This window comes from Cetorhinus maximus, chromosome 29 (assembly GCF_964194155.1).
Source record: "Cetorhinus maximus chromosome 29, sCetMax3.hap1.1, whole genome shotgun sequence".
NCBI lineage: Eukaryota > Metazoa > Chordata > Chondrichthyes > Lamniformes > Cetorhinidae > Cetorhinus > Cetorhinus maximus.
In genome coordinates this window covers 6,976,865-7,048,170 of record NC_135907.1, presented here as the reverse complement: position 1 = coordinate 7,048,170, position 71,306 = coordinate 6,976,865, and the positions used below count along the sequence as shown (strand labels likewise).

Genomic DNA, 71,306 nt, shown 5'->3' with positions numbered 1-71,306 from the left:
AGCTATAAACTTGTACAAAGGGCTCAGCTGTAAATTTGCAGTTAGGAAATGGGAGACACACGGGCGGGGACACGGGATAACTCAATCAAGAGATGGGGAAGCCCATTTCGCACCGTCTGATAGCAATCTTCAAAAGGACAATGCCCAGTCCCTGCACTGCAATTACTGTACAAGAACACAATTATCAGCCCACCGGGGGGGTCATTGTGCTGTGGCCTTTGTCTAACGAATACCATTAAGTTGTAACTGATAGTAAAAGATATATAAACTGTGCTCATTTCAACCTCGGTGGAGAAGCGCCCGAATTTCCCAGCATTTTCTCCCTGCATGTGTAATAAAGGAACCACTTGAATATTGCATCTGGACTCCGAGTGTTGAAATTTTGTCCCAGAGTATTCCTCGGACCTTTCAATTGGTGCTGCGAGCAGGGCCCGAAGGATGCAGGACACCGACGGGGAAATGGGATGAGTCAGTGTGAATTCATTTTTATTCATACTAAATCCGACTCCGTCCCAATCCAGGAACCGTCAGGCGCCCCACGTATCAGAAACCTGGGCTCCAGGCAATAGTTCAAGGGGTGGTAAGGGTGGGGTAGTTCGCTTGTCTTATAGATTGTTATAATTACATCCGGTATTAGCCGCAAGTAACGAGTTCGGTCAGAAAGGACCCAGGGTAAGAACCATACCGCTGACAACAACTATACCCCGACCGTCTTACCCAGAGATGGCCAGTGGTGACAAACTCGAGTGGGGACCAGAGGGATCCTTGACACAGCATTGAGCTGACAAAAATAAGAAATCGATAGGCAAAATGAGAAAGAACAATTGGAACCCATTTGACTCACCCGCTGATCAGAGAAAATGGTGGGATAATCAGAAAAAAGACAAAGATGATGAAGCCTGGATCCTAATGTTAAGACAACACGTAGTGTTAAGTAAGAAAGTAAATCGAATGTTGGCCAACAAATCCCAAAATGAAGAGCTGGTCCAGGCAAAAAATCTCATGTCAGTTTCGGCAGCTTTACCACAGCCACCAGTAGCTGCACAATACGCAGATAATGTAGATTGGAACGGGCTGGTGGAACAAGCAGCAGGATATGAGGAACAACGGGAAGCGGGTTGGGAATCACCACCCCCGTAACCCGTGGCCCCAATTAAGATAGAGCATGTGCCCCTGGTGCCCGGACAACCAGGCAGACCAGGCACAGCAGCAAGCTGATTTCCGAGCCTTTAGAGCAGAAATGGCACAAGACTTAGGGCAAGCCCCAGTTAATTGGAATACAGTGACTGGAGTAAAACAAGAAAAGGGCGAGAGTGCCCATGAATATGGCAATCGGAGGTTTGAGGCATATTGTAACTACAGGGTTGTAGGTGCTGCGCTGAACCGAGACGATGTACAGATTATGCAATTAGGCAATCCTAAACACCAGGCCTGGGCCCACCAGGCGATCCTAAACACCGGGCCCACCAGGCGATCCTAGACACCGGGCCCACCAGGCGATCCTAGACACCGGGCCCGGGCTAGTAGACAAGAACACATATGATCGAGGAAGATGGGCCACCGGGGTAGATAACCACATAGGGAAAACTAAGATAAAGGTGTCGGCAGTGAGGTTACAGACCCCACTGAAATGGTGGCCACTGCAGCAGCCGTTCCTAAACCCGAGGTGTGCTTTAATTGTAAAAACCCGAACATAAAATATTTACAGTGTTAGATGTAGCCAATGGATTTTGGTCGATACCACTGGACCAGGAATCCCAAGATAAATTCGCTTTCACAGTGGGAGGGAGACGGTGAACATGGGCGAGGCTCCCACAGGGATTCCACAACAGCCCCAACATCTTCCATCGGGTCACGAGTGAGAAGCTGAGTCCGTGCGACGTAGAGTCTAACAACAGTACAATCTTATAATATGCAGATGATATCCTAATAGCGTCAGAATCGGAAAGGGGCCACATCGGAGCTCTCCTCTGATAGTCATAAGGACACTGAAAAATGCTGGATTTAAGATAAACCCCTTTATGAGTTGCTGACCGGGAGGGCGATGCGCTTGCCAGAGGGCAGAGCCACCGGAAGTGAGGATATGGGACCCATCAGAGATAAAATTAAAAACGATATTAAGCAATTGGATGGACAGCTAAAGGAATTACAACAGGAAGTGAAGGACCAACAGGCTATCAGGGATTTAGAAGAGAGGACAAAAGGGGGACCCCCGTCACCACCGGCTGAGGTCGGAGACATGGTGTTTGTTCAAATCACCCCTAGCCAACCAGGTTTTGCCCCAAAATGGACTGGACCGTACGGAATTATTCACGTGCCTGCGCCGATATGAAGGGAAAAGCTAGGTGGAAACACTGGTCGCAACTGAAAAGGTATGATGTAAGTAAGAAAGACTAAATTACCAGGCAGCGGGGGGAAAACGGGCAACGAGCAGTCCGTACTGTGTAGGCCAAGTGGTTTAGGATTCATTCCCGATCTGGAGGACCGGCCATCTGAAAGACAAAAGGGGGAATCCTCAACTACGGGGAGGGTCACCGTGGGCTGTGCACAAGGAGGGACGTAAAGGAGAAAGCTACAGTGTGTGAGAGATTTTTCGCAATTTACCTTCACACCCCAGGAGAACAACAACTGGGGTCACTGTCCCGGGGAGGAAGACTTGGGAATGACAGATACCTGGCATTGGATCTTGAGGGCCAAACACGGAGAGTTGACTGCAACGGCGGACCCCCGGACCGACACCACCCTGCTATCACAGGACACGACGACACCACAGAGACTATCTTGCCCAGACATGACCCCTGGGCCACAGAATGGACTGGTACTGTATACGGACGGTGAACTCTTGTATGATAATGTTAAACATGAAATTGTACAGGTAATTGTGAACCTGGCAGGTATGCGACTGCCAGAGTATTGCAGAAACCAAGCGCCCCTACGAAAACTGTACAAATTACTGAGTAAGGCTGTGATTAATCAGCCGGCCGACGCCACGGGAGCCACTAGATTCAGGGCACCACCAGAAGAGAGAGTTAGTTAACAATGTACTGACAAGGGTGAACACAGGGACTTCCCTGGTAAACTCTCTCGACATTCAAGGAATCAACTCCGAGGTCACGAATCTTAAAGGGATCATGAGGCAGCTTGCTCATAAGAGTAGCGAGGGGTGGTGAAACGGCAGCGGCCCTAGGGGGCAAGAGTGTGGCATCTGTATTGGAAAGCGTACACGTTATAGAGACCCATGCTAAAGCCACCAGCCAATTAATAGAAAGGGAGGAACGACAAGAGGGCAGCACCTAAAAAAGCCAGCTTACGGCCAGTGGCTGATCGGGCAATTAAGACAAAATCTGGGCCAGATCCAAAGTGGGGAGGTACCGGGCTGGATCAACAGTGCCCGGTTGTGGGGGATGGACAAGAACCCAGGCGTCATCGACGCATGTACATTGAAAGGAGTGACCAGGGTGTATGCGGTGATTCAGAAGTGCACCTCAAACCAAATGAACGTGATAGGTATGGGCAATCCCCTCAGTCACAGCAGACACGGGCCCACACCCTCAGTACCAAGTGGAGAACATTGGGTTAATCTGAGACAATGACTCCCTCCGGTACTACCCCATAGATATGCATGCCATATGCAAGAATGAGGGCATACACAGGGAATCACTGAGCGGGTGCAGGAGGAAAGGTAGCCTCACAATTAGCTCCCATCCAGTTGGAATGAGGGGGGGTGCTGGACAAATGCGGGTACAACCGAACGGAGGGCTGTATATTAGAAATTACCCACAGAGAAAACCATCACACCCGCTCAGGATACAAGGGAACCCCGGCTCCCAGTTACTATCAGACACGCGTGAATGATGTACGTCCAACAAAGGGGTCAGGTCTCAGTCAACCCCTCCGACACACTCCACCATGCCCTGGAACACTATGACGAACCTAAGCAGGCCCCAATTCCCAACCTTCCCGAAAGTCTGACAAAGTTGAAAGGTGTCTTACGAAAGGTGAGGAATCAGCATTATGTGTTACAGGCGGTGTGTAAAAGGCTAATCAATGATATGGAAGAGCACTTGAGAGATCCGACATGGTGGGAGCAAGTGTGGGAATGGGGGCTGAATGCGGACATACACCCCTGGATAAGAATAAGCTCTCATATACTCGTCGCAGTGCAGCTAGTGTTAGCATTGTTTAACTCTAATTCTTTCAATGTCTTCTCCAGACAATCCAAAAAGTACCAGGAGACCATGAGTGGCGTACTGAGAGGCTGCGAGGAGACATTTGCGTTACATTATGGGACCAGCAACACTCACACACACACAGATTACACAATCCACACTGACATCACTAAAAATCACAGACGGAATCTCAGTAACAATCCACATGCTTTGCACAGTCTTGTGTTGGGGGTTTAGTGTTTGATATTTCGAACTGCAGTGACATTCCCGACAAGATGAGTTAAAGTTTTAACCTTAACCAGAAAATGGCTGAAACATTGTTTTCCTGGGATGAACACGTCAAAGGACAGGAAGAATCAGAAAGTTGTCCTGCCCTGGGATTAACATATCAATGGACAGGCCTCCTGGGGAGCAGATTGAGAGACATCCCAACATGCCAGGGGTGGAGTCTGCAAACTGCTCATTCAGGATATACCTGGCTAGGAACCCAATCCGAAAACCGCCTCCAGAGTGCGGAGCTAGTCCCCACTCTGGTTTAATGTGCGTGTGTGTTCCCTCTGTCTCAATCTGCTTTATAACTCTTTGACTTGTTTGTATTTGGATGTTGCTGAGTTGTAACTGAGAGTGAATCATTGGCTCTTGCGTTATTTTGTTTGAAAATGTTCTTTGCTCTCTGTTTTAATGGAATTAATTTTCTCCCCCACCCCTCAAAGAATTTTTATTTTGAAACCTGCAATCTGAAGATCCAGACTGGGACAAGGACTCTTCTTCTTCAGGAGTTTCCTGAGACCTTCTCCAAGGCCGTGCCCCATGGGCCCACGTGAGTTTGTGTCCGTTTCTTACCCCGAGATTTCAATTCCTCTCCGGGACCCTGGTTTTCGGTGGCTCCGGTTAACCAGTTCCTGTTGGACTGTGGGCCTGGAGTTTCAAAAAGAAAATCTTGGGGTTAAAGTAGCCCAGCCTTGCAATCTAAAACTTACATGTTAGCCTCCAGTGTGTGAGGAACAGGAGCCCCACAAGAGGAAATGAAAAGTCCTAAAGTGAAGCTGCCTAAAATCTTGTTATAATTCAGGGATAATGCGTGTAATTTGGGCTGCGCGATCATTCTGACGGTTAAACGGGATTCCCGGTGGTCATTTTACTGAGGGTTTAGGTTTCTATCTGCCTTTCTCCAGTTTTCTTTCTGTTTATTTCTTCGCTTTGCGCTATTTAAGCCTTCAAGGAATAATCACAGGTGAATTGATGGACCCACAGCAGGGGAAGTGAGCTGCAGAAGGGGCAGGGAAAGACTTTACACATGGGGAGAGGAGGCAGGAGTTTCAGAAGGTAGGAGTCACACAGGGGGCTGATTAAGGGGGAGATTATACAGAGGAGGTGGGAGGCTGCTGTTCGTTTCGGAGGGGGGTAATTTGAATGAACATGGGGACAGGGTGCTTGTTCATGTTTGAAATAGTGAGGGGTCGCTGCTACATGTTTAAAATGGTGAATGCATATGAGTTAATAGCTGACTGATATGAGTTTGTATTTATACAGACGTCCAGAGAGATAGGGGGTGGGGCGGTGCTGGGAGTGTGGGGACTGTTGTGATGGTGGGTTGGGTGTTAGATGGGGGTTGTTTGAGAGAGATTTTTGAGTGGGCAAACGCGGGGTTAAAAATGGCGCGAGTAATTTGGCGGCCACAAAACAAACGGTCTGGCGAAAATGATGCAGAGATGGAATAATTGCCGGCTGATAATGACAGGGAGGAAAAGAATGGGGGTTGGATAATATTTGCGAGGAGGAAAGAAAAAACTAAATAACCAGTCCAGTATAGATTTTGAAGAGCACACATTGGGGGTTATATATTTCTTTTTTCAGAAAAGGTTGCTGACAGGAAATAGAAGAGAAAATGAAAGATATGATGAAATCTATTTTTTGAATTGTGAATCAGGGGAGAGCGCGAACGCAGTCCCCCACTACCACAAATTTTGCAGTCGAGTATCCCGCATTTGGGGACATCGCAGGCGTTAGCACACCCGAAGTGCAATGGGCTAGCCTCGTCCTGGGAGAACCTTTTTTTTCTTTTTTTTGCAAAAATATACTTTATTCATAAAATATCATCAATCACATTCCAAACCATTTCAATAACAACATTACAAGGGTACAATCCAGGTTAAACTTTTACAAAATGTATCACCAGGTGCATCAGTACAAACAATATTACAATCATTTACAGCCTTTCATTTTGAGCTGTACAGCCCGAGGGGATTGAAACAGTTCCCAGTCCCTCGGTGCGCTGTGGTAGAAAGGTCTTAGACAGCGACCCTTCCCCATTGCGCCTTTGCGGCAGCTGCTCCAAGATTTAGTGCATCCCACAACACGTAGTCCTGGACTTTGGATTGTGCCAGTCCGCAACAATCGGTTGGGGACAACTCTTTGTGCTGGAAGACCAACAAGTTTCGGGCAGACCAAAGCGCCTCTTTCACCGAGTTGATGATCCTCCAGCTGCAGTTGATGTTTGTCTCGGTGTGTGTCCCTGGGAACAGCCCGTAGAGCACAGAGTCCCGTGTCACAGAACTGCTCGGGATGAACCTCAACAGCAACCACTGCATCTCTCTCCAGACTTTCTTTGCAAAGGCACAATCCACAAGGAGGTGAACAACGGTCTCTTCCCCACCACAGCCACCTCGAGGGCAACGTGCAGAGAGGGTGAGACTCCTGACGTGTAGGAAGGATCTGACGGGGAGGGCCTTTCTCACCACCAGCCAAGCTACGTCTTGGTGCTTGTTGGAAAGTTCTGGCGATGAGGCATTCTGCCAAATGACTTTGACAGTCTGCTCGGGGAACCATCCCACAGGGTCCACCCTCTCCTTTTCCCTCAGGGCCTCTAGGACGTTACGTGCTGACCACTGCCTGATGGACTTGTGGTCAAAGGTGTTTTTCTGCATAAATTTTTCCACGAGGGACAGGTGGTAGGGCACGGTCCAACTACTTGGAGCGTTCAGCGGCAGCGTGGCCAGACCCATCCTTCGCAACACCGGGGACAGGTAGAACCTCAGCACGTAGTGACACTTGGTGTTTGCGTACTGAGAGTCTATGCACCGCTTGACGCAGCCACACACAAAGGTGGCCATCAGTATGAGGGCGATGTTGGGCACGGTTTTTCCCCCTTTATCTAGAGGCTTGTACATCGCGTCTCTGCGGACACGATCCATTTTTGACCTCCAGATAAAGCGGAAGATGGCTCGTGTGATCACCACCACGCAGGAGTGTGGAATGGGCCAGACCTGCGCCACGTACAGCAACAGCGAGAGTGCCTCACACCTGATGACCAGGTTCTTACCCGCAATGGAGAGGGAGCGTCGCTCCCACATGCCCAGTTTCCTTTTCACCATAGACACTCGCTCCTTCCAGTTTCTAACGCATGCCCCGGTCCCTCCGAACCATATCCCCAGCACCTTCAGGCCGTCAGCCCTGACAGTGAAGGGGACAAAGGATCGGTCAGCCCACTTCCCAAAGAACATGGCCTCGCTCTTCCCACGATTTACCTTGGCTCCCGAGGCCAGTTCGAACTGGTCGCAGACGTGCATCAGTCTGCGCACCGACAGCGGATCCGAGCAGAAGACGGCGACGTCGTCCATGTACAGGGAGGCTTTTACCTGAGTGCCTCCACTGCCTGGGATCGTCACTCCTCCTATGCCCGGATCCTTCCTGATGGACTCGGCAAAGGGTTCTATGCAGCACACGAAAAGGACAGGCGAGAGAGGACAGCCCTGCCTGACTCCAGATTTGATCGGAAAGCTATCTGTTTCCCACCCATTGATTGAGACTGCGCTACTGATGTTAGTGTAGAGCAGTTGGATCCAATTTCGAATTCCCTCCCCAAAGCCCATTTTGGAGAGCACATCCCCCATGTAAGTGTGCGATATTCTGTCAAAGGCCTTCTCCTGATCCAAGCTGATGAGGCAGGTATCCACGCCCCTGTCCTGTACATAGGCAATCGTATCCCTGAGCAGCGCCAGGCTGTCAGAGATCTTCCTGCCTGGCACAGAGCAGGTCTGGTCAGGGTGAATCACCAATTCCAGAGCGGATTTGACCCGGTTGGCGATGACCTTGGACAGAATCTTATAGTCCACATTCAACAGTGAAATGGGTCGCCAATTTCTAATTTCCTCCCTTTCCCCCTTGTGCTTGTAGATGAGGGTGATGATGCCTTTCCTCATGGATTCTGACATGCTGCCGGCCAGGAGCATACTCTCGTACACTTCTAGCAGGTCTGGGCCGATCAAGTCCCACAGAGCCGAATACAACTCCGCCGGCAGGCCGTCGCTTCCGGGGGTTTTACTCTTCTCGAAGGACTCGAGGGCCTTAGTCAGTTCGTCAGGAGTTAGCGGTTTGTCTAGGCTCTCCCGCGTACTGTGGTCTAAGACCTCCGTGATAGAGGACAGGAAGGACTGGGAGGCCGTGTTGTCCGTGGGCTTCACGTCATACAGACCGGCATAAAAGGATTTGCTGATCCTCAGAATGTCGGACCGTGATGACTTTACTGAGCCGTCTTCTTCCTTCAGGCTGCTGATCACAGAGCGCTCTCTGTGTACCTTTTGGAAGAAGAAACGTGAGCACGTCTCATCCTGCTCCACGGAGCGGACTCTGGAACGGAAGATGTTCTTGGAGGCAAAGGGCTAGGCTTGCTGGCTCTTCACCTCTTGGAGTTCTTCCTTGACATCGACCCCCACCGACTGCAGCCGGAGCAGATTCTGCATGTTTTTCTGGAGTCGGGACATTTCCCTCTCTTCCTTTCTAGCTTTCTGGATGCTTTTGAGGATGAAAAGCCTCTTGGTGTTTCCCTTGATCGCTTCCCACCAGTGTGTCAGGGACTCAAAAAGGGGTTTCATGGTTCTCCAACCTTCATAGGCCCTCTTGAGCTCCTCAATGTTCTCTGGGGTCAGCAGTTGCACGAATAGCTTCCATGCCCCCCTGCCCACCCTCAGGTCCTTCTCCAAGTGGCAGTCCGCCAGTAGGAGGCAGTGGTCAGAGAAGAACACCGGCTTGACCTCAGTGGATCTGACTGTGAATGCACGGGACACAAACAGGAAGTCTATCCTGGAACGAATGGACCCGTCTGGCCGCGACCAGGTGTATCTACGCTGCGCTCCGTCTGCAGGGTTGCTGAAGACGTCGTGCAGCTTGGCATCCTTAACTGTTTCCATCAGGGATCTGGACGTAGCGTCCAATCTGCTTCCGGCCCTGCCGGATCGTCCAGCCGCATCGATGATGCAGTTGAAGTCACCGCCCAGAATGACCGGCCTGGAGGTCGCCAGCAGCAGTGGGAGCTGCTGAAAAACCTCCAGCCGCTCAGCTCCTTGTGACGGGCCATACACGTTAATTAACCGGAGTGGAGCGTTCTTGTACATTACGTCTGCTACGAGGAGTCGCCCGCCCACCACCTCCTTAACCTCGGAGACGGTGAAGTTGCCTCCCCGCAGCAGAATACCCAGGCCGGAGGAACGAGAGTCATTTCCGCCCGACCAGATCGATGGCCCGTGGGACCACCATCGTGACCATTGCCTGTAGGAGCTGAACTGGATAACCTCACTTATCCACGTTAAACTCCATCTGCCAAATTTTGGCCCATTCACCTAACCTGTCCATATCCATTTGTAAATTTCTCATTTCTTCACTGCAACTTACTTTCCCACCTATTTTGGTGTCATCTGCAAATTTAGCTATGGTACCTTCTACTCCTGAATCCAAGTAAATAGTTGGGGCCCAAGGACCGAACCCTGTGGCACCCCACTAGTTACAGCTTGCCATCCACAAAAGACCCATTTATCCTGACTCTCTGCTTTCTGTTGGTTAGCCAAAGCTCTATCCAAGCAAATATATTACCCTTAGCTGCGTGTGATCTTATCTTGTGTATTAATCTTTTGTGCGGCACCTTATCAAATGCCTTCTGGAAGTCCAGACATACTACATCTACAGGATCGCCATTATCCACTTTGCTTGTCACATCTTCAAAGAACTCTAGCAATTTAGTCAAACACGATTTAGTCTTCATAAAGCCATGCTGACTCTGATGGATTGCATTTTGACTTGCATTTTAGGAGGGTAGTGAAGGCATTGGAGAGAGTGCAGAAGAGGTTTACGAGTTTGGTTCCAGGGGCGAGGAAGTTGAGTTATGAAGTAAGATTGGAGAAGTTGGGACTGTATTCCTTGGGGAAAAGAAGTCTGAGAGGAGACTTGATAGAGGTATTGAAAATCATGAGGTATCTGGAGAGAGTAGATAGGGAGAAACTGCTTGCACCGATGAAAGGATCGAGAAGGAGCGGGCACAGGTTTAAAGTAACTAGCAGAAGAAGCAAAAGTGATAGGAGCAGCGAGTGGTCAGGGTCTGGAATGCACCGCCTGATAGCGTGGCGGAGGCAGGTTCAATTGAAGAGGGAATGAGATGATTATTTGAAAAGAAAGCATGTGCTGGGTTACGTGGAGAAGGCAGGAGAATGGCACGAAGTGAAATGTTCATTGGGAGAGCTGGTGCAGTCACGACGGGCGGAATGGGCTCCTTGTGCAGTGTAAGGATTGTGTGAACGTGGATGTAGACGTTTCCGAGTAGCTGTGTAAAGTGTGTGAGCTTTGAGGTGTGAGTTTTGACTGTTGCTGTATCAGCAGCAGCAGCAGCAGCGGGCGGGAGCGGCAGCAGAGAGCTGGTTGAAAATGTTGTGAGGCGAAAGGTGCAGCTGAGAGAGTGTTTGAGAGGTGTATTTGCAAGTGAAAGATGTTTTTGTATGAGTGAGGTAGAGTGTTTGTGAGATGAGAGTGGTGTCTGTGAGCGTTGGGTGAGCGTGCGTGTTTTTTGTGTGTAGATGGTGCGGGTGAGTGAGAAAGAAAGAAAGTTGTGTTTTGAAACATGTGCATGTTGAAAAGTAAAGAAAGCAGATGTTTGTAAGAAAACTATTTTTAGCATTGAAAATCCCCTGGAAAGGGGTGGTGCACCATTCCCAGAGATACTGCAATACCGGGTCGATGCGTGGAGTGGACGGAGCAAGCCCCTATTCCATCTCCCTGTTCCAAAAATCAATTTAATATATGGTCCCCAGATAAGGGACGTATCAGATATTAAACTGATAAGAACAGATTTTTTTTTTTTTTTTGTAAAAATATACTTTATTCATAAAATATCTTCAATCACATTCAAAACCATTTCAAAAACAACATTACAAGGGTACAATCCAGGTTAAACTTTTACAAAATGTATCACCAGGTGCATCAGTACAAACAATATTACAATCATTTACAGCCTTTCATTTTGAGCTGTACAGCCCGAGGGGCTCTAAACAGTTCCCAGTCTCTCGGTGCGCTGTGGTAGAAAGGTCTTAGACAGCGACCCTTCCCCATTGCGCCTTTGCGGCAGCTGCCCCAAGCTTTAGTGCGTCCCTCAGCACGTAGTCCTGGACTTTGGATTGTGCCAGTCCGCAACAATCGGTCGGGGACAACTCTTTGTGCTGGAAGACCAACAAGTTTCGGGCAGACCAAAGCGCCTCTTTCACCGAGTTGATGATCCTCCAGCTGCAGTCGATGTTTGTCTCGGTGTGTGTCCCTGGGAACAGCCCGTAGAGCACAGAGTCCTGTGTCACAGAACTGCTCGGGATGAACCTCGACAGCAACCACTGCATCTCTCTCCAGACTTTCTTTGCAAAGGCACAATCCACAAGGAGGTGAACAACGGTCTCTTCCCCACCACAGCCACCTCGAGGGCAACGTGCAGAGGGGGTGAGCCTCCTGGCGTGTAGGAAGGATCTGACGGGGAGGGCCTTTCTCCCCACCAGCCAAGCTACGTCTTGGTGCTTGTTGGAAAGTTCTGGCGATGAGGCATTCTGCCAAATGACTTTGACAGTCTGCTCGGGGAACCATCCCACAGGGTCCACCCTCTCCTTTTCCCTCAGGGCCTCTAGGACGTTACGTGCTGACCACTGCCTGATGGACTTGTGGTCAAAGGTGTTTTTCTGCATAAATTTTTCCACCAGGGACAGGTGTTGCTGTACGTGGCGCAGGTCTGGCCCATTCCTCACTCCTGCGCTGTGGCGATCACGCCAGCCATCTTCCGCTTTATCTGGAGGTCAAAAGTTGATCCTGTTTGCAGGGACATGATGTAAAAAAACTCTGGATGAAGGGGGAAAAAACATGCCCAACATCACCCTCATCCTGATGGCCACCTTTGTGTATGGCAGTATCAAGCTGTGTGTAGACCCAAACACCAAGCGTCACTACGTGCTGAGGTTCTACCTGTCCCTGGTGTTGCGAAGGATGGGTCTGGCCACCCTGCCGCGGAACGCTCCAAGTGCCGTATCACCTGCCCCGTGTGGAAAAACTTATGCAGAGAAACACCTTTGTCCGCAAGTCCATCAGGCAGTGGTTAGCACGTATCACCCTAGAGGCCCTGCGGGAAAAGGAGATGGTGGATTCCGGCGGACGGTTCGCCGAACAGACCGTCAGGGTCATTTGGCAGAATGCCTCATCACCAGAACTCTGAAGAGAGTGGCCGTGGTTCTTGTCGAGGTGCATCCCGAGCAGTTCCGTGACACAGGTATGGACTCTGTGCTCCAGGGGCTGTTCCCAGGGACACACGCCGAGACAAACATCAACTACCGCCGGAGGATCCACTCGGTGAAAGACACTCTTTGGCTGTCCGAAACTTGTTGGTCTTCCATTGCAAAGAGTTGGCACATTCCAAGGTCCAGGACTACGTGCTGAGGGACGCACTAAAGTTTGGGGCAAAGGCGTAATGGAGAAAGGTCGCTGTCTACGGTTGCGCTAGATGTGTCGTGTAACTGGCAGGTAATGGAAAATTTCGAGAAACACTCAGTCACAAGGGAGAACACGTGACAGGCATGAGAGACAATCCATGAGTCTTTGTAGCTGAGTTTCCGTGTGAGCAACTAGCTCACAGCGCAGAGGAGTTCTTCGATCGAGGCCTGCTGTATTTTTGTCTTTGCTTTCAGCTTGAGCAGTCAAAGAACAAAGAAGAAAAAAAAGTACAGCACAGGAACAGGCCCTTCGGCCCTCCAAGCCTGCGCCGATCGGTCTGTGGAGCTTGCCAGCTGACCAGGTATGCAGCTAAAGTCCTTCCACATCTACAGGGAAGGCAAAGTCAGCAGCGTTTCTCCCAGAGTGTAGAGAGTCCTTGGAACTCTCTTCCTCGAAAGGTGGTGGAAACAGAGTCTTTGAATATTTTCAAGACAGAGCTGGATAGATTAACAAGGCGGGGTTGGAAGGTTATCGCTGGTAGGCAGGAATGTGGGGTTGAGGTTACAATCGGATCAGCCATGATCTTCTGAGTAGTGGAGCAGGCTCTTGGGGCCCAGTGGCCTACTCCTGCTCCTAAGTTGTATGTTCAGACATGTAGGGGCATTACTTTTTACTGATTCCAGTGCTTCTCCTGCACTGAACCTGGAGAGTACTACGTCAGCTGCTGTTGAGTTGTTTCCTGATGCCCTGCTTTCTTTTGTACGAGCTGTCTAGCATCCTCGTTTATGGGCTTCCTTTGCTTGGCATTGGGCCTTCTTTTGGGCTGACTGTTGGTCTATTTCCTTTACGGGATGTCAGCATGACATCACCAGAAGGGAAATGTGTCATGTTATGAAGTCACAGTAAATAAGTCCAATGCATTATATCATTATAATAACACAAGATGATGATCAGCAGTGAGAAGGCAGGTGGCAGCAAGGATAAGTACAGGTACGACACAGCGAACAGCCTTAGATCCTGTTAAAATGTTGAAAATGTTTCTCCCCTTCTCGAAGATTATTTCCTTCAAAATTTTAGAAATCTTTCAGCTTCAACCAGAAGTCACACACAAGCCAAACAACAAAACCACCTGCGTGCACAGCACAGCACACCATCTGCCAGCCTGCAATGATGTCGGCTCTCTTTTAATCACCTTTTCCCCTCCCATCAGTCCTATTCAGCAGGCAAGCAAAGGAGCGCAGAAAATACATCTGCACGGCTGTTTCTAACTTCTAGAAAGGGAACAGCCTTATCCTAGGAAAGTGAAAAATACCTATACTGTCACAAAGTGATGAACTTGAACTGCAAAACACCACGCTTACCTGAGCTTGTGTCACAGTTTTTGCTGTCTATCTCAGCCAGTATTCTCAGTCGTCCATCCTGGCTTCTTGCTCTCTCTGCAGCTTTCAGATGCCTCCCCTTGGCCGGCCTCAGTGCTCGGTGATAGATCAGCGCTCGGTATTATTTCTGTCCTCAGTGGTAACTGCTAGGGGAGAAAGGCTTGACTTTTTCAATCACCTTTTACCTCAGTAAAATCCAAGTAGAACCTAAAGTGGCAATGCTTCTCCCTCTCAGCACCCAACATGTCTTGCCTTTTCTTCAGGTTGGATTTGAGGAAGCACTACAGTTGCTGCCTGGCTGCCATTTCAAGTACAGAGACAAGGGGCAGCCCCATGACCCCTCCCCCGACTCCTGCACAATATGCAAATGTAGCACATTGTCTGAGTGCAATTTGGGAGCTGAAGACGGTTTCACAGTGGGATACAAGATATGAGGAGAGGTTTCCTCACAGACACACCGCCACATAAGCCCCTTTAAATTTGCGCGGCTGTGCAAAAAGTTTAATGGGCCCGCACACTTAAACAAATCGGTCACGCACTGTAATGACTCGCCTCATTCAGTTCAACAGAAATTAGGATCATGTTTTTAACCTGTGCCCTAGTTTTAAAATATTTTGTGTTCCATATTTACTTTCTCAATTTGTTATTAATTTACTTTACATTGCTTTATATTCTATTTTGTCTTGGACATGCATCACGGTTCGTTCAATCTCACTGGTTAAGAAAATTAAAATATTTAGTTTGATCAGGGTCTTACACTTGTCAAGAGGAGCCCTTTCAAATACTGGCCTGCTTTTGGAGGCCTGAAGTCACTGGAGCTGCACAAGTCAAGACGACTGAAGGCCTGATTCGCTGTGTAATATACTTTGCAGCATCTTGTTGCACTAGCAGGCAGGAAGGAGTTTTCAGCAATGCAGTTTAAAGGCTTGATACACTAAGTACACTTTCATTTCAGGTTTGTCATTTCAGGACGCTGCGTGTTTTTTTGCTCTGTTTTCTGACTCTGAAATTCTAATTCAGACTGTGGAGAAGAGCTGTTGTTGCTGCTGTTGGTTTTCTTTGTAACTGTTGTCGTTTTTTTGTGGAAAAATATACCTTATCCATAAAATATCTGAAAGAACATTACAAAACATTTCAAAATGGCCATCGCAAAAAGTGCAATCATATTCCAGTTTTTCAAATAGATCATGTCGCACCCTGCGACGCTTCAATACGATCAATGAACATTACAGACATTTCAACATGCTCATTACAGGCAGTCAGACAGTGCAATAGTATTCAAGTTATCTACATAGATCATGTTGCACTCTGAGGTGCTTCAATACAATTGTGATAAATGTAATATTCACTGCATACATTCAATGTGAGTCTTTCAGGCCGAGGGGTCCATACCTTTCCCAGTCCCTCGGTGCACTATGGCTGAAAGGTCTTAGACAGCGACCGTTCCCCACTGCGCATTTGTGGCGGCTGCCCCAAGCTTTAGTGCGTCCCTCAGCACGTAGTCCTCGGCCTTGGAATGTGCCAGCCAGTCTGCAACACTCTGCTGGGGACAACTCATTGCACTGGAAGACCAACAAGTTTCGGGCAGACCAAAGAGCGTCTTTCACCGAGTAGATGATCCTCCACCTGCTTGTCTCGATGTGCGATCCCTGTCCCTGGGATCAACACGTAGAGCACAGAGACCTGTGTCACAGAACTGCTTGGGATGAACCGCGACAAAAACCACGGCAACTCTCTGCAGACCTTCTTTGCAAACGCACATTCCACAAAGAGGTGAACAACGGTCTCGTCCCCACGACAGCCACCTCGAGGTCAACATGCAGAGAGGGTGAGACTTCAGGAAGGATCTGACGGGGAGGGCATTTCTCACCACCAGCCAAGCTACGTCTTGGTGCTTGTTGGAAAGTTCTGGAGACGAGGCATTCTGCCAAACGACTTTGACAGTCTGCTCGGGGAAACATCGCACAGGATCCACCATCTCCTTTCCCCGCAGGGCCTATAGGACGTTACGTGCCGACCACTGCCTGATGGACTTGGGGTCAAAGGTGTTTTTCTGCATAAAGTTTTCCACCAGGGACAGGTGGTACGGCACGGTCCAACTACTTGGAGCGTTCCGCGGCAGCGTGGCCACACCCATCCTTCGCTAAACCGGGGACAGGTAGAACCTCAGCACGTAGTGACACCTGGTGTTTGCGTACCGAGGGTCTACGCACAGCTTGATACAGCCGCAGACAAAGGTGGCCATCAGTGTGAGGGCGATGTTGGGCACGTTTATTCCCCCTTTATCTAGAGGCTTATACAGCGCGTCCCTGCGGACACGATCCATTTTCGACCTCCAGATAAAGCGGAAGATGGCTCGGGTGATTGCCGTCGCGCAGCAGTCTGGAATGGGCCAGACCTGCGCCATGTACAGCAACAGCGAGAGTGCCTCACACCTGATGACCAGGTTCTTACCCGCAACGGAGAGGAAGCGTCGCTCCCAGATTCCCAGTTTCCTTTTCACCATAGACACTGGATCCTTCCAGTTTCTAACGCATACCCCGGTCCCTCTGAACCATATCCCCAGCACCTTCAGGCCGTCAGCACTGACGGTGAAGGGGACAAAGGATCGGTCAGCCCAGTTCCCAAAGAACAGGGCCTCGCTCTTCCCACGATTTACCTTGGCTCCCGAGTCCAGTTCGAACTGGTCGCAGATGTGGATCAGTCTGCACACCGACAGCGGATCAGAACAGAAGACGGCGACATCGTCCATGTACAGGGAGGCTTTGATCTGAGTGCCTCCACTGCTTGGGATCGTAACTCCTCTAATGCCCGGATCCTTCCTGATGGACTCGGCAAAGGGTTCTATGCAACACACGAAAAGGACAGGCGAGAGAGGGCAGCCCTGCCTGACTCCTGATTTAATCGGAAAGCTATCTGTTTCCCACCCATTGATTGAGACTGCGCTACTGATGTTAGTGTAGAGCAGTTGGATCCAATTTCGAATTCCCTCCCCAAAGCCCATTTTGGAGAGCACATCCCCCATGTAGGTGTGCGATATTCTGTCAAAGGCCTTCTCCTGATCCAAGCTGATGAGGCAGGTATCCACACCCCTGTCCTGTACATAGGCAATCGTATCCCTGAGCAGCGCCAGGCTGTCAGAGATCTTCCTGCCCGGCACAGAGCAGGTCTGGTCAGGGTGAATCACCAATTCCAGAGCGGATTTGACCCGATTGGCGATGACCTTGGACAGAATCTTATAGTCCACATTCAACAGTGAAATGGGTCGCCAATTTCTAATTTCCTCCCTTTCCCCCTTGTGCTTGTAGATGAGGGTGATGATGCCTTTCCTCATGGATTCTGACATGCTGCCGGCCAGGAGCATACTCTCGTACACTTCTAGCAGGTCTGGGCCGATCAAGTCCCACAGAGCCGAATACAACTCCGCCGGCAAGCCGTCGCTTCCGGGGGTTTTACTCTTCTCGAAGGACTCGAGGGCCTTAGTCAGTTCATCAGGAGTTAGCGGTTTGTCTAGGCTCTCCCGCATACTGTGGTCTAAGACCTCCGTGATAGAGGACAGGAAGGACTGGGAGGCCGTGCTGTCCGTGGGCTTCACGTCATACAGTCCGGCATAAAAGGATTTGCTGATCCTCAGAATGTCGGACCGTGATGACTTTACTGAGCCGTCTTCTTCCTTCAGGCTGCTGATCACAGAGCGCTCTCTGTGTACCTTTTGGAAGAAGAAACGTGAGCACGTCTCATCCTGCTCCACGGAGCGGACCCTGGAACGGAAGATGATCTTGGAGGCCTCCGAGGCAAAGTGCGAGGCTTGCTGGCCCTTCACCTCTTGGAGCTCCTCCTTGACATCGACCCCCATCGACTGCAGCCGGAGCAGATTCTGCATCTTTTTCTGGAGTCGGGACATTTCCCTCTGTTCCATTCTAGCTTTCTGGGTGCCTTTGCGGATGAAAAACCTCTTGATGCTTCCCTTGATCGCTTCCCACCAGTGTGTCAGGGACTCAAAGAGGGGTTTCACGGTTCTCCAACCTTTGTAATCCCTCTTGAGCTCCTCAATGTTCTCTGGGGTCAGCAGTTGCACATTTAGCTTCCATGTCCCCCTGCCCACCCTCAGGTCCGTCTCCAAGTGGCAGTCCGCCAGTAGGAGGCAGTGGTCAGAGAAGAACACCGGCTTGACCTCGGTGGATCTGACTGTGAATGCACGGGACACAAACAGGAAGTCTATCCTGGAACGAATGGACCCGTCTGGCCGCGACCAGGTGTATCTACGCTGCGCTCCGTCTGCAGGGTTGCTGAAGACGTCGTGCAGCTTGGCATCCTTAACTGTTTCCATCAGGGATCTGGACGTAGCGTCCAATCTGCTTCCGGCCCTGCCGGATCGTCCAGCCGCATCGATGATGCAGTTGAAGTCCCCGCCCAGAATGACCGGCCTGGAGGTCGCCAGCAGCAGTGGGAGCTGCTGAAAAACCTCCAGCCGCTCAGCCCCTTGTGCCGGGCCATACACGTTAATTAACCGGAGTGGAGCGTTCTTGTACATTACGTCTGCTACGAGGAGTCGCCCGCCCACCACCTCCTTGACCTCGGAGACGGTGAAGTTGCCTCCCCGCAGCAGAATACCCAGGCCGGAGGAACGAGAGTCGTTTCCGCCCGACCAGACCGATGGCCCGTGGGACCACCATCGTGACCATTGCCTGTAGGAGCTGAGGTGCGGTATCGCACACTCCTGCAGAAACAACAGGTCAGCTTTGACCTTGGCTAGGTAGTCCAAGGTCGCAACACATCGCGTAGTAGATTTAATGCTACGCACATTTATGGATACAATCTTTAAACCCATTTTAAAGCATTTATTCTCCTACCAAACCCACTGTCTCTGAGAGTCCCAGACCTTTAGTCTGCTCCTTCATACCCGTAGTGAGCTCAAATTCCTTCACTTTGGATGGGCTGAGGTAGATCTCCTTGGCCGTGTTCTGCTCCGGTGGCATCTGGAGGTTCACGTAGAGAGGGGGTTTTGAGATGACCTTTGCCGAAGAAGCTTCTCCAAAACTCACCCCCTCTGGGGTGTTGCTGTTCCCGGCTTCCTGGAGCTGGGGTGCGATGATTGCCTCACTGCTCCCAGATTCCAGGGGCTGTGGTGCACTGGCCTCCTCAGGTTGCAGGCAAAGTTGGGGTGCGCTGGTCTCCTTGTTGTCTCCAATTTTCTGGAGCTCAGGTGTCTCGTCCTCCAACGCCCTGGAGCTTTGCCGCCTCTTCTGTCGGTGCCGCCCTGGCACTTCATCATCCGAAGAGCTGCTGCCCTTGTCGTCCGTGTCGGATGGGAGACGCCTCTTGCCGCTTCTCTGGGAAACGCCTTTGCTTCTTCTTCGCTCCCTCTTACTTTTCTTGTTCTTGTTCTTCACCGTCCGCCACTCCCCCTGCTGCTTTTCCACTGCTGCCTCCTCCTCCATTGATTCGCTGTCCTGAGGACTGGGAGGTTCAGGGGGTAGTGCTGTTGATTGGCTCTCTGTTGCCTCAATCTCTTTCTCCACCTTGTCTCTCTCTGTGTCCTCCTTTGTCCCGTTGAGCTCCCTGGGGGCCTTGGTGGTTGGAGTGACACGGAACATTTCTTCTGCTTCCCCCTGGTCGGCTTTGGCTGCCTGTGCGTAAGTACGGCAGCGTTTGGGGCAGGTCCTGTAGAGGTGACTTGCCTCGCCACACAGGTTGCAGCACTTGGCCTGTTTGCAGTCTTTTGTCTGGTGCCCTTCCTGTTTGCAGATCTTGCAGAGGGAGGCGCTGCAGTTGGCCGCCACATGACCAGCCTTGCCGCATGAGCGACAATGCTTGGGTTGCCCAGCGTAGACCAGGTAGCCCCGGTTTCCCCCGATGGCGAAACTGGAGGGAGGGTGGAAAATGGCTCCCTTACCATCGGTCTTTAGCGTGACCTTAAACAGGCGTTTGCCTGTCCAGATCCCCAAGTCGTCTCGAATCTCGGTGCCGCTCCCCACCTTATCGAAGTACCTGGTGAGGAAGGTGACCACGTCGGCGACAGGGACGAAGGGGTTGTACACATGCACCATCACCTCACGTTCCCGTTGCAACGGCAGAGAAAAGTGCGGCTCCGCCGTCAGGATCTTCATCTCCGGCAGGTCTCTCTTCTCCTCGAACACCCTCAGGAGCTGGACGCAGTCTGCCACCCGCTTGAACGTCACGTCAAAATAACCGCCTTTGCGGGAGTCGTGCAGGGTGAAGATCTCCGTAGCTTGGAAGCCGCACGCCTTCAACAGGATCCTCCTGGTGAAGAAGCCCCGAACCATAGGTGATCCTCCTTCGCTGTGGTTCACCGTGACTCGGACGGTGATAGGTAGCCCACGGTATGGATTTGGATTGCGATTGGTTATCGGCCTTCCATCCCGACCTTGCCTTGGCAGGACCATGGTGTCGCCCCTGCAACACTTGATGTTAGCCAAAAGGCTGAGAAGCGATGAGAAAGAAAGAAAGTTGTGTTTTGAAAGATGTGCATGTTGAAAAGTAAAGAAAGCAGATGTTTGTAAGAAAACTATTTTTAGCATTGAAAATCCCCTGGAAAGGGGTGGTGCACCATTCCCAGAGATACTGCAATACCGGGTCGATGCGTGGAGTGGACGGAGTAAGCCCCTATTCCATCTCCCTGCTCCAAAAATCAATTTAATATATGGTCCCCAGATAAGGGACGTATCAGATATTAAACTGATAAGAACAGATTTTTTTTTTTTTTTTTTTGCAAAAATATACTTTATTCATAAAATATCTTCAATCACATTCCAAACCATTCCAAAAACACCATTACAAGGGTACAATCCAGGTTAAACTTTTACAAAATGTATCACCAGGTGCATCAGTACAAACAATATTACAATCATTTACAGCCTTTCATTTTGAGCTGTACAGCCCGAGGGGCTCTAAACAGTTCCCAGTCTCTCGGTGCGCTGTGGCAGAAAGGTCTTAGACAGCGACCCTTCCCCATTGCGCCTTTGCGGCAGCTGCCCCAAGCTTTAGTGCGTCCCTCAGCACGTAGTCCTGGACTTTGGATTGTGCCAGTCCGCAACAATCGGTCGGGGACAACTCTTTGTGCTGGAAGACCAACAAGTTTCGGGTAGACCAAAGCGCGTCTTTCACCGAGTTGATGATCCTCCAGCTGCAGTTGATTTTTGTCTCGGTGTGTGTCCCTGGGAACAGCCCGTAGAGCACAGAGTCCTGTGTCACAGAACTGCTCGGGATGAACCTCGACAGCAACCACTGCATCTCTCTCCAGACTTTCTTTGCAAAGGCACAATCCACAAGGAGGTGAACAACGGTCTCTTCCCCACCACAGCCACCTCGAGGGCAACGTGCAGAGGGGGTGAGCCTCCTGGCGTGTAGGAAGGATCTGACGGGGAGGGCCTTTCTCACCACCAGCCAAGCCACGTCTTGGTGTTTGTTGGAAAGTTCTGGCGATGAGGCATTCTGCCAAATGACTTTGACAGTCTGCTCGGGGAACCATCCCACAGGGTCCACCCACTCCTTTTCCCTCAGGGCCTCTAGGACGTTACGTGCTGACCACTGCCTGATGGACTTGTGGTCAAAGGTGTTTTCCTGCATAAATTTTTCCACCAGGGACAGGTGTTGCTGTACGTGGCGCAGGTCTGGCCCATTCCTCACTCCTGCGCTGTGGCGATCACGCCAGCCATCTTCCGCTTTATCTGGAGGTCAAAAGTGGATCCTGTTTGCAGGGACATGATGTAAAAAAACTCTGGATGAAGGGGGAAAAAACATGCCCAACATCACCCTCATCCTGATGGCCACCTTTGTGTATGGCAGTATCAAGCTGTGTGTAGACCCAAACACCAAGCGTCACTACGTGCTGAGGTTCTACCTGTCCCTGGTGTTGCGAAGGATGGGTCTGGCCACCCTGCCGCGGAACGCTCCAAGTGCCGTATCACCTGCCCCGTGTGGAAAAACTTATGCAGAGAAACACCTTTGTCCGCAAGTCCATCAGGCAGTGGTTAGCACGTATCACCCTAGAGGCCCTGCGGGAAAAGGAGATGGTGGATTCCGGCGGACGGTTCGCCGAACAGACCGTCAGGGTCATTTGGCAGAATGCCTCATCACCAGAACTCTGAAGAGAGTGGCCGTGGTTCTTGTCGAGGTGCATCCCGAGCAGTTCCGTGACACAGGTATGGACTCTGTGCTCCAGGGGCTGTTCCCAGGGACACACGCCGAGACAAACATCAACTACCGCCGGAGGATCCACTCGGTGAAAGACACTCTTTGGCTGTCCGAAACTTGTTGGTCTTCCATTGCAAAGAGTTGGCACATTCCAAGGTCCAGGACTACGTGCTGAGGGACGCACTAAAGTTTGGGGCAAAGGCGTAATGGAGAAAGGTCGCTGTCTACGGTTGCGCTAGATGTGTCGTGTAACTGGCAGGTAATGGAAAATTTCGAGAAACACTCAGTCACAAGGGAGAACACGTGACAGGCATGAGAGACAATCCATGAGTCTTTGTAGCTGAGTTTCCGTGTGAGCAACTAGCTCACAGCGCAGAGGAGTTCTTCGATCGAGGCCTGCTGTATTTTTGTCTTTGCTTTCAGCTTGAGCAGTCAAAGAACAAAGAAGAAAAAAAAGTACAGCACAGGAACAGGCACTTCGGTCCTCCAAGCCTGCGCCGATCGGTCTGTGGAGCTTGCCAGCTGACCAGGTATGCAGCTAAAGTCCTTCCACATCTACAGGGAAGGCAAAGTCAGCAGCGTTTCTCCCAGAGTGTAGAGAGTCCTTGGAACTCTCTTCCTCGAAAGGTGGTGGAAACAGAGTCTTTGAATATTTTCAAGACAGAGCTGGATAGATTAACAAGGCGGGGTTGGAAGGTTATCGCTGGTAGGCAGGAATGTGGGGTTGAGGTTACAATCGGATCAGCCATGATCTTCTGAGTAGTGGAGCAGGCTCTTGGGGCCCAGTGGCCTACTCCTGCTCCTAAGTTGTATGTTCAGACATGTAGGGGCATTACTTTTTACTGATTCCAGTGCTTCTCCTGCACTGAACCTGGAGAGTACTACGTCAGCTGCTGTTGAGTTGTTTCCTGATGCCCTGCTTTCTTTTGTACGAGCTGTCTAGCATCCTCGTTTATGGGCTTCCTTTGCTTGGCATTGGGCCTTCTTTTGGGCTGACTGTTGGTCTATTTCCTTTACGGGATGTCAGCATGACATCACCAGAAGGGAAATGTGTCATGTTATGAAGTCACAGTAAATAAGTCCAATGCATTATATCATTATAATAACACAAGATGATGATCAGCAGTGAGAAGGCAGGTGGCAGCAAGGATAAGTACAGGTACGACACAGCGAACAGCCTTAGATCCTGTTAAAATGTTGAAAATGTTTCTCCCCTTCTCGAAGATTATTTCCTTCAAAATTTTAGAAATCTTTCAGCTTCAACCAGAAGTCACACACAAGCCAAACAACAAAACCACCTGCGTGCACAGCACAGCACACCATCTGCCAGCCTGCAATGATGTCGGCTCTCTTTTAATCACCTTTTCCCCTCCCATCAGTCCTATTCAGCAGGCAAGCAAAGGAGCGCAGAAAATACATCTGCACGGCTGTTTCTAACTTCTAGAAAGGGAACAGCCTTATCCTAGGAAAGTGAAAAATACCTATACTGTCACAAAGTGATGAACTTGAACTGCAAAACACCACGCTTACCTGAGCTTGTGTCACAGTTTTTGCTGTCTATCTCAGCCAGTATTCTCAGTCGTCCATCCTGGCTTCTTGCTCTCTCTGCAGCTTTCAGATGCCTCCCCTTGGCCGGCCTCAGTGCTCGGTGATAGATCAGCGCTCGGTATTATTTCTGTCCTCAGTGGTAACTGCTAGGGGAGAAAGGCTTGACTTTTTCAATCACCTTTTACCTCAGTAAAATCCAAGTAGAACCTAAAGTGGCAATGCTTCTCCCTCTCAGCACCCAACATGTCTTGCCTTTTCTTCAGGTTGGATTTGAGGAAGCACTACAGTTGCTGCCTGGCTGCCATTTCAAGTACAGAGACAAGGGGCAGCCCCATGACCCCTCCCCCGACTCCTGCACAATATGCAAATGTAGCACATTGTCTGAGTGCAATTTGGGAGCTGAAGACGGTTTCACAGTGGGATACAAGATATGAGGAGAGGTTTCCTCACAGACACACCGCCACATAAGCCCCTTTAAATTTGCGCGGCTGTGCAAAAAGTTTAATGGGCCCGCACACTTAAACAAATCGGTCACGCACTGTAATGACTCGCCTCATTCAGTTCAACAGAAATTAGGATCATGTTTTTAACCTGTGCCCTAGTTTTAAAATATTTTGTGTTCCATATTTACTTTCTCAATTTGTTATTAATTTACTTTACATTGCTTTATATTCTATTTTGTCTTGGACATGCATCACGGTTCGTTCAATCTCACTGGTTAAGAAAATTAAAATATTTAGTTTGATCAGGGTCTTACACTTGTCAAGAGGAGCCCTTTCAAATACTGGCCTGCTTTTGGAGGCCTGAAGTCACTGGAGCTGCACAAGTCAAGACGACTGAAGGCCTGATTCGCTGTGTAATATACTTTGCAGCATCTTGTTGCACTAGCAGGCAGGAAGGAGTTTTCAGCAATGCAGTTTAAAGGCTTGATACACTAAGTACACTTTCATTTCAGGTTTGTCATTTCAGGACGCTGCGTGTTTTTTTGCTCTGTTTTCTGACTCTGAAATTCTAATTCAGACTGTGGAGAAGAGCTGTTGTTGCTGCTGTTGGTTTTCTTTGTAACTGTTGTCGTTTTTTTGTGGAAAAATATACCTTATCCATAAAATATCTGAAAGAACATTACAAAACATTTCAAAATGGCCATCGCAAAAAGTGCAATCATATTCCAGTTTTTCAAATAGATCATGTCGCACCCTGCGACGCTTCAATACGATCAATGAACATTACAGACATTTCAACATGCTCATTACAGGCAGTCAGACAGTGCAATAGTATTCAAGTTATCTACATAGATCATGTTGCACTCTGAGGTGCTTCAATACAATTGTGATAAATGTAATATTCACTGCATACATTCAATGTGAGTCTTTCAGGCCGAGGGGTCCATACCTTTCCCAGTCCCTCGGTGCACTATGGCTGAAAGGTCTTAGACAGCGACCGTTCCCCACTGCGCATTTGTGGCGGCTGCCCCAAGCTTTAGTGCGTCCCTCAGCACGTAGTCCTCGGCCTTGGAATGTGCCAGCCAGTCTGCAACACTCTGCTGGGGACAACTCATTGCACTGGAAGACCAACAAGTTTCGGGCAGACCAAAGAGCGTCTTTCACCGAGTAGATGATCCTCCACCTGCTTGTCTCGATGTGCGATCCCTGTCCCTGGGATCAACACGTAGAGCACAGAGACCTGTGTCACAGAACTGCTTGGGATGAACCGCGACAAAAACCACGGCAACTCTCTGCAGACCTTCTTTGCAAACGCACATTCCACAAAGAGGTGAACAACGGTCTCGTCCCCACGACAGCCACCTCGAGGTCAACATGCAGAGAGGGTGAGACTTCAGGAAGGATCTGACGGGGAGGGCATTTCTCACCACCAGCCAAGCTACGTCTTGGTGCTTGTTGGAAAGTTCTGGAGACGAGGCATTCTGCCAAACGACTTTGACAGTCTGCTCGGGGAAACATCGCACAGGATCCACCATCTCCTTTCCCCGCAGGGCCTATAGGACGTTACGTGCCGACCACTGCCTGATGGACTTGGGGTCAAAGGTGTTTTTCTGCATAAAGTTTTCCACCAGGGACAGGTGGTACGGCACGGTCCAACTACTTGGAGCGTTCCGCGGCAGCGTGGCCACACCCATCCTTCGCTAAACCGGGGACAGGTAGAACCTCAGCACGTAGTGACACCTGGTGTTTGCGTACCGAGGGTCTACGCACAGCTTGATACAGCCGCAGACAAAGGTGGCCATCAGTGTGAGGGCGATGTTGGGCACGTTTATTCCCCCTTTATCTAGAGGCTTATACAGCGCGTCCCTGCGGACACGATCCATTTTCGACCTCCAGATAAAGCGGAAGATGGCTCGGGTGATTGCCGTCGCGCAGCAGTCTGGAATGGGCCAGACCTGCGCCATGTACAGCAACAGCGAGAGTGCCTCACACCTGATGACCAGGTTCTTACCCGCAACGGAGAGGAAGCGTCGCTCCCAGATTCCCAGTTTCCTTTACACCATAGACACTGGATCCTTCCAGTTTCTAACGCATACCCCGGTCCCTCTGAACCATATCCCCAGCACCTTCAGGCCGTCAGCACTGACGGTGAAGGGGACAAAGGATCGGTCAGCCCAGTTCCCAAAGAACATGGCCTCGCTCTTCCCACGATTTACCTTGGCTCCCGAGTCCAGTTCGAACTGGTCGCAGATGTGGATCAGTCTGCACACCGACAGCGGATCAGAACAGAAGACGGCGACATCGTCCATGTACAGGGAGGCTTTGATCTGAGTGCCTCCACTGCCTGGGATCGTAACTCCTCTAATGCCCGGATCCTTCCTGATGGACTCAGCAAAGAACAGGCGAGAGAGGACAGCCCTGCCTGACTCCAGATTTAATTGGAAAGCTATCTGATTCCCACCCATTGATTGAGACTGCGCTACTGATGTTAGTGTAGAGTAGGATCCAACTGGATCCAATTGCGAATTCCCTCCCCAAACCCCATTTTGAGAGCACATCCACCATGTAGGTGTGCGATATTCTGTCAAAGGCTTTCTCCTAATCCAGGCTGATGAGGCAGGTGTCCACACCCCTGTCCTGCACATAGGCAATCGTATCCCTGAGCAGCACCAGGCTGTCAGAGATCTTCCTGCCCGGCACAGTGCAGGTCTGGTCAGGGTGTATCACCAATTCCAGAGCGGATTTGACCCGATTGGCGATGACCTTGGACAGAATCTTATAGTCCACATTCAACAGTGAAATGGGTCGCCAATTTCTAATTTCCTCCCTTTCTTCCTTGTGCTTGTACATGAGGGTGATGATGCCTTTCCTCATGGATTCTGACATACTGCCGGCCAGGAGCATACTCTCGTACACCCCTAGCAGGTCTGGGCCCATCCAGTCCCACAGAGCCCAATACAACTCCGCCGGCAAGCCGTCGCTTCTGGGGAGATTTACTCTTCTCGAAGGACTCAAGGGCCTAAGTCAGTTCGTCAGGAGTTCGCGGTTTGTCCAGCCTCTCCCGTGTACTGTCGCCTAAGACCTCCGTGATAGAGGACAAGGAGGACTGGGAGGCCGTGCTGTCCGTCGGCTTCACGTCATAAAATCCGGCATAAAAGGATTTGCTGATCCTCAAAATGTCGGACTGCGCTGACTTTACTGATCCGTCTTCTTCATTCAGGCTGCTGATCACAGAGCTCTCTCTCTGTACCTTTTGGAAGAAGAAACGTGAGCACGTCTCATCCTGCTCCACGGAGCGGACTCTGGAACGGAAGATGTTCTTGGAGGCAAAGTGCGAGGCTTGCTGGCTCTTCACCTCTTGGAGTTCTTCCTTGACATCGACCCCCACCGACCGCAGCCGGAGCAGATTCTGCATGTTTTTCTGGAGTCGGGACATTTCCCTCTCTTCCTTTCTAGCTTTCTGGATGCTTTTGAGGATGAAAAGCCTCTTGGTGTTTCCCTTGATCGCTTCCCACCAGTGTGTCAGGGACTCAAAGAGGGGTTTCAGGGTTCTCCAACCTTCATAAGCCCTCTTGAGCTCCTCAATGTTCTCTGGGGTCAGCAGTTGCACGAATAGCTTCCATGCCCCCCTGCCCACCCTCAGGTCCTTCTCCAAGTGGCAGTCCGCCAGTAGGAGGCAGTGGTCAGAGAAGAACACCGGCTTGACCTCGGTGGATCTGACTGTGAATGCACGGGACACAAAGAGGAAGTCTATCCTGGAACGAATGGACCCGTCTGGCCGCGACCAGGTGTATCTACGCTGCGCTCCGTCTGCAGGGTTGCTGAAGACGTCGTGCAGCTTGGCATCCTTAACTGTTTCCATCAGGGATCTGGACGTAGCGTCCAATCTGCTTCCGGCCCTGCCGGATCGTCCAGCCGCATCGATGATGCAGTTGAAGTCCCCGCCCAGAATGACCGGCCTGGAGGTCGCCAGCAGCAGTGGGAGCTGCTGAAAAACCTCCAGCCGCTCAGCCCCTTGTGCCGGGCCATACACGTTAATTAACCGGAGTGGAGCGTTCTTGTACATTACGTCTGCTACCAGGAGTCGCCCGCCCACCACCTCCTTGACCTCGGAGACGGTGAAGTTGCCTCCCCGCAGCAGAATACCCAGGCCGGAGGAACGAGAGTCGTTTCCGCCCGACCAGATCGATGGCCCGTGGGACCACCATCGTGACCATTGCCTGTAGGAGCTGAGGTGCGGTATCGCACACTCCTGCAGAAACAACAGGTCAGCTTTGACCTTGGCTAGGTAGTCCAAGGTCGCAACACATCGCGTAGTAGATTTAATGCTACGCACATTTATGGATACAATCTTTAAACCCATTTTAAAGCATTTATTCTCCTACCAAACCCACTGTCTCTGAGAGTCCCAGACCTTTAGTCTGCTCCTTCATACCCGTAGTGAGCTCAAATTCCTTCACTTTGGATGGGCTGAGGTAGATCTCCTTGGCCGTGTTCTGCTCCGGTGGCATCTGGAGGTTCACGTAGAGAGCGGGTTTTGAGATGACCTTTGCTGGAGAAGCTTCTCCAAAACTCACCCCCTCTGGGGTGTTGCTGTTCCCGGCTTCCTGGAGCTGGGGTGCGATGATTGCCTCACAGCTCCCAGATTCCAGGGGCTGTGGTGCACTGGCCTCCTCAGGTTGCAGGCAAAGTTGGGGTGCGCTGGTCTCCTTGTTGTCTCCAATTTTCTGGAGCTCGGGTGTCTCGTCCTCCAACGCCCTGGAGCTTTGCCGCCTCTTCTGTCGGTGCCGCCCTGGCACTTCATCATCCGAAGAGCTGCTGCCCTTGTCATCCGTGTCGGATGGGAGACGCCTCTTGCCGCTTCTCTGGGAAACGCCTTTGCTTCTTCTTCGCTCCCTCTTACTTTTCTTGTTCTTCACCGTCCGCCACTCCCCCTGCTGCGTTTCCACTGCTGCCTCCTCCTCCATTGATTCGCTGTCCTGAGGACTGGGAGGTTCAGGGGGTAGTGCTGTTGATTGGCTCTCTGTTGCCTCAATCTCTTTCTCCACCTTGTCTCTCTCTGTGTCCTCCTTTGTCCCGTTGAGCTCCCTGGGGGACTTGGTGGTTGGAGTGACACGGAACATTTCTTCTGCTTCCCCCTGGTCGGCTTTGGCTGCCTGTGCGTAAGTACGGCAGCGTTTGGGGCAGGTCCTGTAGAGGTGACTTGCCTCGCCACACAGGTTGCAGCACTTGGCCTGTTTGTAGTCTTTTGTCTGGTGCCCTTCCTGTTTGCAGATCTTGCAGAGGGAGGCGCTGCAGTTGGCCGCCACATGACCAGCCTTGCCGCATGAGCGACAATGCTTGGGTTGCCCAGCGTAGACCAGGTAGCCCCGATTTCCCCCGATAGCGAAACTGGAGGGAGGGTGGAAAATGGCTCCCTTACCATCGGTCTTTAGCGTGACCTTAAACAGGCGTTTGCCTGTCCAGATCCCCAAGTCTTCTCGAATCTCGGTGCCGCTCCCCACCTTATCGAAGTACCTGGTGAGGAAGGTGACCACGTCGGCGACAGGGACGAAGGGGTTGTACACATGCACCATCACCTCACGTTCCCGTTGCAAGGGCAGAGAAAAGTGCGGCTCCGCCGTCAGGATCTTCATCTCCGGCAGGTCTCTCTTCTCCTCGAACACCCTCAGGAGCCGGACGCAGTCTGCCACTCGCTTGAACGTCACGTCAAAATAACCGCCTTTGCGGGAGTCGTGCAGGGTGAAGATCTCCGTAGCTTGGAAGCCGCACGCCTTCAACAGGATCCTCCTGGTGAAGAAGCCCCGATCCATAGGTGATCCTCCTTCGCTGTGGTTCACCGTGACTCGGACGGTGATAGGTAACCCACGGTATGGATTTGGATTGCGATTGGTTATCACCCTTCCATCCCGACCTTGCCTTGGCAGGACCATGGTGTCGCCCCTGCAACACTTGATGTTAGCCAAAAGGCCGAGAAGCGATGAGAAAGAAAGAAAGTTGTGTTTTGAAAGATGTGCATGTTGAAAAGTAAAGAAAGCAGATGTTTGTAAGAAAACTATTTTTAGCATTGAAAATCCCCTGGAAAGGGGTGGTGCACCATTCCCAGAGATACTGCAATACCGGGTCGATGCGTGGAGTGGACGGAGCAAGCCCCTATTCCATCTCCCTGCTCCAAAAATCAATTTAATATATGGTCCCCAGATAAGGGACGTATCAGATATTAAACTGATAAGAACAGATTTTTTTTTTTTTTTTTTGTAAAAATATACTTTATTCATAAAAAATCTTCAATCACATTCAAAACCATTTCAAAAACAACATTACAAGGGTACAATCCAGGTTAAACTTTTACAAAATGTATCACCAGGTGCATCAGTACAAACAATATTACAATCATTTACAGCCTTTCATTTTGATCTGTACAGCCCGAGGGGCTCTAAACAGTTCCCAGTCTCTCGGTGCGCTGTGGCAGAAAGGTCTTAGACAGCGACCCTTCCCCATTGCGCCTTTGCGGCAGCTGCCCCAAGCTTTAGTGCGTCCCTCAGCACGTAGTCCTGGACTTTGGATTGTGCCAGTCCGCAACAATCGGTCGGGGACAACTCTTTGTGCTGGAAGACCAACAAGTTTCGGGCAGACCAAAGCGCCTCTTTCACCGAGTTGATGATCCTCCAGCTGCAGTCGATGTTTGTCTCGGTGTGTGTCCCTGGGAACAGCCCGTAGAGCACAGAGTCCTGTGTCACAGAACTGCTCGGGATGAACCTCGACAGCAACCACTGCATCTCTCTCCAGACTTTCTTTGCAAAGGCACAATCCACAAGGAGGTGAACAACGGTCTCTTCCCCACCACAGCCACCTCGAGGGCAACGTGCAGAGGGGGTGAGACTCCTGGCGTGTAGGAAGGATCTGACGGGGAGGGCCTTTCTCACCACCAGCCAAGCTACGTCTTGGTGCTTGTTGGAAAGTTCTGGCGATGAGGCATTCTGCCAAATGACTTTGACAGTCTGCTCGGGGAACCATCCCACAGGGTCCACCCTCTCCTTTTCCCTCAGGGCCTCTAGGACGTTACGTGCTGACCACTGCCTGATGGACTTGTGGTCAAAGGTGTTTTTCTGCATAAATTTTTCCACCAGGGACAGGTGGTACGGCACGGTCCAACTACTTGGAGCGTTCCGCGGCAGCGTGGCCAGACCCATCCTTCGCAACACCGGGGACAGGTAGAACCTCAGCACGTAGTGACACTTGGTGTTTGCGTACTGAGGGTCTACGCACCGCTTGATGCAGCCACACACAAAGGTGGCCATCAGTATGAGGGCGATGTTGGGCACGTTTTTTCCCCCTTTATCTAGAGGCTTGTACATCGCGTCCCTGCGGACACGATCCATTTTCGACCTCCAGATAAAGCGGAAGATGGCTCGGGTGATCGCCGTCGCGCAGGAGTGTGGAATGGGCCAGACCTGCGCCACGTAAAGCAACAGCGAGAGTACCTCACACCTGATGACCAGGTTCTTACCCGCAATGGAGAGGGAGCGTCGCTCCCACATGCCCAGTTTCCTTTTCACCATAGCCACTCGCTCCTTCCAGTTTCTAACGCATGCCCCGGTCCCTCCGAACCATATCCCCAGCACCTTCAGGCCGTCAGCCCTGACAGTGAAGGGGACAAAGGATCGGTCAGCCCAGTTCCCAAAGAACATGGCCTCGCTCTTCCCACGATTTACCTTGGCTCCCGAGGCCAGTTCGAACTGGTCACAGACGTGCATCAGTCTGCGCACCGACAGCGGATCCGAGCAGAAGACGGCGACGTCGTCCATGTACAGGGAGGCTTTTACCTGAGTGCCTCCACTGCCTGGGATCGTCACTCCTCTTATGCCCGGATCCTTCCTGATGGACTCGGCAAAGGGTTCTATGCATCACACGAAAAGGACAGGCGAGAGAGGACAGCCCTGCCTGACTCCAGATTTAATCGGAAAGCTATCTGTTTCCCACCCATTGATTGAGACTGCGCTACTGATGTTAGTGTAGAGCAGTTGGATCCAATTTCGAATTCCCTCCCCAAACCCCATTTTGGAGAGCACATCCCCCATGTAAGTGTGCGATATTCTGTCAAAGGCCTTCTCCTGATCCAAGCTGATGAGGCAGGTATCCACACCCCTGTCTTGTACATAGGCAATCGTATCCCTGAGCAGCGCCAGGCTGTCAGAGATCTTCCTGCCTGTCACAGAGCAGGTCTGGTCAGGGTGAATCACCAATTCCAGAGCGGATTTGACCCGGTTGGCGATGACCTTGGACAGAATCTTATAGTCCACATTCAACAGTGAAATGGGTCGCCAATTTCTAATTTCCTCCCTTTCCCCCTTGTGCTTGTAGATGAGGGTGATGATGCCTTTCCTCATGGATTCTGACATACTACCGGCCAGGAGCATACTCTCGTACACTTCTAGCAGGTCTGGGCCGATCAAGTCCCACAGAGCCGAATACAACTCCGCCGGCAAGCCGTCGCTTCCGGGGGTTTTACTCTTCTGGAAGGACTCGAGGGCCTTAGTCAGTTCATCAGGAGTTAGCGGTTTGTCCAGGCTCTCCCGCGTACTGTGGTCTAAGACCTCCGTGATAGAGGACAGGAAGGACTGGGAGGCCGTGCTGTCCGTGGGCTTCACGTCATACAGTCCGGCATAAAAGGATTTGCTGATCCTCAGAATGTCGGACCGTGATGACTTTACTGAGCCGTCTTCTTCCTTCAGGCTGCTGATCACAGAGCGCTCTCTGTGTACCTTTTGGAAGAAGAAACGTGAGCACGTCTCATCCTGCTCCACGGAGCGGACTCTGGAACGGAAGATGATCTTGGAGGCCTCCGAGGCAAAGTGCGAGGCTTGCTGGCCCTTCACCTCTTGGAGCTCCTCCTTGACATCGACCCCCATCGACTGCAGCCGGAGCAGATTCTGCATCTTTTTCTGGAGTCAGGCATTTCCCTCTGTTCCTTTCTAGCTTTCTGGGTGCCTTTGAGGATGAAGAACCTCTTGATGCTTCCCTTGATAACTTCCCACCAGTGTGTCAGGGACTCAAAGAGGGGTTTCACGGTTCTCCAACCTTTCTAATCCCTCTTGAGCTCCTCAATGTTCTCTGGGGTCAGCAGTTGCACATTTAGCTTCCATGCCCCCCTGCCCACCCTCAGGTCTTCCTCCAAGTGGCAGTCCGCCAGTAGGAGGCAGTGGTCAGAGAAGAACACCGGCTTGACCTCGGTGGATCTGACTGTGAATGCACGGGACACAAACAGGAAGTCTATCCTGGAACGAATGGACCCGTCTGGCCGCGACCAGGTGTATCTACGCTGCGCTCCGTCTGCAGGGTTGCTGAAGACGTCGTGCAGCTTGGCATCCTTAACTGTTTCCATCAGGGATCTGGACGTAGCGTCCAATCTGCTTCCGGCCCTGCCGGATCGTCCAGCCGCATCGATGATGCAGTTGAAGTCACCGCCCAGAATGACCGGCCTGGAGGTCGCCAGCAGCAGTGGGAGCTGCTGAAAAACCTCCAGCCGCTCAGCCCCTTGTGCCGGGCCATACACGTTAATTAACCGGAGTGGAGCGTTCTTGTACATTACGTCTGCTACGAGGAGTCGCCCGCCCACCACCTCCTTGACCTCGGAGACGGTGAAGTTGCCTCCCCGCAGCAGAATACCCAGGCCGGAGGAACGAGAGTCGTTTCCGCCCGACCAGATCGATGGCCCGTGGGACCACCACCGTGACCATTGCCTGTAGGAGCTGAGGTGCGGTATCGCACACTCCTGCAGAAACAACAGGTCAGCTTTGACCTTGGCTAGGTAGTCCAAGGTCGCAACACATCGCGTAGTAGATTTAATGCTACGCACATTTATGGATACAATCTTTAAACCCATTTTAAAGCATTTATTCTCCTACCAAACCCACTGTCTCTGAGAGTCCCAGACCTTTAGTCTGCTCCTTCATACCCGTAGTGAGCTCAAATTCCTTCACTTTGGATGGGCTGAGGTAGATCTCCTTGGCCGTGTTCTGCTCCGGTGGCATCTGGAGGTTCACGTAGAGAGCGGGTTTTGAGATGACCTTTGCTGGAGAAGCTTCTCCAAAACTCACCCCCTCTGGGGTGTTGCTGTTCCCGGCTTCCTGGAGCTGGGGTGCGATGATTGCCTCACAGCTCCCAGATTCCAGGGGCTGTGGTGCACTGGCCTCCTCAGGTTGCAGGCAAAGTTGGGGTGCGCTGGTCTCCTTGTTGTCTCCAATTTTCTGGAGCTCGGGTGTCTCGTCCTCCAACGCCCTGGAGCTTTGCCGCCTCTTCTGTCGGTGCCGCTCTGGCACTTCATCATCTGAAGAGCTGCTGCCCTTGTCGTGCGTGTCGGATGGGAGACGCCTCTTGCCGCTTCTCTGGGAAACGCCTTTGCTTCTTCTTCGCTCCCTCTTACTTTTCTTGTTCTTCACCGTCCGCCACTCCCCCTGCTGCTTTTCCACTGCTGCCTCCTCCTCCATTGATTCGCTGTCCTGAGGACTGGGAGGTTCAGGGGGTAGTGCTGTTGATTGGCTCTCTGTTGCCTCAATCTCTTTCTCCACCTTGTCTCTCTCTGTGTCCTCCTTTGTCCCGTTGAGCTCCCTGGGGGCCTTGGTGGTTGGAGTGACACGGAACATTCCTTCTGCTTCCCCCTGGTCGGCTTTGGCTGCCTGGCGTAAGTACAGCAGCGTTTGGGGCAGGTCCTGTAGAGGTGACTTGCCTCGCCACACAGGTTGCAGCACTTGGCCTGTTTGCAGTCTTTTGTCTGGTGCCCTTCCTGTTTGCAGATCTTGCAGAGGGAGGCGCTGCAGTTGGCCGCCACATGACCAGCCTTGCCGCATGAGCGACAATGCTTGGGTTGCCCAGCGTAGACCAGGTAGCCCCGGTTTCCCCCGATGGCGAAACTGGAGGGAGGGTGGAAAATGGCTCCCTTACCATCGGTCTTTAGCGTGACCTTAAACAGGCATTTGCCTGTCCAGATCCCCAAGTCGTCTCGAATCTCGGTGCCGCTCCCCACCTTATCGAAGTACCTGGTGAGGAAGGTGACCACGTCGGCGACAGGGACGAAGGGGTTGTACACATGCACCATCACCTCACGTTCCCGTTGCAACGGCAGAGAAAAGTGCGGCTCCGCCGTCAGGATCTTCATCTCCGGCAGGTCTCTCTTCTCCTCGAACACCCTCAGGAGCCGGACGCAGTCTGCCACCCGCTTGAATGTCACGTCAAAATAACCGCCTTTGCGGGAGTCGTGCAGGGTGAAGATCTCCGTAGCTTGGAAGCCGCACGCCTTCAACAGGATCCTCCTGGTGAAGAAGACCCGATCCATAGGTGATCCTCCTTCGCTGTGGTTCACCGTGACTCGGACGGTGATAGGTAGCCCACGGTATGGATTTGGATTGCGATTGGTTATCGGCCTTCCATCCCGACCTTGCCTTGGCAGGACCATGGTGTCGCCCCTGCAACACTTGATGTTAGCCAAAAGGCCGAGAAGCGATGAGAAAGAAAGAAAGTTGTGTTTTGAAAGATGTGCATGTTGAAAAGTAAAGAAAGCAGATGTTTGTAAGAAAACTATTTTTAGCATTGAAAATCCCCTGGAAAGGGGTGGTGCACCATTCCCAGAGATACTGCAATACCGGGTCGATGCGTGGAGTGGACGGAGCAAGCCCCTATTCCATCTCCCTGCTCCAAAAATCAATTTAATATATGGTCCCCAGATAAGGGACGTATCAGATATTAAACTGATAAGAACAGATTTTTTTTTTTTTTTTTTTGTAAAAATATACTTTATTCATAAAAAATCTTCAATCACATTCAAAACCATTTCAAAAACAACATTACAAGGGTACAATCCAGGTTAAACTTTTACAAAATGTATCACCAGGTGCATCAGTACAAACAATATTACAATCATTTACAGCCTTTCATTTTGATCTGTACAGCCCGAGGGGCTCTAAACAGTTCCCAGTCTCTCGGTGCGCTGTGGCAGAAAGGTCTTAGACAGCGACCCTTCCCCATTGCGCCTTTGCGGCAGCTGCCCCAAGCTTTAGTGCGTCCCTCAGCACGTAGTCCTGGACTTTGGATTGTGCCAGTCCGCAACAATCGGTCGGGGACAACTCTTTGTGCTGGAAGACCAACAAGTTTCGGGCAGACCAAAGCGCGTCTTTCACCGAGTTGATGATCCTCCAGCTGCAGTTGATGTTTGTCTCGGTGTGTGTCCCTGGGAACAGCCCGTAGAGCACAGAGTCCTGTGTCACAGAACTGCTCGGGATGAACCTCGACAGCAACCACTGCATCTCTCTCCAGACTTTCTTTGCAAAGGCACAATCCACAAGGAGGTGAACAACGGTCTCTTCCCCACCACAGCCACCTCGAGGGCAACGTGCAGAGGGGGTGAGACTCCTGGCGTGTAGGAAGGATCTGACGGGGAGGGCCTTTCTCACCACCAGCCAAGCCAAGTCTTGGTGTTTGTTGGAAAGTTCTGGCGATGAGGCATTCTGCCAAATGACTTTGACAGTCTGCTCGGGGAACCATCCCACAGGGTCCACCCTCTCCTTTTCCCTCAGGGCCTCTAGGACGTTACGTGCTGACCACTGCCTGATGGACTTGTGGTCAAAGGTGTTTTTCTGCATAAATTTTTCCACCAAGGACAGGTGGTACGGCACGGTCCAACTACTTGGAGCGTTCCGCGGCAGCGTGGCCAGACCCATCCTTCGCAACACCGGGGACAGGTAGAACCTCAGCACGTAGTGACACTTGGTGTTTGCGTACTGAGGGTCTACGCACCGCTTGATGCAGCCACACACAAAGGTGGCCATCAGTATGGGGGCGATGTTGGGCATGTTTTTTCCCCCTTTATCTAGAGGCTTGTACATCGCGTCCCTGCGGACACGATCCATTTTCGACCTCCAGATAAAGCGGAAGATGGCTCGAGTGATCGCCATCGCGCAGGAGTGTGGAATGGGCCAGACCTGCGCCACGTACAGCAACAGCGAGAGTACCTCACACCTGATGACCAGGTTCTTACCCGCAATGGAGAGGGAGCGTCGCTCCCACATGCCCAGTTTCCTTTTCACCATAGCCACTCGCTCCTTCCAGTTTCTAACGCATGCCCCGGTCCCTCCGAACCATATCCCCAGCACCTTCAGGCCGTCAGCCCTGACAGTGAAGGGGACAAAGGATCGGTCATCCCAGTTCCCAAAGAACATGGCCTCGCTCTTCCCACGATTTACCTTGGCTCCCGAGGCCAGTTCGAACTGGTCGCAGACGTGCATCAGTCTGCGCACCGACAGCGGATCCGAGCAGAAGACGGCGACGTCGTCCATGTACAGGGAGGCTTTTACCTGAGTGCCTCCACTGCCTGGGATCGTCACTCCTCTTATGCCGGATCCTTCCTGATGGACTCGGCAAAGGGTTCTATGCAGCACACGAAAAGGACAGGCGAGAGAGGACAGCCCTGCCTGACTCCAGATTTAATCGGAAAGCTATCTGTTTCCCACCCATTGATTGAGACTGCGCTACTGATGTTAGTGTAGAGCAGTTGGATCCAATTTCGAATTCCCTCCCCAAATCCCATTTTGGAGAGCACATCCCCCATGTAGGTGTGCGATATTCTGTCAAAGGCCTTCTCCTGATCCAAGCTGATGAGGCAGGTATCCACACCCCTGTCCTGTACATAGGCAATCGTATCCCTGAGCAGCGCCAGGCTGTCAGAGGTCTTCCTGCCTGGCACAGAGCAGGTCTGGTCAGGGTGAATCACCAATTCCAGAGCGGATTTGACCCGGTTGGCGATGACCTTGGACAGAATCTTATAGTCCATATTCAACAGTGAAATGGGTCGCCAATTTCTAATTTCCTCCCTTTCCCCCTTGTGCTTGTAGATGAGGGTGATGATGCCTTTCCTCATGGATTCTGACATACTACCGGTCAGGAGCATACTCTCGTACACTCCTAGCAGGTCTGGGCCGATCAAGTCCCACAGAGCCGAATACAACTCCGCCGGCAAGCCGTCGCTTCCGGGGGTTTTACTCTTCTCGAAGGACTCGAGGGCCTTAGTCAGTTCGTCAGGAGTTAGCGGTTTGTCTAGGCTCTCCCGCGTACTGTGGTCTAAGACCTCCGTGATAGAGGACAGGAAGGACTGGGAGGCCGTGCTGTCCGTGGGCTTCACGTCATACAGTCCGGCATAAAAGGATTTGCTGATCCTCAGAATGTCGGACCGTGATGACTTTACTGAGCCGTCTTCTTCCTTCAGGCTGCTGATCACAGAGCGCTCTCTGTGTACCTTTTGGAAGAAGAAACGTGAGCACGTCTCATCCTGCTCCACGGAGCGGACTCTGGAACGGAAGATGATCTTGGAGGCCTCCGAGGCAAAGTGCGAGGCTTGCTGGCCCTTCACCTCTTGGAGCTCCTCCTTGACATCCACCCCCATCGACTGCAGCCGGAGCAGATTCTGCATCTTTTCCTGGAGTCGGGACATTTCCCTCTGTTCCTTTCTAGCTTTCTGGGTGCCTTTGCGGATGAAAAACCTCTTGATGCTTCCCTTGATCACTTCCCACCAGTGTGTCAGGGACTCAAAGAGGGGTTTCACGGTTCTCCAACCTTTGTAATCCCTCTTGAGCTCCTCAATGTTCTCTGGGCTCAGCAGTTGCACATTTAGCTTCCATGCCCCCCTGCCCACCCTCAGGTCTTCCTCCAAGTGGCAGTCCGCCAGTAGGAGGCAGTGGTCAGAGAAGAACACCGGCTTGACCTCGGTGGATCTGACTGTGAATGCACGGGACACAAACAGGAAGTCTATCCTGGAACGAATGGACCCGTCTGGCCGCGACCAGGTGTATCTACGCTGCGCTCCGTCTGCAGGGTTGCTGAAGACGTCGTGCAGCTTGGCATCCTTAACTGTTTCCATCAGGGATCTGGACGTAGCGTCCAATCTGCTTCCGGCCCTGCCGGATCGTCCAGCCGCATCGATGATGCAGTTGAAGTCCCCGCCCAGAATGACCGGCCTGGAGGTCGCCAGCAGCAGTGGGAGCTGCTGAAAAACCTCCAGCCGCTCAGCCCCTTGTGCCGGGCCATACACGTTAATTAACCGGAGTGGAGCGTTCTTGTACATTACGTCTGCTACCAGGAGTCGCCCGCCCACCACCTCCTTGACCTCGGAGACGGTGAAGTTGCCTCCCCGCAGCAGAATACCCAGGCCGGAGGAACGAGAGTCGTTTCCGCCCGACCAGATCGATGGCCCGTGGGACCACCATCGTGACCATTGCCTGTAGGAGCTGAGGTGCGGTATCGCACACTCCTGCAGAAACAACAGGTCAGCTTTGACCTTGGCTAGGTAGTCCAAGGTCGCAACACATCGCGTAGTAGATTTAATGCTACGCACATTGATGGATACAATCTTTAAACCCATTTTAAAGCATTTATTCTCCTACCAAACCCACTGTCTCTGAGAGTCCCAGACCTTTAGTCTGCCCCTTCATACCCGTAGTGAGCTCAAATTCCTTCACTTTGGATGGGCTGAGGTAGATCTCCTTGGCCGTGTTCTGCTCCGGTGGCATCTGGAGGTTCACGTAGAGAGCGGGTTTTGAGATGACCTTTGCTGGAGAAGCTTCTCCAAAACTCACCCCCTCTGGGGTGTTGCTGTTCCCGGCTTCCTGGAGCTGGGGTGCGATGATTGCCTCACTGCTCCCAGATTCCAGGGGCTGTGGTGCACTGGCCTCCTCAGGTTGCAGGCAAAGTTGGGGTGCGCTGGTCTCCTTGTTGTCTCCAATTTTCTGGAGCTCGGGTGTCTCGTCCTCCAACGCCCTGGAGCTTTGCCGCCTCTTCTGTCGGTGCCGCCCTGGCACTTCATCATCCGAAGAGCTGCTGCCCTTGTCGTCCGTGTCGGATGGGAGACGCCTCTTGCCGCTTCTCTGGGAAACGCCTTTGCTTCTTCTTCGCTCCCTCTTACTTTTCTTGTTCTTCACTGTCCGCCACTCCCCCTGCTGCTTTTCCACTGCTGCCTCCTCCTCCATTGATTCGCTGTCCTGAGGACTGGGAGGTTCAGGGGGTAGTGCTGTTGATTGGCTCTCTGTTGCCTCAATCTCTTTCTCCACCTTGTCTCTCTCTGTGTCCTCCTTTGTCCCGTTGAGCTCCCTGGGGGCCTTGGTGGTTGGAGTGACACGAAACATTCCTTCTGCTTCCCCCTGGTCGGCTTTGGCTGCCTGTGCGTAAGTACGGCAGCGTTTGGGGCAGGTCCTGTAGAGGTGACTTGCCTCGCCGCACAGGTTGCAGCACTTGGCCTGTTTGCAGTCTTTTGTCTGGTGCCCTTCCTGTTTGCAGATCTTGCAGAGGGAGGCGCTGCAGTTGGCCGCCACATGACCAGCCTTGCCGCATGAGCGACAATGCTTGGGTTGCCCAGCGTAGACCAGGTAGCCCCGGTTTCCCCCGATGGCGAAACTGGAGGGAGGGTGGAAAATGGCTCCCTTACCATCGGTCTTTAGCGTGACCTTAAACAGGCGTTTGCCCGTCCAGATCCCCAAGTCGTCTCGAATCTCGGTGCCGCTCCCCACCTTATCGAAGTACCTGGTGAGGAAGGTGACCACGTCGGCGACAGGGACGAAGGGGTTGTACACATGCACCATCACCTCACGTTCCCGTTGGAACGGCAGAGAAAAGTGCGGCTCCGCCGTCAGGATCTTCATCTCCGGCAGGTCTCTCTTCTCCTCGAACACCCTCAGGAGCCGGACGCAGTCTGCCACCCGCTTGAACGTGACGTCAAAATAACCGCCTTTGCGGGAGTCGTGCAGGGTGAAGATCTCCGTAGCTTGGAAGCCGCACGCCTTCAACAGGATCCTCCTGGTGAAGAAGCCCCGATCCATAGGTGATCCTCCTTCGCTGTGGTTCACCGTGACTCGGACGGTGATAGGTAGCCCACGGTATGGATTTGGATTGCGATTGGTTATCGCCCTTCCATCCCGACCTTGCCTTGGCAGGACCATGGTGTCGCCCCTGCAACACTTGATCTTAGCCAAAAGGCCGAGAAGCGATGAGAAAGAAAGAAAGTTGTGTTTTGAAAGATGTGCATGTTGAAAAGTAAAGAAAGCAGATGTTTGTAAGAAATCTATTTTTAGCATTGAAAATCCCCTGGAAAGGGGTGGTGCACCATTCCCAGAGATACTGCAATACAGGGTCGATGCGTGGAGTGGACGGAGCAAGCCCCTATTCCATCTCCCTGCTCCAAAAATCAATTTAATATATGGTCCCCAGATAAGGGACGTATCAGATATTAAACTGATAAGAACAGATTTTTTTTTTTTTTTTTGTAAAAATATACTTTATTCATAAAATATCTTCAATCACATTCCAAACCATTTCAAAAACAACATTACAAGGGTACAATCCAGGTTAAACTTTTACAAAATGTATCACCAGGTGCATCAGTACAAACAATATTACAATCATTTACAGCCTTTCATTTTGATCTGTACAGCCCGAGGGGCTCTAAACAGTTCCCAGTCTCTCGGTGCGCTGTGGTAGAAAGGTCTTAGACAGCGACCCTTCCCCATTGCGCCTTTGCGGCAGCTGCCCCAAGCTTTAGTGCGTCCCTCAGCACGTAGTCCTGGACTTTGGATTGTGCCAGTCCGCAACAATCGGTCGGGGACAACTCTTTGTGCTGGAAGACCAACAAGTTTCGGGCAGACCAAAGCGCCTCTTTCACCGAGTTGATGATCCTCCAGCTGCAGTCGATGTTTGTCTCGGTGTGTGTCCCTGGGAACAGCCCGTAGAGCACAGAGTCCTGTGTCACAGAACTGCTCGGGATGAACCTCGACAGCAACCACTGCATCTCTCTCCAGACTTTCTTTGCGAAGGCACAATCCACAAGGAGGTGGACAACGGTCTCTTCCCCACCACAGCCACCTCGAGGGCAACGTGCAGAGGGGGTGAGCTTCCTGGCGTCTAGGAAGGATCTGACGGGGAGGGCCTTTCTCACCACCAGCCAAGCTACGTCTTGGTGCTTGTTGGAAAGTTCTGGCGATGAGGCATTCTGCCAAATGACTTTGACAGTCTGCTCGGGGAACCATCCCACAGGGTCCACCCTCTCCTTATCCCTCAGGGCCTCTAGGACGTTACGTGCTGACCACTGCCTGATGGACTTGTGGTCAAAGGTGTTTTTCTGCATAAATTTTTCCACCAGGGACAGGTGGTACGGCACGGTCCAACTACTTGGAGCGTTCCGCGGCAGCGTGGCCAGACCCATCCTTCGCAACACCGGGGACAGGTAGAACCTCAGCACGTAGTGACACTTGGTGTTTGCGTACTGAGGGTCTACGCACCGCTTGATGCAGCTGCACACAAAGGTGGCCATCAGTATGAGGGCGATGTTGGGCACGTTTTTTCCCCCTTTATCTAGAGGCTTGTACATCGCGTCCCTGCGGACACGATCCATTTTCGACCTCCAGATAAAGCGGAAGATGGCTCGAGTGATCGCCGTCGCGCAGGAGTCTGGAATGGGCCAGACCTGCGCCACGTACAGCAACAGCGAGAGTACCTCACACCTGATGACCAGGTTCTTACCCGCAATGGAGAGGGAGCGTCGCTCCCACATGCCCAGTTTCCTCTTCACCATAGCCACTCGCTCCTTCCAGTTTCTAACGCATGCCCCGGTCCCTCCGAACCATATCCCCAGCACCTTCAGGCCGTCAGCCCTGACAGTGAAGGGGACAAAGGATCGGTCAGCCCAGTTCCCAAAGAACATGGCCTCGCTCTTCCCACGATTTACCTTGGCTCCCGAGGCCAGTTCGAACTGGTCGCAGATGTGCATCAGTCTGCGCACCGACAGCGGATCCGAGCAGAAGACGGCGACGTCGTCCATGTACAGGGAGGCTTTTACCTGAGTGCCTCCACTGCCTGGGATCGTCACTCCTCTTATGCCCGGATCCTTCCTGATGGACTCGGCAAAGGGTTCTATGCAGCACACGAAAAGGACAGGCGAGAGAGGACAGCCCTGCCTGACTCCAGATTTGATCGGGAAGCTATCTGTTTCCCACCCATTGATTGAGACTGCGCTACTGATGTTAGTGTAGAGCAGTTGGATCCAATTTCGAATTCCCTCCCCAATGCCCATTTTGGAGAGCACATCCCCCATGTAGGTGTGCGATATTCTGTCAAAGGCCTTCTCCTGATCCAAGCTGATGAGGCAGGTGTCCACACCCGTCATGCACATGATGGGGAGGGCCTTTGTCACTATCAGCCAAGCTACATCCTAATGCTAATTTGAAAGTTTTGGTGATGAGGCATTCTTCCAAATTACTTTGACAGTCAGCTCAGGAAACCACCCGACAGCATTCACTATCTCCTTTTCCCGCAGGACCACATTACAATATGTGCAGCCCACTGCCTGATGGACTTGTGGTCAACAGGTTTTTCTGCATAAACTGTTCCACAAGGGATAGGTGATACAGCAGGTTCCAACTGAATGGAGCGTTCTCTGGTAACATAGCCATATCCATTCTTCCCAACACCGGGAAGAGGTAGAATCTCAGCACGGAGTGACACTTGGGCCTGGATTCTTGGGCCTGAGCATTGGGGCGTCTTAGGTCACTGTGCTAATGACATCATTGCTGCATCACTACCCAGCAGCCAAACTCAATGTACATTGCTCAACATGGGCTGCTGTGTTTAACCGACTTCAGTTTCAGGAAAATGTAACAGGAGCACATTTCACTCTGTGCTATTGGACAGTGGTTTAATAGTTGGAAAAGATCAGTGGTGCTCACCAGGGTTCACACCTGAAGAATTGTCAACCTTTGTGTTGCTGCACAGCACAATCAGATAAAGCATTTCTTACCTTCCGTCACTTCCTGTTCCTTCAGCTGTAGCCTAACCAGTGTATCATAACGGTTTGGCATAACTTCCTTCCCTTTGGACTCCACGCCTCAATTTATAAAGCCGAGGATCCTTATTTGTGTTTACATGAATTCTTGCTGCAACAAACGGAGCTTTGGCGAGATCATACCCAGAGTATTGTGTACCATTGTTTTGGTCTCCTCACCAAATGAAGGATATATTTTCCATAGTAGGGATGCAACAATGGTTCAGTAAAGATTGAATGGAGTGGCCAATATTTTCTGGAGTTTAGAAGAATGAGCCGTGGTCTTGGGTTCGCTAAGGCTGTGCTGAGGAAAGTGGAGGGAAGGCGAGTACAGCACAAAGGATAGGAAGGCTGGCACAGGCAAAAGAAACTGCAGCCAACAGGGTGAAGCGGGGTACAGGTGCTGTCACCCTATTTTCTAACGTGGACAACTGCCTTAGTGTGGTTGTGCCTGCAGTTGCACAGAAATCCAACAGGGGGCAGTGTCTGGCCTAGCTGCACAGGAGAAAAATTGCAAGGCCCTGAGCTGAACTTCAGCGCAAATACCCACATGTAAATGGCACATTGAAGGTGAGAAAAGCAACTCTTAATGAGGAGCAGTTTCAGAAGAAATGTAAAGCATGGTCAGGCAGCTGTAAAAACATTGTTCTGTTGACTGTTACATCTGCTCATCGTAAACAGGGGAGTTGCACCATTCTGCTATACCCTGCAAGACCAGGTTAAAGCATGTAGTGGACATCGGCATGTTTTAAAAGTTTTTGTCGCATCAGAATTGTTTAATTTAATAAGAAACTTACTGATGTGTCCCAATGAAACAATTAAGTGGTTCAGTATAATTTTTTTTCTGCCATTTTAAATCAGCTTACTCAGGGACAACTGGTCACCCAGATTACAAATTCTCATTTTATTACAATAAACCAGTTTCAGATATATCACTGAAACATTATCTGTCACCTACCATTCAAATGCATCAAGGAATACAGAGAAAATAAAGTTACTTTTTATTATTCTGCCTTGTTGCGTTGGTTCAGGGAGATTTTGCATTCATGATTTTCCAAATGAATTGGTGGCCAGAAGCCTAACCTAACCTGCACAATTTCAAGTGTTCTTCCCGTGCAATTTCCCGATTGTACCCAAAGTGAAATTATCTCAGCTCGTTTCTGTGATGTAAACTGCTGCATTGTTGAGTGAGATGGAAACAATGGAAAGAAGCATTGAAGAAATTAAAGACATTAGCAAAACAAAGAACATGTGGATAGGTCAGACATGCAAGGAAGTGAGAAGTGAGACACATTGAAAACAAAGACACCCTGCAGATCAGGTCTGACATTCAAACGGAAAATTGCAGACAACTCATGATTTGATCAGAGGGTAAATGCAAAATACTGCTGATGGATGCTGGATGCAGATAGAAATCTGAAACAAGAACAAAAAATGCTGGAAAAGCTCAGCAGGTCCAGCAGCATCTGTGGAGAGAGAAACACAGCTAACATTTCGAGTCCCTTTGACCCTTTGTTTGGAGAGTACTGTGTTCTGACAAAGAGCCTCATCCCAACAGCTACACAGCTCCCCACACCCCAATAAAAAGCCTGTTTCCAGATTGTGTGTGAAAAGCTTGTGGAGCTGGGCTGCCCACTGCTCATAGATTTAAAGAGATAGTCCATTAAAATAACCAAAAGTAATTTGACTTCCATTAGTAGACCTCTAAACTGCTGTTTTTCTGTGGGAAGAGGGTTGTGTGAGATCTAGTATCACCCCAGAGAATTGAGCAGATATTCCAGCTAACATCATAACTGGATGCAAAATATTCCATGGCACTATTCAAGAAAGAGTGGCCGAATTCTCCCTGGTCTCCTGGCCAATATTTCTCCTTCAACCAACATTACTGAAAACATTATTTGTCATGATGTCATTTCTGTATGTGGGACTTTGCTGTGAGTAAATTAACTGACACATTTCCAGCATCACAACAGATATCAGCACTTCAAAAATATTTAATTGATTGAAGTATTTTGCACCATCCAGTAGCGAGCAGGAATAGAAATGATTGCCTCTTGGTTGAGAAACACAGCAGAAACTGAACCATTAGAATGAAAAACATAAAAGTTCCCACAAGGAAAACCAATCAGATAATGTCACAGAATCACAGAATTGTTAGGGTTCAGAAGGAGACCATTTGGCCCATCATATTTACACCAGCTCTCCGAATGAGCATTATGACTTAGCACCATTCTCCTCCCTTTTCCCCTTACCCTTGCACATTGTTTCTATTCAAATAATCATCTAGTGATAATCCTCTTGAATGCCTCGATTGAACCTGCCTCCACCACACTTCCAGGCAGTGCATTCCATACTCGAACCACTCGCTGTGTGAAAAAGATTTTTCTCACATCACGTTTGCTTCTTTTGTAAATCACTTTAAACCTGTGCTCTCTCGGTCTCGATCCTTTTCAGAGCGGGAACAGATTCTTCCTATCTACTCTATCCAGCCCCCTCATGATTTTGAACACCTCTATCAAATCTCCTCTTAGCCTTCTCTTCTCCAAGGAGAACAGTCCCAACGTTTCCAATCTATCTTCGTAACTGAAGTTTCTTACCCCGGAGACATATTTGTAAACCTCTTCTGCACTCTCTCCAATGTGTTCACATCCGTTCTATAGTGTGGTGCCCAGAGCTGGACACAATACTCCAGCTGAGGGCTAAATAGCATCTTATATGAGCTCAGCATAACCTCTCCACTCTTGTACTCTATGCTCCTCTTAATAAAGCCCAGGATACTGCATGCTTTACTAACTGCTCGCACCACTGTCCTGCCACCTTCAATGACCTATGCACATAAACACCCCGATCCCTCTGCTCCGCCACGTCCTTAAGAATTGTACCCCTTATTTTATATTGTCTCTCCATGTTCTTTGTACCAAAGTGCATCCCCTCACACTTCTCCGCATTGAGCTTCATCTGCCACCTATCTGCCCACTCTACCAACTTGTCTATGTTCTTTTGAAGTTCTATACTGTCCTCCTCACAGTTTACAATGCTCTGTAATAGATCAGTGCTCTGTACTCTTTTTGTAGTGGCTGCTAAAGGAGAAACATTTGACTCTTTATATCTGAGTAAATTCCAAGTAGAACCTGAAATGCTGCAGTTTTGTCCACTCCCAACCTAGCCTGTACCTGCTGGCACAAATCTTGTATTCAGCTCCTGCTGATCTGAGGTACAGATAAAGGCCTGGAGTGAGAGCAGCCACTGCTGGGAAAATCCTTTGAGCTGGAGCTGGTCAAGCTGCTGTGCACATCCTGTTAAAGAAACATCACCAAAATGCAAAGACCTTTCACAGGAACAAGGATGGTTTGAGGCTTTTCCATACACAGTACACATGAAGGCTACAAAAGGTGTAGTCAGCTAGTCCTTAACATGCAGGTCTAATAATGACACTGGAACCAATTTTTAATGAGTGAGGTAGTTCCAGAATGGAAAGTCTTTAAACTCTACAAGGTTCAGCTGCAGGACCGCAGTGATGCTCGTTATTACTTTATTATTTTGCAATGCCGTTCAAGTGAAAATTTCAAATCAATAGAACTGATCTTTTTGTGCTCAGTCCCAACCATCACCTTCTCCATAAAACACGACCACATCCCACCTCAGCCGCTCTAGAAGAAATACTTCCATATAAATAGTTGCATTTGTGGGTTGACGTGTATTAGATCCCCTGCTTTTTGAGGTATATCTAATAATTTGGATGTAAATGTAGGGGGAATGATCAAGAAGTTTGAAGATTAGTAGAAGCAGAAACACTCATTTAAAAGCGTGTCTGGATATGCACCTTAAAATGCCGGAACCTGCAGGGTTACAGACTAAATGCTGGAAAGTGGGATTAGGCTGGGTGGCTCGTTTTTCAGCCCGAGCAGACACAATGGGCCAAGTGGCCGCTTTGTGCCATAAACTTTCTATGATTCTATTCTGTGTGGAGATGATAATATCCAGCTGCAGATCACTGCTGGCTGGATGACAGGAAACATTGAAAGTGTTTGCTTGGGTTAGACATGCCGTGTCTTTCAATGTACAGTAATCCCTCTGCACTAATTGCTCTCTGGGCTGAAAGCTCTTACTTTACCACTGACAGTGAAAAAGGAGGATGGAAAGGGAAAGTGTTGGGTACCGGTTTATACTCTTGGCTGTCTTTTACTATTAAATCATTCCAAGATATCAGGGCCTATTATAACTCCACCGTTTAATTGCCACCTGTCAATCTAAGACCACGAGTTTTTATACTGACAAAGAGCTTCTCAAAATGCTTTGTTCACTCCCACAATCCTATATTTTGGAGAGGTTCGATCATATTCTTTGCAATGTTTACGTATCGAATAATATAGCAACCTATGAGTATGAAAATGGGCTTATGGAAAAATTTATCTGGAATCTACTGGATTGGCTTTCATCTAGGGTGAAACTAAAAATCAATTCCAACAGCAGTTTAAGAGCTGTTTACTGTAAGGGTGAAACCCTTTTGCATTACTATCAAGTATTGGTACTTGGGATTGAACACATTCACGTCATTAGTTAATGTAAATTGCAAAATATGAAATCATTCATATGTCAAGAGAACCTGAAACTTTTCTAGGAGATCCCCTCCTGCCTCAGTTGGTAATGGTTTGATTGTTTGATCAGTGCTCAGCTAGCCTGAAACCAGTATTAGTGCAGCAGGAAGGATGCTGCAGAGAAACAGAGCAGAAATATACAGCCAACATACCTGTCAGTTTTCAGCACCAGTTTAAAGTTACTGCATTAGAAGTGCTCCAATGAATTAAGAAAGTCACAACAGTATTGTTTTCAGAGATGAATTCAAATAACTCTTGCGTTAATTCAGTGTTGCCTGTTATTTTGGACCCTCCCAATCCCGATATCTTCGTGCTGTAATTGCTCCTGTTAAAATATTACTGCACTGCTGTTAACCCAGCATCTTCCCAGCTGTGTTTCTCTCGCAGCCGGTCATGTGACAGTCCGGACACTACAGCACCTGCATTGTGGTTTGAACCATCATGCAATTTCCTTTAATGATCCTTTTCTTGAAAGTTTTGGAGGGGATGCAAGAAAAATCAAAGTCTGGAATCCAACTCCAGACAATTTCAGCAACATCAAAATTCCAGTTACTCAACCCCCAGACAGACACAAAAGCAAGCTGTGCTTAATTGTCTGTCTTTTTACGCAATTAATGTCTCAATTAATTAATTGCTTAATAACTTCAAGTGCTTTTGAAAACATTAATTGTTAATTGTAGCTGAGTCAGTATGTAATAGCAGGCTCCATAAAAGGTGCAAGTTATGAATTCACATTGCCAGCTCTGAGCTTCCATACAAAAGGTGCACATGCTGGGAACTGAAACTTGTGGGTCAGTTGACATCAAGGTATCTCTGTCTATTACACCCTATAGGACCTATAGGTACGTGTATCAACAATTCTCCCCCATAGACACTATTTGGTCATTTAAGCTTCATGCCGACAGTGTGAATCTGCAAGTTGATTTGCTGCCTGCATCTTCTAAAATGCTCATCTCTGTCCCGGAAAGAAAACCTCCCCGCCAAATTAAAATCGGTGTGAAAGTGCAAAGCTTCAGTCAACATTCTGGTAGTTCTCATTTCACCTCTGGACACGATGAGCAAAATCCAGATCTCTCATGTGATAATTGTACAAAAAAAGTCTGCGAAGTAAAACTTGGAGCTGCCACCTTCAGGCAAGTCCCTTCCTCCCAAAGGATATAATAAAGTCTGTAAATTGTTGAATTAACAATAAAAACAGTTAAGCTTTAATCTGATTCCACTCTTCCCAGACATTACTTTCAGCAGGTTCACCCACTCAACCAGCTCATTCCCCTTTGCATTTGAAGCTCTCCATCTGCAAGAGGTGCTGTGATTGGAAGAAGGAGCGGAGCCTGTAAAAGCAGATTCACAGAATCTGCCTGGAATTTGTTCCAGGGTCATTATTAGACGTAATCACACAAATTGAAAAAAAGAGTGTTCTTCAAATGCAAGGATTCTGAGTCATTGATAATAATCAAAATGTTTATCAGTATCAGTCACTAATGGCCAGCGACTTCAGACTGGAGAACAAGGGAAATTGCACGCGTGCTATACTTTTGAGTATTACCATCATCCTCTAATGATATTGGTTTATTTAACACACAAAAATTATCAGGGCTGATGCTGACCAAATGGATTATGCAGCAGGTATGTGCCTATGGCCAAGTGTTGCTTAAGCAGCGAGGGTAATATCATGGACTTGGATGCCTCTGGATGAACTTTAGCATATTCAGCGCCATCCAAACAGCAAAATTAGCACTGAGCAGAGGATCAGTCAAGTGTAGCTTACTTTGCAAAGTAAAGCAAAAGTAGTAATCCTGGCAGTAGCAAGCTTGTGAAGTGTGCACAAGAGGTGCACAATACGTATGCTGAGGTGAAACCCCAGGGCAGAAAGTCGCTGGAAATGCTAGAAATCACACAGCAGAAACTGGCCACTAAACATTCTGCCAAGAGTCACTGCTTAGAAGGCCCATGTTACAGCTCCATATCTTACTGTTAAAGAAAAGGGAAAACCAAACCAGAGTAGTGCTCTTTAAAAATTTGGGCTTTTTTTGAGTTTCCAAGGTCATATTCCAGTGTTTGTTTTTAAACTTAATCCTGTATTACACGAACAAACTGCATTAAACACTGGGAAGTTAAAATGATGTTAAAATTGGTGGTGGCACAGCACCCATTTCACCTCCATCTCCACTTCCAATATTCCATCTGACCAGTATCAGCATCTGCCCACCACATCACTTGTGTCCTAATTACCAGAGCTCAGGACTCGCCCTAGCCCATGTTTCCTTTCTTTAAAACAAAAATGAACTCATCACTGCCCTGCCAAATGCAAGTGTTGTAAATGTGATGCACCCATTCAGAACACTTAACATCTAGGTCATGCACTTGTTCAGACTTTACACAGCTCCAGGATTTTAGGGCAAATTGATGCCTGCCTGATCTACTCTAAGGAAGCATTTCACTAAATGAACATTGCCATATGAAGCTTCAGATGACAACTGTAGTTGATGCTGCAACAAATTGTACAGACAGACAATCTTGATTGTCCCAGTTCACAATAGCATTGCCTGCAAGCCTTGCTGAGTAACACACCATCCTGCTTTGGAGTCATCATGGAATGTAACAATGCAAAGGGAGGCCATTTGACCCTCGAGTCTGTGTGAACCCCTTGAGTCACGCGAGGGGACTGCTCTCTCCCCATTCTTCTGTACATTCCACCCCTTCTAGCCCTGCTCACAAAAGGGTGCGCTTCCTGAGGAATTTGAAGGAGGATGGCAAATCCATTTGCTCTGAAAAATTTTCATTCATTCTCAAGCTCACTCAGGAAAAAAAAAGGTACATCCTGCAACTGAGAAATTGCTGCATTCAGCTAAGGCTGCAGATTCAAGAATAACATTTCTGCCACCAGGGGTGTAAAGTTGTCACCTTTGTAGAGCAGCTGGGGAAAAGAGAGCACGTTGCCAGATTGTATGCTGAGGCCGTTTACGAAGGCTTCCTGGGAAAAGAAAGAGCCAGGCTATGGAAAACACACCCACAACGCCAAGAAATTTAGTGCTGAGCACAGCATAAGAAAGTGAGACTTAGTGCCAGTTAGCATGGTATGAGTGGGAGGTCTGACTGAGATCAATACTCTGGATATGGAAAGAGCTCTGCAGAGCAGGCCAAAGTCTCAAGAGGGAGGAAGGTGATGTATGAACTGCTTTCTCAAGCACTCAGTCACAGTATAAGGTCAAAGAGACTGCACACAGTTAATATTGAAATAAGGCAAACACATAGCACCTCGACAGGGGCTTGTGAAGGGAACACCATCAGATCATACACAGCTGGGATGATAGACAGGGAAAGCCTAGGATATGGACAGAGTATCTAATATCATTGGTTACAGCACTGGAGGACATTCTACCCATCAGATCAGTGCTGGATCTCTGAAGGAGCACGTTGTCCTATCGAGCTTAAGCTACACTTGTCCACAAACATTCATTCCCTCAACCATCAACACACAGTAGCAACGTGTACCATCTACAAGATGCATTGCAGGAATTCGCCAAGGCTCCTTCGACAGCACCTTCCAAACCCACGACTACTACCATCTTGAAGGACAAGGGCAGCAGATACATGAGAAAACCACCACGTAGAAGTTCCCTTCCAAACCACTCACTATCCTGGCTTGGAAATATATTGCTATTCCTTCACCATAGCTGGGTCAAAATCCTGGAACTCCCTTCCTAACAGCACTATGGGTACACCTTCACCACATGGACTGCAGTGGTTCAAGAAGGTAGCTCACCACCACCACCACCTCCTCCTCCTCCTCCTTCAGGGATGGGCAATAAATGCTGGCCCAGCCAGCGAAGCCCACATCCCATAAATGAATTTTTTAAAAAATGACCTTGTCAATGGAATATCCTGCCCATCCAATGGTATAAAAATTGTTGCAAAAAAATAAATAAATAAAAATAAAAGTGCTTAGCCAAGCAGCCTGGGTCAACTACTAGAAGGAAAGATCAGGGGGTTGACAACTCGCTGTTAATTTCTTGTAACACGTTTGCAACTACCGGCATTATTGCTAATGGGTGTAGGGAATTCTGTGACACCAGTCAGGAGTGTGATGAAATGCTCTCCACTTGGCTGGACGAGTGCAGCTCCAACAACACAAGAAGCTCAACACCTTCTACAACAAGGTAAACTGCGTTCTACCGAGCACTTCAAATGAAGCAGCTCAGGCCTTTTTTTGGCATGATGAATTTGTACTGCATGCGGTAGGTTTCAAATATCCCCATATTCACAAACTAAAGATACTGCAGAGCCTCTACAGGTTAGTGTAGGCAGCAAAAGTGGCCCCTTTAAAATCCCAAAGAATCTGTAAATGACCAATCCTGTTGTAGAGGCACACACACAATTTGTCACTGGCACACCTCAGGTAACATTTGGAGCACTCATCTGGAGGTCAGAGCCATGGCAGAGGAGCTAAACTTAGGTCAACCACAAGCCATCCATTGAAATGATTTTGTTTTGAAGATGAGATCAAGAGAAATTTGGAAGGAACACATCATAATTTCCAGCATCCTTCACATTGACCGAAACCTCATGTGTTGTCACGCACAATGTATATTCTGGGTGTAAAAGTCCTTTGGAGGTGCTTTTCTCTTTGAGAATGAAACACAACATTGATGGCATTAGTTACGTAGCCTGGACCATAAGTAAGCCAGTGACCTCGTGAGACTGAATGGCCACATCTTGCTACCACTTTGCTGAGGTGACAAATGTGACCAGTTTCCCTGCTCTCCTGTCCCACAGACTCAGGCATTACAGAGATGTCCCAGAGGCCCCCCCATTTCAGAGTCTGTGCTATAAACGTACTTTGGTCAACACCTTCAAACTGGACAGGTGATAAGCTGCTGGTCTTCATGCAGTAGGTGGCAGAGATGACATATACCCCCTATGTTGAGGTATACAATTCTAATGCACATCTCACCAAGGCCCTTGTGATTTTGTTACCTGTACATTGCATTCTATGCAGGGTAGGGCACGGTGTTGGGACATGTTCACGTCCTATGCTGCCCCTTCTCTTTTGTTGCCCCTCCTTCACCATAAAAAAGGCTTTACAACGATTTGCAATGGCTCTTCTGAAGAAACCATTCATGCACCAAGAGCTGGATGTTTGTTTACAAAGTCTGGAAATTGATTTTTGACACCCTTAAGGGCCATGATTGTAGGTGCCCTGCCAGTGTTGACAGCCAAAATACTAATGGTTTGGAAATCAAGTTGAGCATCTCTGGAAACTGTACCCAAATTGTTTTCACTTCCTAATAAGAGTAGAATATTGGCACCAATTCATTTTAGCTCAATGCAATAGACTGCATTCTTTTAAACAATCCAGAAATCAGATGATGTAATAAAGACATGTACCTTTTTATTATTTAATACCCTCCAGACTTCCCCCAGCTTCTTACTCCCCAACACGTGTCCACCGTACTATCAGAAATCCCCCAAAAGCAAAAGATGTTGAGAGGGGTGCTTTGTTTGCCTATTCAAGTTGATGTTCAGAAAATATAGGGAGATCAATTACACGACAAGGACAGATGAACACTCATTGCTGTCAGTGACAGTCTGCTGAGGGAAAGGGGTCCCACATTTGCTTAAATGAATACAAGAACCACTAAAATCAAATCAAGATTTTAAAGAGAAAATACTTGCATACTCTGATGAAACTTACTACCACAGAGTAGTAGAACAGATTGCAAACATTTAAGGGGAGCCTGAGGGGAATAGAGAAATACAGGCAGGTGGAAACAGTTCAGAGTGGGAGGGAACTCCTGAGGAGTTTAAAATCAGTGAACAGTTTTGCCAAAGGGCCTCCATTTTAGTGTTGACTCTTTACAATAAGTGACAGCACTTAAACAATTCAGCAGTTTGGGGCATCCTTTTATGGGGAGAGCCTGCACAAAAACACAAGCTGTTGATGTTTACACAACTTCTCACCAATGTCCAGAGCATCAGGAAAATATAAATACTCTCTGGAAATGATCAGCAGCTTCTTGAATCAGGGAACTAATTAAATGCTAAATTAATGAGGATTAATGTGATGAATTCTTGCACCAATGCAGATTCCCATTGATTCTTCAGTGTCTAAAATCATACATTAAAAAAGGCAGCTATTCGACCATTGAGGCTGTGCTGGCTCTTTAAAAGATCCAATTGATCCCATTCCTCTGCTCTCCCCCCAACCCCAGCCATTGTTCCTATTCAAGCTGATGTCCAATTCCTTTAGGGAAATCATTGCATGGGCTTCCAGCATCTTTCCAGGCAGTACATTCTCCACAATGTCTGACCGCATTGGCCTTGTTTTGTTGCAGCCACATTTGCTTCATCCGGATGGAAAGAGAAGAAAAAGCCTGAATGTCACAAGAAGCTTTGGAAAGAGCGGAGAGAGCCGGACATCGAGTGTTAATGTCAGTGGCCGAGCCCGAGCTCTCCACACAGCCTCATCGGACTAAAGCCCATTCGGCCCGTTTTTCCCTCCCTGAGAGTTTCCCCCCAATGAGAGTTCCCAAAGACATAAATTCCCAAACCCTGCCCGCTGGAGAGACAGGGGCTCCGGCGGCGCCTTAAATACCCATTGTCACGTGATGCCGCTCCGGGGCCCTCTCGCGAGGTTTGAGCCGGGTCACGCGGCCGTTGCCGGGGATCGGGAGGCGGCGGTTGGTTTTGGCGGTAAACTGAATGGCGCGCGCGGCGATCGAGAATCAAACGGGAGAGAAAAGGACCGAGGGCAAAATATAGAAATAGCGGCGGGGGTGGGGGGGGGGGCGGAGAGAACTCGGGGGGGTGGGGGGGGGCGGAGAGAACTCGGGGGGGTGGGGGGGGGGAAGGGGAGAGAACTCGGGGGGGTGGGGGGGGAGGGGAGAGAACTCGGGGGAGTGGGGGGGGAGGGGAGTGAACTCGGGGGAGTGGGGGGGGAGGGGAGAGAACTCGGGGGAGTGGGGGGGGAGGGGAGAGAACTCGGGGGAGTGGGGGGGGAGGGGAGAGAACTCGGGGGGGTGGGGGGGGAGGGGAGAGAACTCGGGGGAGTGGGGGGGGAGGGGAGAGAACTCGGGGGGGTGGGGGGGGAGGGGAGAGAACTCGGGGGGGTGGGGGGGGGCGGAGAGAACTCGGGGGGGAGGGGAGAGAACTCGGGGGAGTGGGGGGGGAGGGGAGAGAACTCGGGGGGGTGGGGGGGGAGGGGAGAGAACTCGGCGGGGGTGGGGGGGGGAGGGGAGAGAACTCGGGGGGTGGTGGTGGAGGGGGAGTGAGAGAGAACTGGGGGGGTGGAGAGAGAATTCGGGGGGAGGGGGAGAGAGAGAGAACTTGGGGGAGGGGTGGGGGAGAGAGATAGAACTCGGCGGGGGGGGGAGATAGAACTCGGCGGGGGGGGGAGAGAGAACTCGGGATGGGTGGTGGAGAGAGAGAACTCGGGGGTTGGGGGCGAGAGAGAGAGAACTCGGGGAGGGGGGGGGAAGAGAGAGAGAACTCGGGGGGGGGGGGAAGAGAGAGAGAACTCGGGGGTTGGGGGGGAGAGAGAGAGAACTCGGGGGGAGGGGGGGGAAGAGAGAGAGAACTCGGGGGTTGGGGGGGAGAGAGAGAGAACTCGGGGGGAGGGGGGGGAAGAGAGAGAGAACTCGGGGGTTGGGGGGGAGAGAGAGAGAACTCGGGGAGGGGGGGGGAAGAGAGAGAGAACTCGGGGGGAGGGGGGGGAAGAGAGAGAGAACTCGGGGGGGAGGGGGGGGAGGGGAGAGAACTCGGGGGGGTGGGGGGGGAGGGGAGAGAACTCGGGGGGGTGGGGGGGGAGGGGAGAGAACTCGGGGGGGTGGGGGGGGAGGGGAGAGAACTCGGGGGAGTGGGGGGGGAGGGGAGAGAACTCGGGGGGGTGGGGGGGGAGGGGAGAGAACTCGGGGGGTGGTGGTGGAGGGGGAGTGAGAAAGAACTGGGGGGAGGGGTGGGGGAGAGAGATAGAACTCGGCGGGGGGGGGAGATAGAACTCGGCGGGGGGGGGGAGAGAGAACTCGGGATGGGTGGTGGAGAGAGAGAACTCGGGGGTTGGGGGGGAGAGAGAGAGAACTCGGGGAGGGGGGGGGAAGAGAGAGAGAACTCGGGGGGAGGGGGGGGAAGAGTGAGAGAACTCGGGGGGGAGGGGGGGGAAGAGTGAGAGAACTCGGGGGGAGGGGGGGAAGAGAGAGAGAACTCGGGGAGGGGGGGAAGAGAGAGAGAACTCGGGGAGGGGGGGAAGAGAGAAAGAACTCGGGGAGGGGGGGAAGAGAGAGAGAACTCGGGGTGGGGGTGGGGGGAGAGAGAGAACTCGGGGTGGGGGGGGAAGAGAGCTGGGGGGGGGGAAGAGAGCTGGGGGGGTGAGAGAGGGCTGGGGGGAGCGGAGAGAGAGAGAGCTGGGAGGGAGAGAGAGCTGGGGGGGAGGGAGAAAGCTGGAGAGGAGGGGAGCTGGGGGTGGGGAGAGCTGGTGGGGGAGAAGGGGAGCTCGGGTGGGGGGTACAGCTGGAGGGGGAGGAGGGGAGCTGGGAGGGAGGAGGGGAGCTCGGGGGGGCGTGGCGAAGTGCTGGGGGGGAGGAGGGAGCGGGGGAGGGGAGAGCTCGGGGGAGAGGAGGAGGGGAGGGGAGGAGGGGGAGCTCAGGGGGTAGGGGGAGGAGGAGAGCTGGGGGGGAAGGGGAGCTCGGAGGGGGAGAGAGAGCTCTGCGGGGGGAGGAGAGAGAGTGAGCTCGGGGGGAAGGGGGCGGGGGGGTGGAGAGCTCGGGGGGTTGTGGGAAGAGGGGAGCTTGTTGGGGGGTGTGGGAGGAGGGGAGCTCGGGTGGAGGGGAGGGGATCTTGGGTGGGGCGGGGGGAAGGGGAGCTCGGGGGGGGTGTGGTTGGCGGGGGGGAGAGAGAGCTCGGCGCGGGGGGGGAGGAGAACTCTGGGGGGTGGAGGGAGAGAGGGAGCGCAGGGGGCTGGGAAGGGGAGCTCGGGGTTGGGGGAAGAGAGCTCGGAGGGGAAGACGGGGGTGTGGTGGGGGGGGAGAGAGAACTCCGGGGCGGGAGACTGGGGGGTGGGGGAGGGGGGGGAGCAAGTTGGTGGGCGGCGGCGGCGGGGAGGGGGCTGGAGTCACAAGCTATTGGGGAATGAAAGGAAAACCGTCATTAGGAAAATTAGAGTTTGTGGGAGCTGGAAAAAGGCTGGGTGGGCGGAAAGAAACGAGTGGAGGAAAATCCGGGTCCAGCTCAGTGTTCAGAAGCTCATCTTGGGGTCAAGATTTCTTGTCAATAAAGGAGCTCAGATTTCGACAGATGCCAGGGATGGAAACAGTGGTCAGGAAACGGAGTTTCTCCCATGACCCAGGACAGTGGCTCCAACAGGGGGACAAACATCGATGGATGTCCCGCTCATTGTTTCTCTGATCACCATCAGAAAGATCCATTATTATTAGTCGGATCTGCAAGGCTTTCGGACAAAGTAAAATCCCATCGATTTGAACAAAATGTCGACGGCCAGTGGATTAATTTAAAAATGAGGAAGTTAGTGGGAAGGTAAGAAGTCAGCCACATCTATTTTGCTGGGTGGTAGCTGTTGAGCGGGTTCCACGAGAAGCCTGTTAAAGTGGACGGTACGAATAAGCATGTCCGGAGAAAGAGGTCAGCCAAGGCCATTCTCCACTGTCAGCAGCACATTGCATAAAGCAGTTTATCTGTAAAGTGATAGAAGGGAAGAAATAGTTCCAATTTATATCAACCTTACTATAAAGCATTTTGTCTAAATGTGATATGCGATGACACAAAGGCCAACAATTCAAGTATGAACACCGAGCCTGAGGATATCATTGATCCTTTCAGCTTTTCTCTCACTGCCGAGTGACGCAGATTGAAATATATTCATGGGCTGAATCTTCCCCCCCGTCGGGGGTGGGGGGGAGTTGTGCAGGGGCCGGCGTGAACCCAATTGACGCCCCAATCGAGGGCGAGTTGCCATTTTATGTGGGTGGGCCAATTAAGGCCCGGGCAGCGTGATGCTCGCTCGCAATCGCTGAGAGCTACCTGTGTGGTGGGGGGGGGGATTCCCTGAGCCATTCCCTGAGTGGGTGGGGGGACATTCCCCTTGATCTCTCAAGTGCTCTTCCGTATCATTGATTAGCCTTTTAAACACCGCCTGTAACACGTAATGCTGATTCCTCACCTTTCGTAAGTCACCTTTAAACTTTGTCAGACTTTTGGGAAGGTGGGGAATTGGGGCCTGCTTAGGTTCCTCATAGTGTTCCAGGGCATGGTGGAGTGTGTCGGAGGCGTTGACTGAGACCTGACCCCTTTGTTGGACGTACATTATTCACACGTGTCCGATACTAACTGGGGGCCGGGGTTCCCTTGTATCCTGAGCGGGTGTGATGGTTTCCTCTGTGGGTAATTTCTAATATACAACCCTCCGTTCGGTTGTACCCGCATTTGTCCAGCACCACCCCCCCCCGTTCCAACTGGATGGGAGCAAATTGAGGCTACCTTTCCTCCTGCACCCGCTCAGTGATTCCCCGTGTATGCCCTCATTCTTGCGTATGGCATGCATATCTATGGGGTAGTACCGGAGGGAGTCATTGTCTCGGATTAACCCAATGTTCTCCACTTGGTACTGAGGGTGTGGGCCCGTGTCTGCTGTGACTGAGGGGATTGCCCATACCTATCACGTTCATTTGGTTTGAGGTGCACTTCTGAATCACCGCATACACCCTGGTCACTCCTTTCAATGTACATGCGTCGATGATGCCTGGGTTCTTGGCCATCCCCCACAACCGGGCACTGTTGATCCAGCCCGGTACCTCCCCCCTTTGGATCTGGCCCAGATTGTGTCTTAATTGCCCGATCAGCCACCGGCCGTAAGCTGGCTTTTTTAGGTGCTGCCCTCTTGTCGTTCCTCCCTTTCTGTTAATTGGCTGGTGGCTTTAGCATGGGTCTCTATAACGTGTACGCTTTCCAATACAGATGCCACACTCTTGCCCCCTAGGGCCGCTGCCGTTTCACCACCCCTCGCTACTCTTATGAGCAAGCTGCCTCATGATCCCTTTAAGATTCGTGACCTCGGAGTTGATTCCTTGAATGTCGAGAGAGTTTACCAGGGAAGTCCCTGTGTTCACCCTTGTCAGTACATTGTTAACTAACTGTCGCGGAAATCGGAGTGAACACTCAGACCCAGGAGGTTTGTCTCGGAAGCCTTTATTAATCGTGATATCACGGAGAGCCCAGTAGCATACAAGCACACTCTGAGGAAGCATCAGAGCACACACATATTTATAGTAGAGGTTGTACATATCAAAGAGCTTGAAGGTGATAAGACTGTCTAACTTTCAATGATCAATTACATTGAGAATCATTGTCACACAATTAGTCTATTCTAAGTTTATGACTATACAGGATATTAGGGGAAGCTCACGTACTAATAAAAAGTGAGACAGAGAATAGATAACCATGCTTGACCTTATCTTTAGTGCTAGGCGGTGTACACTCTAGAGAACAGATGACCATTGCTTGATCCTGTCTCCTTGTGTTGGGGGCAGACATCCCAGCCCCGTCTTAATGACTCCAGGAAGCCTGCCCATGACACTCCCTTTCTCCCCTCCTGCTCAATTAGCTGGCAGCTGCAGGTGTACCTGCTAGAACAAAAGAGGGAACAGTGCTGTAGTATTCCACGATGGTGCTAACGAGAGAGGGAACAGTGCTGTAGTATTCCACGATGGTGCTAACGAGAGAGGGAACAGTGCTGTAGTATTCCACGATGGTGCTAACGAGAGAGGGAACAGTGCTGTAGTATTCCACGATGGTGCTAACTGTTTAACCCTTAGTTGACCTGTAGATGTATTTTATTCTTCCACACTAACTCTCTCTTCTGGCGGTGGAAAGCAGGATGTCCCCTGAATCTAGTGGCACCCGTGGCGTCGGCCGCCTGATTAATCACAGCCTTACTCAGTAATTTGTATAGTTTTCGTAGAGGTGCTTGGTTACTGCAATACTCAGGCAGTCGCATACCTGCCAGGTTCACAATTACTTGTACAATTTCATGTTTAAAATTATCATACAAGAGTTCACCGTCCGTATACAGTAGCAGTCCATTCTGTGGCCCAGGGGTCATGTCTGGGCAAGATAGTCTCTTTGGTGTCGTCGCGTCCTGTGATAGCGGGGTGGTGTCGGTCCGGGGATCCGCCGTTGCAGTCAACTCTCCGTGTTTGGCCCTCAAGATCCAATGCCAGGTATCTGTCATTCCCAAGTCCTCCTTGTGAAGGTAAATTGCGAAAAATCTCTCACACACTGTATCTGGACCTGTGCCCCCTTCGCACATGTCCAGGGTCCGTCCGAACCATCGCTGATCTGGAAGCATAGTGGACCCTCATTTTTCCATCGGAGTTCCGTTCCCGAATGCGAGCTCTGCCCTAGGCTCTCACCATCGCTCGTTCCAATGGATAGTTGCGTAAGCCCGGTGCCACACTTGAAGAGCATTGACCTTTCCGTTGTGACATTCACACCTTTCACGCAATATCCGTCGCTGACATTCTTGTAGTATAAGCCCATACCGGCCACTGCTTCACGGTTTACATTCTGTATGCCGGTGGCTGCGATAGCCAGGGCCCTGGTAATGATCATGGACACCCAGCTTTTTTCCATCTTGGCGTGGAGGTTACCCGGTTATTGTTATTTCTGTAATGAAGCACACTGCTGGTGATCACCAGGGTTTAGGTTGGATATAAGAGGCAGCTTTCTCCTTTACGTGCCTCCTTGTGCACAGCCCACGGTGACCCTGCCCGTAGTTGAGGATTCCCCCTTTTGTCTTTCAGATGGCCAGTCCTCCAGATCGGGAATGAATCCTAAACCACTTGGCTAACACAGTACGGACTGCTCGTTGCCCGTTTTCCCCCCGCTGCCTGGTAATTTAGTCTTTCTTACTTACATCATACCTTTTCAGTTGCGACCAGTGTTTCCACCTAGCTTTTCCCTTCATATCGACGCAGGCACGTGAATAATTCCGTACGGTCCAGTCCATTTTGGGGCAAAACCTGGTTGGCTAGGGGTGATTTGAACAAACACCATGTCTCCGACCTCAGCCGGTGGTGACGGGGGTCCCCCTTTTGTCCTCTCTTCTAAATCCCTGATAGCCTGTTGGTCCTTCACTTCCTGTTGTAATTCCTTTAGCTGTCCATCCAATTGCTTAATATCGTTTTTAATTTTATCTCTGATGGGTCCCATATCCTCACTTCCGGTGGCTCTGCCCTCTGGCAAGCGCATTGCCCTCCCGGTCATCCACTCATAAGGGGTTAAACCAGTTGTCCTGTTGGGGGTAGCCCTCAGTCGCATCAATATGCGGGGGAGCACATCCACCCATCCCCTACTAGTTGCTGTGTTTGCCATTGCAATAGCATTTTTTAACGTGCGGTTCATACATTCTTCCATTCCTGAGCTTTGTGGATGGTAAGGTACGTGAAATTTCTGTTTTACTCCGAGCAGCTCACACGTCCTTTTCATAATACTGTCCGTAAAATGCGCTCCTTGATCCGAATCTATCTGTAAAGGGATTCCCCACCTTGGTACTACTTCAAAAGCGAGGATCTTTGTGGCCGTGGTGGCGTTGCAGTCCCTGGTGGGGAAAGCTCTAGTGAACCTCCAGTGCACCTACACCCCCGTAGTTACAATATGCCTCAAACTTCCAATTGCCATATTCATGGGCACTCTCGCCCTTTTCTTGTTTTACTCCAGTCACTGTATTCCAATTAACTGGGGCTTGCCCTAAGACTTGTGCCATTTCTGCTCTAAAGGCTCGGAAATCAGCTTGCTGCTGTGCCTGGTCTGCAGCGATATCATTACACCAGGTTCCGTCCTGATACGCTCGCCGCAGCCGTCCCCAAAACGCCTCAGGTAGTTTTATCCGGACTAACCCGCGAACGTCCCTGTTATGGAGACGGTGGCATTGCCTTATTTCCCTCAATTTTTGCCAAAACGACTCATTCCGTGTCTAGGTTTTAGTTGGGGTAATTTATTTCCAATAGCTTCATAGTGTCGCTAGGTGACAGGGACACATACGTGGTTCTCAGTTGCGCCAGGAACCCCCCGTTATAGCTCTCTGTCCGTGTATTGGCGCCTGGGCCGGCTGCCCATTTTGTGCCGGTACGGCCGCTTGAGCTGGTCTGCCTGGTTGTCCGGACACCGGGGGCACATGCTCTATCTTAATTGGGGCCACGGGTTATGGGGGTGGTGATTCCCAACCTGCTTCCCGTTGTTCCTCATATCCTGCTGCCTGTTGCACCAGCCCGTTCCAATCTATATTATCTGCGTATTGTGCAGCTACTGGTGGCTGTGGTAAAGCTGCCGAAACTGACATGAGATTTTTTGCCGGTACCAGCTCTTCATTTTGGGATTTGTTGGCCAACATTCGATTGACTCGGCCTTTTGGCTAAGATAAAGTGTAGTCGTGAAGCGATGGCTATAACCAGTCGAGCCCCATATGATGGGGTACGTAACACTGTTCGGGTGACGGTGAAGGGCAGCGAAGGAGGAGCACCCATGGATCGGGCCTTCTTCATCAAGCGGATCCTGTTGAAGGCATGTGGATTTGAAGCGGAGGAGATCTACTCCCTGCAAGACTTCCCAAGCGCTGGACATTTCGATGTGACTTTCAAGCGAGTGGCAGCTTGCGTCACGTTCCTGAAGGTGTTCGAGGAGAACAGAGACCAGCCGGAGATGAAGATCCTGACGGTGGAGCCGCTCTTTGCTCCGCCGTTGCAACGGGACCATGTGGTGACGGTGCGTCTCTGTAACCCCTACGACCCTGTCGCCGACGTGTTCACCTTCCTCGCCAGGTACGTCAACAAAGTTGGGAGCTCCAGCGAGGATAGAGACGCCTTCAGGATTTGGACATGCAAACGCCAGGTTAAGGTCACGCTCAAGACCCCGACGGTAAGGGAACCATCTTCCACCCTCCTTCCAGCTTCGCTATCGGGAGAAGCCATGGCTACTTTGTTTACGCTGGGCAACCCAAACTTTGTTGCTCATGCGGCAAGTCTGGTCATGTGGCGGCCAACTGCATCGGCGCCCTCTGCAAGAACTGCAAACAGGAAGGGCACCAGACAAAGGATTGCAAACAGACTAAGAGCTGCAACCTGTGTGGCGAGGCAGCTCACCTCTACAGGACCTGCCCCAAACGCTGCCTCAATTATGCACAGGCAGCCAAAGCCAAAGAGGGGGAAGCAGCAGAAATGCTTCGAGTCACCACTACCAAGGACACTTGCAACACTCCAACCACCATGGCCCCCAGTGAAAACAAGGGGACAAAGGAGGACACAGGGAGAGACAAGGTGGAGGAAAAGATTGAGGCAGCAGACAACCGATCAACAGCACTGCCCCCTGAACCTCCCACTCCTCAGGAGAGCGAATCAATGGAGGAGGAGGAAGCAGCGGAAAATCAGCAGGGGGAGTGGCAGCTGGTGAAGAGAGCCAAAAGGAAGAAGGGACCAAGCCACTTCCCAGACAAGAGGCAAGAGGCGTCTCCCATCCGACACGGATAACAAGGGCAGCTGCTCTTCGGACGAAGAAGTGCCTGGGCGACACCTGCAGAAGAAGCGGCAAAGCTCTAGGGAGTTGGAGGACGAGACACCTGAGCTCCAGAACATTGGAGACAATGAGGAGACCAGCGCACCCCAACTTTGCCCACAACCCGAAGAGGCCAGCGCATCCCAGCCCCAGGAATCTGGGAGCAGTGAGGCGCTCAGCGCACCCCAGCTCCGGGAAGCCGGGAGTAGCAACGCCCCAGAGAGGGAGAGGATTGGAGAAGCTTCTCCAACAGAGGACATTTCAAATCCCATTCTCTGCACGAACCCCAGATGCCACCTGAGCAGAACATTGCCAATGGGGATGTTCAGGACAGTTTCCTCAGCCCATCCAAAGTGAGGCAATTTGTAAACACTATGGGTATGCAGGAGCAGACCAAAGGCCTGGGACTCTCAGAGGCAACAGGTTTGGTAAGAGACTAAATGCTTTAAAATGGGTGTAAAGATGGTATCCATAAATGTGCATAGCATTAAATCAACTACGCGATGTGTGGCGACCTTGGATTACCTTGCCAAGGTCAAAGCTGACCTGTTGTTTCTGCAGGAGTGTGCGATACCGCACCTCAGCTACTACAGACAATGGTCACGGTGGTGGTCATACGGGCCATCGATCTGATCGGACGGATACGACTCTCGTTCCTCCGGCCTTGGTATTCTGCTGCGGGGAGGCAACTTCACTGTCTCCGAGGTTAAGGAGGTCATGGGTGGGTGCCTCCTCGTAGCAAAAGTAATGTACAAGAATGCTCCACTCCGGTTAATTAACGTGTATGCCCCGGCACAAAAGACCGCCCGGCTGGCGGTTTTTCAGCAGCTCCCACTGCTGTTGGTGACGTCCAGGCCGGTCATTGTGGGCGGTGACTTCAACTGCAACATCGATGCGGCTGGACGATCCGGCAGGGCCGACAGAAGGTTGGACGCTACGTCCAGATCCCCGATGGAAACAGTTAAGGATGCCAGGCTGCACGACGTCTTCAGCAACCCTGCAGACTGAGCACAGCATAGATACACCCGGTCGCGACCAGACGGGTCCATCCGTTTCAGGATAGACTAACTGTTTGTGTCCCGCGCATTCGCAGTCAGATCCACCGATGTCAAGCCGGTGTTCTCTGACCACTGCCTCCTACTGGTTGACTGTCACTTAGAGGAAGACCAGAGGGTGGGCAGGGGGGCATGGAAGCTAAACGTGCAACTGCTGACCCCAGAGAACATTGAGGAGCTCAAGAGGGATTACAAAGGTTGGAGAACCATGAAACCCCTCTTTGAGTCCCTGACACATTGGTGGGAAGTGATCAAGGGAAACATCAAGAGGTTTTTCATCGTCAAAGGCACCCAGAAAGCTAGAAAGGAACAGAGGGAAATGTCCCGACTCCTGAAATACATGCAGAATCTGCTCCGGCTGCAGTCGGTGGGGGTCGATGTCAAGGAGGAACTCTAAGAGGTGAAGAGCCAGCAAGCCTAGCCCTTTGCCTCCAAGAACATCTTCCATTCCGGAGCGCGCTCCGTGGAGCAGGATGAGACGTGCTCACGTTTCTTCTTCGAAAAGGTACAGAGAGAGAGCTCTGTGATCAGCAGCCTGAAGGAAGAAGACGGCTCAGTAAAGTCAGCGCAGTCCGACATTTTGAGGATCAGCAAATCGTTTTATGCCGGATTGTATGACGTGAAGCCCACGGGCAGCACGGCCTCCCAGTCCTTCTTGTCCTCTATCACGGAGGTCTTAGTCGACAGTACACGGGAGAGGCTTGACAAACCGCGAACTCCTGACGAACTGACTTAGGCCCTTGAGTCCTTCGAGAAGAGTAAATCTCCCCAGAAGCGACGGCTTGCCGGTGGAGTTGTATTCGGCTCTGTGGGACTGGAAGGGCCCAGACCTACTAGAAGTGTACGAGAGTATGCTCCTGGCCGGCAGCATGTCAGAATCCATGAGGAAAGGCATCATCACCCTCATCTACAAGCACAAGGAAGAAAGGGAGGAAATTAGAATTTGGCGACCCATTTCACTGTTGAATGTGGACTATAAGACTCTGTCCAAGGTCATCGCCAATCGGGTCGAATCCGCTCTGGAATTGGTGATACACCATGACCAGACCTGCACTGTGCCGGGCAGGAAGATCTCTGACAGCCTGGCGCTGCTCAGGGATACGATTGCCTATGTGCAGGATAGGGGTGTGGACATTTGCCTCATCAGCCTGGATCAGGAGAAGGCCTTTCACAGAATATCGCACACCTACGTGGTGGATGTGCTTTCCAAAATGGGGTTTGGGGAGGGAATTCGATATTGGATCCAACTGCTCTACACTAACATCAGTAGCGCAGTCTCAATCAATGGGTGGGAAACAGATAGCTTTCCGATTAAATCTGGAGTCAGGCAGGGCTGACCTCTCTCGCCTGTTCTTTTCGTGTGTTGCATAGAACCCTTGGCCGAGTCCATCAGGAAGGATCCGGGCATAAGAGGAGTGACGATCCCAGGCAGTGGAGGCACTCAGGTAAAAGCCTCCCTGTACATGGACGATGTCGTCGTCTTCTGCTCGGATCCGCTGTCGGTGCGCAGACTGATCCACATTTGCGACCAGTTCGAACTGGCCTCGGGAGCCAAGGTAAATCGTGGGAAGAGCGAGGCCATGTTCTTTGGGAACTGGGCTGACCGATCCTTTGTCCCCTTCACTGTCAGGGCTGACGGCCTGAAGGTGCTGGGGATATGGTTCGGAGGGACCGGGGCATGCGTTAGAAACTGGAAGGAGCGAGTGGCTATGGTGAAAAGGAAACTGGGCATGTGGGAGCGACGCTCCCTCTCCATTGCGGGTAAGAACCTGGTCATCAGGTGTGAGGCACTCTCGCTGTTGCTGTACGTGGCGCAGGTCTGGCCCATTCCACACTCCTGCGTGGTGGCGATCACTCGAGCCATCTTCCGCTTTATCTGGAGGTCAAAAATGGATCGTGTCCGCAGAGACGCGATGTACAAGCCTCTAGATAAAGGGGAAAAAAACGTGCCCAACATCGCCCTCATACTGATGGCCACCTTTGTGTGTGGCTGCATCAAGCGGTGCGTAGACCCTCAGTACGCAAACACCAAGTGTCACTACGTGCTGAGGTTCTACCTGTCCCCGGTGTTGCGAAGGATGGGTCTGGCCATGCTGCCGCGGAACGCTCCAAGTAGTTGGACCGTGCCGTACCACCTGTCCCTGGTGGAAAAATTTATGCAGAAAAACACCTTTGACCACAAGTCCATCAGGCAGTGGTCAGCACGTAACGTCCTAGAGGCCCTGAGGGAAAAGGAGAGGGTGGACCCTGTGGGATGGTTCCCCGAGCAGACTGTCAAAGTCAGGAGTCTCACCCCCTTGGCATGTTGCCCTCGAGGTGGCTGTGGTCGGTATGAGACCGTTGTTCACATCCTTGTAGTTGGTGCCTTTGCAAAGAAGATCTGGAGAGAGATGCAGTGGTTTCTGTCGAGGTTCATCCCGAGCAGTTCTGTGACACAGGACTCTGTGCTTTACGGGCTGTTCCCAGGGACACACACCGAGACAAACATCAACTGCAGCTGGAGGATCATCAACTCGGTGAAAGACGCTCTTTGGTCTGCCCGAAACTTGTTGGTCTTCCAGCGCAAAGAGTTGTCCCCGACCGAGTGTTGCGGACTGGCACATTCCAAGGCCGAGGACTACGTGCTGAGGGACGCACTAAAGCTTGGGGCAGCTGCTGCAAAAGCGCAATGGGGAAGGGCCGCTGTCTAAGACCTTTCTGCCACAGCGCACCGAGAGACTGGGAACTGTTTAGAGCCCCTCGGGCTGTACAGCTCAAAGTGAAAGCCTGTAAATGATTGTAATATTGTTTGTACTGATGCACCTGGTGATACATTTTGTTAAAGTTGAACCGGATTGTACCCTTGTAATGGTGTTTTTGAAATGGTTTGGAATGTGGTTGAAGATATTTTATGAATAAAGTATATTTTTGCAAAAAAAAAAGGTTCTCCCAGGACGATGCTAGCCCATTGCACTTCGGGTGTGCTGACGTCTGCGATGTCCCCAAATGCGGGATACTCGACTGTAAAATTTGTGGTAGTGGGGGACTGCGTTTGCGCTCTCCCCGATTCACAATTCAAAAAATAGATTTCATCATATCTTTCATTTTCTCTTCTATTTCCTGTCAGCAACCTTTTCTGAAAAAAGAAATATATAACCCCCAATGTGTGCTCTTCAAAATCTATACTGGACTGGTTATTTAGCTTTTTCTTTCCTCCTCGCAAATATTATCCAACCCCCATTCTTTTCCTCCCTGTCATTATCAGCCGACAATTATTCCATCTATGCATCATTTTCGCCAGACCGTTTGTTTCGTGGCCGCCAAATTACTCGCGCCATTTTTAACCCCGCGTTTGCCCACTCAAAAATCTCTCTCAAACAACCCCCATCTAACACCCAACCCACCATCACAACAGTCCCCGCACTCCCAGCACCGCCCCACCCCCTATCTATCTGGACGTCTGTATAAATACAAACTCATATCAGCTATTAACTCATATGCATTCACCATTTTAAACATGTAGCAGCGACCCCTCACTATTTCAAACATGAACAAGCACCCTGTCCCCATGTTCATTCTAATTATCCCCCTCCGAAACGAACAGCAGCCTCCCACCTCCTCTGTATAATCTCCCCCTTAATCAGCCCCCTGTGTGACTCCTACCTTCTGAAACTCCTGCCTCCTCTCCCCATGTGTAAAGTCTTTCCCTGCCCCTTCTGCAGCTCACTTGCCCTGCTGTAGGCCCATCAATTCACCTGTGATTATTCCTTGAAGGCTTAAATAGCGCAAAGCGAAGAAATAAACAGAAAGAAAACTGGAGAAAGGCAGATAGAAATCTAAACCCTCAGTAAAATGACCACCGGGAATCCCGTTTAACCGTCAGAATGATCGCACAGCCCAAAATACACGCATTGTCCCTGAATTATAACAAGATTTTAGGCAGCTTCACTTTAGGACTTTTCATTTCCTCTTGTGGGGCTCCTGTTCCTCACACACTGGAGGCTAACATGTAAGTTTTAGATTGCAAGGCTGGGCTACTTTAACCCCAGGATTTTCTTTTTGAAACTCCAGGCCCGCAGTCCAACAGGAACTGGTTAACCGGAGCCACCGAAAACCAGGGTCCCGGAGAGGAAATTAAATCTCAGGGTAAGAAACGGACACAAACTCACGTGGGCCCATGGGGCACGGCCTTGGAGAAGGTCTCAGGAAACTCCTGAAGAAGAAGAGTCCTTGTCCCAGTCTGGATCTTCAGATTGCAGGTTTCAAAATAAAAATTCTTTGAGGGGTGGGGGAGAAAATTAATTCCATTAAAACAGAGAGCAAAGAACATTTTCAAACAAAATAACGCAAGAGCCAATGATTCACTCTCAGTTACAAATACAAACAAGTCAAAGAGTTATAAAGCAGATTGAGACAGAGGGAACACACACGCACATTAAACCAGAGTGGGGACTAGCTCCGCACTCTGGAGGCGGTTTTCGGATTGGGTTCCTAGCCAGGTATATCCTGAATGAGCAGTTTGCAGACTCCACCCCTGGCATGTTGGGATGTCTCTCAATCTGCTCCCCAGGAGGCCTGTCCATTGATATGTTAATCCCAGGGCAGGACAACTTTCTGATTCTTCCTGTCCTTTGACGTGTTCATCCCAGGAAAACAATGTTTCAGCCATTTTCTGGTTAAGGTTAAAACTTTAACTCATCTTGTCGGGAATGTCACTGCAGTTCGAAATATCAAACACTAAACCCCCAACACAAGACTGTGCAAAGCATGTGGATTGTTACTGAGATTCCGTCTGTGATTTTTAGTGATGTCAGTGTGGATTGTGTAATCTGTGTGTGTGTGAGTGTTGCTGGTCCCATAATGTAACGCAAATGTCTCCTCGCAGCCTCTCAGTACGCCACTCATGGTCTCCTGGTACTTTTTGGATTGTCTGGAGAAGACATTGAAAGAATTAGAGTTAAACAATGCTAACACTAGCTGCACTGCGACGAGTATATGAGAGCTTATTCTTATCCAGGGGTGTATGTCCGCATTCAGCCCCCATTCCCACACTTGCTCCCACCATGTCGGATCTCTCAAGTGCTCTTCCATATCATTGATTAGCCTTTTACACACCGCCTGTAACACGTAATGCTGATTCCTCACCTTTCGTAAGACACCTTTCAACTTTGTCAGACTTTCGGGAAGGTTGGGAATTGGGGCCTGCTTAGGTTCGTCATAGTGTTCCAGGGCATGGTGGAGTGTGTCGGAGGGGTTGACTGAGACCTGACCCCTTTGTTGGACGTACATCATTCACGCGTGTCTGATAGTAACTGGGAGCCGGGGTTCCCTTGTATCCTGAGCGGGTGTGATGGTTTTCTCTGTGGGTAATTTCTAATATACAACCCTCCGTTCGGTTGTACCCACATTTGTCCAGCACCCCCCCCCGTTCCAACTGGATGGGAGCTAATTGTGAGGCTACCTTTCCTCCTGCACCCGCTCAGTGATTCCCCGTGTATGCCCTCATTCTTGCGTATGGCATGCATATCTATGGGGTAGTACCGGAGGGAGTCATTGTCTCAGATTAACCCAATGTTCTCCACTTGGTACTGAGGGTGTGGGCCCGTGTCTGCTGTGACTGAGGGGATTGCCCATACCTATCACGTTCATTTGGTTTGAGGTGCACTTCTGAATCACCGCATACACCCTGGTCACTCCTTTCAATGTACATGCGTCGATGACGCCTGGGTTCTTGTCCATCCCCCACAACCGGGCACTGTTGATCCAGCCCGGTACCTCCCCACTTTGGATCTGGCCCAGATTGTGTCTTAATTGCCCGATCATCCACCGGCCGTAAGCTGGCTTTTT

At 50.7% G+C, this 71,306-nt stretch overlaps 3 non-coding genes and 4 pseudogenes across 3 annotated transcripts; 1 reads left to right on the top strand and 6 right to left on the bottom strand.

The window, feature by feature from the left end:
• Positions 1 to 6,096: 6,096 nt before the first annotated feature.
• On the bottom strand, positions 6,097 to 6,248 carry LOC144669726 (U1 spliceosomal RNA; annotated as a pseudogene).
• Positions 6,249 to 11,130: 4,882 nt separating this feature from the next.
• On the bottom strand, positions 11,131 to 11,309 carry LOC144669671 (U2 spliceosomal RNA; annotated as a pseudogene).
• Positions 11,310 to 20,832: 9,523 nt separating this feature from the next.
• Positions 20,833 to 21,014, bottom strand: LOC144669852 (U2 spliceosomal RNA). The gene has a single exon (XR_013573766.1). It is a non-coding gene; the product is annotated as a U2 spliceosomal RNA (small nuclear RNA).
• Positions 21,015 to 30,506: 9,492 nt separating this feature from the next.
• Positions 30,507 to 30,687, bottom strand: LOC144669727 (U2 spliceosomal RNA; annotated as a pseudogene).
• Positions 30,688 to 36,028: 5,341 nt separating this feature from the next.
• Positions 36,029 to 36,210, bottom strand: LOC144669739 (U2 spliceosomal RNA). Its single transcript, XR_013573720.1, has one exon. It is a non-coding gene; the product is annotated as a U2 spliceosomal RNA (small nuclear RNA).
• Positions 36,211 to 41,552: 5,342 nt separating this feature from the next.
• On the bottom strand, positions 41,553 to 41,732 carry LOC144669787 (U2 spliceosomal RNA; annotated as a pseudogene).
• A 26,631-nt stretch (positions 41,733 to 68,363) lies between these two features.
• On the top strand, positions 68,364 to 68,526 carry LOC144669890 (U1 spliceosomal RNA). The gene has a single exon (XR_013573788.1). It is a non-coding gene; the product is annotated as a U1 spliceosomal RNA (small nuclear RNA).
• Positions 68,527 to 71,306: the final 2,780 nt, after the last annotated feature.